This window comes from Ruditapes philippinarum, unplaced genomic scaffold, assembly GCF_026571515.1.
Source record: "Ruditapes philippinarum isolate M1 unplaced genomic scaffold, ASM2657151v2 ctg1584_1_1_1_1, whole genome shotgun sequence".
Lineage (NCBI taxonomy): Eukaryota > Metazoa > Mollusca > Bivalvia > Venerida > Veneridae > Ruditapes > Ruditapes philippinarum.
This window is the reverse complement of record NW_026864517.1, coordinates 295,121-356,068: the sequence shown is the minus strand read 5'-3', so window position 1 is coordinate 356,068 and position 60,948 is coordinate 295,121. Positions and strand designations below refer to the sequence as shown.

General features: G+C 33.1%; 4 protein-coding genes and 1 non-coding gene across 8 annotated transcripts in view; 2 read left to right on the top strand and 3 right to left on the bottom strand.

Annotated features, from left to right (window-relative positions):
* Nucleotides 1–7,110: 7,110 nt before the first annotated feature.
* On the bottom strand, nucleotides 7,111–26,438 carry LOC132725891 (ras-related protein Rab-8A-like). 2 transcript variants are annotated; one of them, XM_060711082.1, is made up of 7 exons: nucleotides 26,227–26,438; nucleotides 19,132–19,192; nucleotides 17,983–18,043; nucleotides 17,157–17,234; nucleotides 14,993–15,082; nucleotides 14,095–14,211; nucleotides 7,111–13,081 (listed from the first exon to the last, which is right to left on the bottom strand). In XM_060711082.1, the coding sequence occupies exons 1-7, from the start codon at nucleotides 26,348–26,350 to the stop codon at nucleotides 12,986–12,988; spliced, it is 627 nt and encodes a 208-aa protein (XP_060567065.1). In that variant the 5' UTR covers nucleotides 26,351–26,438; the 3' UTR covers nucleotides 7,111–12,985. The 2 variants fall into 2 exon arrangements, with proteins under 2 accessions (XP_060567065.1, XP_060567064.1); XM_060711081.1 differs by lacking the exon at nucleotides 26,227–26,438 and adding an exon at nucleotides 20,184–20,376.
* A 219-nt stretch (nucleotides 26,439–26,657) lies between these two features.
* Nucleotides 26,658–26,729, top strand: Trnag-ucc (transfer RNA glycine (anticodon UCC)). The gene has a single exon. It is a non-coding gene; the product is annotated as a tRNA-Gly (tRNA).
* Nucleotides 26,730–30,232: 3,503 nt separating this feature from the next.
* Nucleotides 30,233–38,373, top strand: LOC132725875 (fibropellin-1-like). 2 transcript variants are annotated; one of them, XM_060711064.1, is made up of 8 exons: nucleotides 30,237–30,969; nucleotides 31,618–31,728; nucleotides 32,537–32,656; nucleotides 33,355–33,468; nucleotides 34,125–34,303; nucleotides 35,274–35,431; nucleotides 35,730–35,908; nucleotides 38,224–38,372. In XM_060711064.1, exons 1-8 carry the CDS (start codon nucleotides 30,573–30,575, stop codon nucleotides 38,265–38,267), a joined length of 1,302 nt encoding a protein of 433 aa, XP_060567047.1. In that variant the 5' UTR covers nucleotides 30,237–30,572; the 3' UTR covers nucleotides 38,268–38,372. The 2 variants fall into 2 exon arrangements, with proteins under 2 accessions (XP_060567048.1, XP_060567047.1); XM_060711065.1 differs by lacking the exon at nucleotides 31,618–31,728 and having other exon boundaries at nucleotides 30,233–30,969; nucleotides 38,224–38,373.
* Nucleotides 38,374–39,615: 1,242 nt separating this feature from the next.
* On the bottom strand, nucleotides 39,616–49,311 carry LOC132725874 (uncharacterized). Its single transcript, XM_060711063.1, has 5 exons — nucleotides 49,179–49,311; nucleotides 46,361–46,502; nucleotides 43,713–43,846; nucleotides 42,582–42,664; nucleotides 39,616–41,022 (listed from the first exon to the last, which is right to left on the bottom strand). Exons 1-5 carry the CDS (start codon nucleotides 49,211–49,213, stop codon nucleotides 40,871–40,873), a joined length of 546 nt encoding a protein of 181 aa, XP_060567046.1. The 5' UTR covers nucleotides 49,214–49,311; the 3' UTR covers nucleotides 39,616–40,870.
* A 6,638-nt stretch (nucleotides 49,312–55,949) lies between these two features.
* LOC132725873 (uncharacterized) overlaps nucleotides 55,950–60,948 on the bottom strand; it is a 7,336-nt gene continuing 2,337 nt past the window's right edge. The window contains exons 3-7 of one of the 2 annotated variants that reach the window (XM_060711060.1): nucleotides 60,357–60,490; nucleotides 58,924–59,006; nucleotides 58,530–58,658; nucleotides 57,104–57,226; nucleotides 55,950–56,900 (exon numbers count right to left, since the gene is read on the bottom strand). In XM_060711060.1, the coding sequence (XP_060567043.1) occupies nucleotides 56,794–56,900; nucleotides 57,104–57,226; nucleotides 58,530–58,658; nucleotides 58,924–59,006; nucleotides 60,357–60,490 (576 nt within the window). In that variant the 3' untranslated portion in view covers nucleotides 55,950–56,793. The remainder of the gene's footprint in view (nucleotides 56,901–57,103; nucleotides 57,227–58,529; nucleotides 58,659–58,923; nucleotides 59,007–60,356; nucleotides 60,491–60,948) is intronic. The other variant, XM_060711062.1, reaches the window with a different exon arrangement.

The following is a 60,948-nucleotide window of genomic DNA, read 5'->3' as shown; positions in this document are numbered from 1 at the left end:
ACACATTAGGTCGTTTTCACAAAAGAAAAAAAAGGATTGACACAATGTAGGCGAAGTAGGCGAAGTCTTTTGATACATAATGCTTTAATTGTTTTTAGGTAATTCTCCGGAAAATAAACTTTAAAAATCACCAGTAACCTTAAAATTGTTTAAATATCAGTAAACATCTTAATTGGTATATATATTGAACCATTTCTTTCCATGACGTAAATGATTTTAACTATTTTTTTAAAGTAAGATTTTTATAATCTTGTAACAGAATAACCTTTTTATAATTCATAGCTGATTGTCTTCAAGCTTTTGTGATAGACATCTCATGTTATAGTTAAAAAATAAAAAAGTAAATCAAGCAAATGAAGTGATTATTTACGGTCTTTTTTAACTGAAAAAAAAAGCTTTTAGGATAATTGAAAACATTATCAAATATTCTTCCCCGCCTTCAGTGATTCTTAATATTTCTCTTTGAATATAAAAACTTAAATAATGAAAGAAACGCTGTTTATTTTTTTATCATTTATTTTTTATTTTATTATTATTATTATTATTATTATTATTGAATTTGGTCAGATTTATTATTTATTATCAATAATAATATTTTTGTCTTGGTGTATAAGTCTATACACTAAAATTACACTAAATACGCTATAGATTATATTAGAGACACCCTTGTGTAATGAAACCAACTGTGCAGTTTTTTTATTATAAAGAAATACTAGTACATCTCTCTAATTTCTCTTATACTGAACTCATTTCAAAAATTAAAGCGAAATTGTCAACCGACATTCCTGGAATGGTATGGATGGATTTAACACCTAATCACAGCAGTAATTAAGCCACATTGAATTTACCTGAGCACAGTTCAGCGTGGGCAGGCTGACAAACAATTTACCAGTTACTGTACTACTAGTAATTGCCTTCACTTTCACAAGGAACTGATGACATCTGTATATGCTAGAGCAGAGGTACAGTGCGAATGACCGTAGAAAGGATTTTATCAATCACAACGAATGTAACCTGTATCGGTTCAGTGGTCGTTCAGAAGTTTAAGGAGCAGCACAATTTCGGTTCACTCGGTCATATAATAGTGCTTGATGATGGAAGCTATAGTTTTTCTCTTCTTGTTTTTTCGAAACATGAAATAGTTAAACGCTATTCAGAAAACAATAATCAATTTATACAGTTGTTCGTATTGTTAAATGTAGTGTAAATGATATTTTCCGAGTTTTCTTTCACTGGTCAAAATCTTGTATGACCAAAAATATTTATAAACGCCACAAATAACGTCTACGAAATTTCAACATCACATAATATTACAATGAATCATAATATATGCATTCCTGATTACAATAAACATGGTCTTTAAAAATAGACGACGTTATTAAAGGACATTAAGCTCCCAAAATGCCTTTATTTTTATTTCCCAAAAGCATTTTTTTATCTTTGAAGTCCACCATTACTCAGAACCATTTTTTTGCTTCTTTTGCCTTTAGTCATTAAGTAGAGTATTTTGTATGGAAGTCAAACTACTACTTTATTTACATTTTGTTATTATTTTATGACAAACCATTTCGCATTCAGCGCTACTTTCTTTAGGTAATAAGCATTTTGACATTCTCTAAAACCATAATTTAAGTTTACAAATTTCATTCGTGCCCTTTCAAAAAAAGAGGCGGGGTGGAAATCATTCGTTTCATGTGCCTTTAAGCTTTGATGTATACATGACACATACATCAATAATATAACTTCTTTTTCGGATTGGTTGTTAAGCTGTCAGTAAAAAAATTGCGACTATTTAATCGGTAATCCATTTTCTTGTCTTACAATACTGGCTTACAATTCTTACAATGTTGGCTTTTAGAGTTATGGCTAAATATTCAATCTCCGGCGGTAGAGGAAAGTTTTTACTTTATACTGGAATCATCTGTGCCATTATTGCTGTTAGCAAATCGTCAGAAAAAGTTTATTTCGAGAAATACCTAGACTGGGGCTATGGCTTTCGTGGTACCAGTGTTTACAAAACATATAGCAACAAGAGTCTCATGGAGTGTACTTTAATCTGTAAAGAGATGTCCGAATGTATCTCCTTTAACATTGATGTCAAAGGAACGTGTGAGATCAACAATAAACCGCTTGACTATTATAAAAGTTACATACAAGGAAATCCGTCATGGAGATTTTTCGAAAAGGGAAATTGTAGGCTCGGAAGGAAACTTGCTAAAAGATGCCTCATGTTGTTACATACAGGCGGTTCTTCGTGGAATGAAAGCAGAGAAATCTGTCAAAGAGGACATGGTGATTTGGTTAAAATTATGGATGATGATGAGAACGAAGCAACTTTAAAGCTGTTGCTTGACACCTTTCATGAGCAGGTACCAAAGATTTGGATTGGGTTGAATAAAGTACAGTCAGACAAATTTGTTTGGCCGGACAAGACTGGAATAACCATCAACTTTCCTGGCGATGTACCAAATCCAGCGAATGATTGCGTGGCCGTGACTCATGCCAACTCCTCTAGCTATGTTTGGGGATCAGAGGATTGCTGGTCTAAAATGGCATTTCTCTGTGAAAGAAGAAACGCTTAATGCTTACTGTCTACAGCTGTACATCTCCTGATGATTGAACTTAAGAAAAAAACATACACACACAAAAACAAACAAACAACAACAAAGACATGGATTGTCGACAGCATTAGAGAAGGTGTACAGATCTATATATTCACAATATAAGGCTTTATATTTGGGCCTTTATATGCATAATTTAACAATTTTATCACCATTTCATCTCTGCTATAAAACAAACGGTGTTTGATTTGATCGCATTTTGACAGTTTTTTGTGTGTGGATTTGAGTTAGATTTTACTACATTTTGGTTTTGTGGAGTGTAAGTGCCTTTTGCAAGCTTATAAATTATTACCTTTTTTATACTCGGCAATGTTTTTTTTCAAATAGATAATCCACTTTCTTAATAGATGATTTTAATAAATATAAACTTAATCATTTTGTTATTTTGCTGTCGTAATATATAAAGAATACGGAATGTGAATTGTGTAATATTCTTTTGAAAATAAGTCGCTTCATACGCTTTATGATAAGCTAGTTCGATAATTCTGACAAGGAATCTAAACAAATTAATCAAATGAGCCGCGTCACGACATCAATTTCTCTACTTGTAATAGGGTTGGTAAGCGAACAGCATGGATCCTGATCAAACTGCCCGGATGCGTAGGCTGGTCTGGATCCATGCTGGTCGTAAACCCATTATGTTGGTTTTGTCATGGCGCGGCTCAAATCTATTCTATTTATCACATTCACTTAAATGCGGAGATACCAGTCATAGTTCTCCAAAACTGACTTAACTCAATGTGCAATTAGGCTTTCATCATTTTATTATTCATGAATCTATTTATTAATTATTTATATTGTTAACTTACTCAATATGTTATTAGAAAAAATACATATTATGATCTAACGATGGTATCGCTAAAAAAATGGTTTATTTCTGACAATAAAACACTAAATTTGAATCATTTGTTGCCCAGAAGTGTAGATAATAATTAAGCGAATAGCTATAAGTAAATATCTTCTTTATTTGGTTTATGTTTATCAAATCAACAGTACATCCGTGAAAATATAACTTTCATTTTGTTTGTTACATACATGGATATGTTACGAATATTATAATCTTGTAACATCGTTTTCATTGGATAATCGTGAGGTTTATATATTATTACTTTTAAATATGTTTGACATTTTGACATGTTATATGGCCTTATATAAACGGTTGTTTGGAAATATAACCCGAGCCGATAGGCTTGACTGTTATTAATGGCGACTGCCCAATAATTGATTGTGAAAATGTTTTCTTTATACAATATTTTGTAAATAGAATGCCCCACTCATTCTGAACGCTATTTATAGAAAAACAGAATCCCCAAAGAAATGTCCAACATAGCAAATTTGAAAATACTGCAGGCTCGGTTTTGATTGAGTCTGTTCATGGACGGTAACGGAAAGTGCAAGTAACCGTCCATGCCCCTTAGCACCGTCTAAAGCAGTATTCAACATTAAACAAAAAATGGTGAAATTTTGAAAGTTCTGTTATTGATTATTTTTGAAAATAGAATAGGAATTAGAACACAAGCATGGCAAAATGTCAAGTTATTTTGTTTTTTACCTGTTCACTGTTCACTTGGATGTGCTTAATGTCACTTTAAATAAGGTTTTCGTTGTAATGTAAATTTTATATATTATGTATTGTATTTCTGCTGAAAATTTTCTCATTTTTTTTTATCATACTATTCTTATGTATAGGTTAGCGTATATTAAGATTTTACTAAATTAATTTGTTGACCAGTAAATGCTTACTAATGAACACTAACCAATTTAGTGTTTGAAATTATTTTATAAATAGTCGATTTACATGACTAATTAAAATTTAGTCGATTAAACAAAGTAAATTCATTTACATGTACTGCAATTCTATTAAACAAAAATAATTTCAAAAACTAAATATAGTTCGGCTTTGTAAGATAATTCAATTCAATTTATTTATTCCACATTGATAAAGTCACAATAGTTATTGTTAAAGCCACAGTACTACCTATACCTTCACTGTCATACTGTACAACAATTTTATAATTTTACTAAGAATTTGATTTTATTTTATATGTGCAAACACAAGAATCCTGTAAAGATACTGTTATACATGTACACGTATATATGTTCAGTTTGCAAAAGAGAAAATTGTTAACAATGTCATTTGTTAAATTAAAACAACAAAAACATAACATATTCAAAACAAAGACTTTGGACTTTTGAAAAGATTGTTTACCAAAATAATAATAACAATAATAATAATTATGATAATAATAGATAAATTAAAAGAAAAAAAAAGAACTGGTAAAATTCTTGTGTCTGACACAATAAAAAAAGTTTAGTATTCAGAATACAAATGTAGCGTGTTTTTTTGTTTGTAATAAAAAATGAAAAAAAATCTTGGGTATTTTATTAATCCTTTTAATTTCGCATTTTATTATTAATAATTTCCCTTATTTGCAGAAAAAGTACCTTTCTGATCTTGACGTCGAAGTAACAATTGAACTTCATCTTAGTTACAACTGATGGTATTTACTGGTCTTGAAACTTACACATGTATAAGGAAAATAATTTTACATCACATCTCAAAACCCAAACACTTCGATTTAAGTAAATGTATAGACTTTAAGGCCAATACAAATGATATTTCGGAGGTTTGATAGGCCTTTAACATTACCACATATATATATATTATATTATGCACTAAGAATAGATCAACAGCAGTTTTCTAGTTGTATTCTAGATGTGAAAACAGTTTCCGTGCAGTGATATCAAGTGAAAGTGTCGCGCTGCTTACGAATGTTTAAATGTAAGCCATTTGAGCCACCGAAATACTATCATTTTTATTTTTCAAAGACCATTTATTATTGGTATCTAGTTTCCAAAGAGTTATTCATTGGCCATATATATAAATTTTATTAACTATCGTTTGCTTCTTTTTTCTCTTTGGCAATTGGTATAATTATAGTGATTAAGTATTTTGTATGGAAGTCAAAATACTACTATAGTACCGGTACTTGTTTTACATTTCCCCACCTTTAAGGCACATTACTGCATGATCAGTGCCACTTTCGCCAGTTGTTTAACTGAACATGCTCCAATTCCATTATCAAAACATTATTACCACATATTTGACCTTTCTATAGTGTGCCTTTAATATGGTGCTTAGTTTTCCTACCTACAATGTGGAATAGAATTGGAAGATTCTAAGGAAAATGTAAATAAAAGACATGGTACTATTAAGTCATTAGGATAAAAAATAGAAAGTGTTACATCTTTCAGCACACAAAATATTGGTGGTTCTCCACTTTGTCCCAGCCAGATATTAGCCCCTTATGCAATATGGAGTGTTTTTCCACTCAAAGGGTCACAATTTAATGGAGTCTTGTCCAGATTACGATATAACATCTTAAACGATACATTAATACATGCACTAGAATGCCCACCTTTAACTAAAATCGTAATGTTCGACCATCTTTTCATGCAGTTTTGTATTCAAAAGTTTTAGGGGCAAAGATATTGCTGCTTTACATATAAAAAAATTAAACTTTGAATCTGAGGTAAAAAAGAACACAAACTATGAGATGCGCGACGCATTCTTGAAGGAAGATATTGTAACAAAAATATCATTTTTATTCTTCAGGACAAAAATAGCGACAACAGTTGAAAATAGGACCTTAATATAAAATATAGCTTTGGTGTAAACAAACTGTCCATTTTAAAATCATCAAAGGGTGATAACTCGACACCAAAACTGTAGATTATGATGGTATTTATGATGTACCCATCGTCGGATACCCACGGCCGAACCATTAACATTTATCAGCATGTTATGTGACATGTTTATCAATCGTGGGTATCCGACGTTGTGATGTACCTTGCGTTCAAAACTAACCAATCAGTTTGGAGATCTGTCTATGGCTAAGCTACAAAACGTTATATCTATATAAACAAATTTGACTGGTAGTGTTTAAAGCATTAAATGAGAATCAAGTCTGTATCATAATGCACATTAAAGGTCTACTCAAATCTGCCACATTCATATCTAAAAGCAACAAAGGGCCCTAAACCCAATAGCGAACTGTTTGGTTATAAGACTAGTTATTGTTGATTTTTTACTCATATAACAATCTAACGCATTAGTTGCAAAAGAAATAGTCCTTTTTACGTAACAAAAGGCCATAAATAAAACTCCAGAAGTAGATTTTGATGGTATTTGGCAAGGCCTATTTCTTACATTTTTATACATGCATGTCATTTTTCATTAAAATTTGATCAACCATGGAAGGAAGGAAGGAAATGAGAAAGAAGGAAGGAAGGAACAAAAGGAGGGTGGCAGGGAGGGAGGGAGGAAGGAAAAGAGGGTGGCAGGGAGGGAGGGAGGAAGGAAAAGGAAGGAAGGAATGGAGGGAGGGAGGAAGGAAGCCATCTCAGGAATTATATGCAAGAATTCTACTAGACAATACACAAACATACACCTGACCAATAGGTGAACATAAAAATATCAATACAGTGGTAGAATTTATTTCATTTTTTATTGACTGATTTTTGCTTCTTTACAAGCAGATAGTTATATAAAGGTACATGATACTGATGATGCAAATAAAAGATTTTTTAACATATATTGTTATACTTTATAAGTACAGTCACATCAAATAGATGACTGTACTCCCTTCAAACCATAATTCATCACTTCTACAAAAATACATTTTAACACTGTCAAAGCTTGCCAAAAAAAAATTAAAATTCCAAAAAATATACTTGAATTGAGATAATCAGAAAAATTCAAAATTCCAAAAAAATATACTTTAAATAAAATTGAGAAATTGAAAGAGTTGCAACCCTTGTTACTCATATTGGGCTAAGAGTAGCAAAAAAATACAATGTATCATTTATTTTTGAGTTTATTTCTAAATTACATTCATCTTTTTGTTTTCAATGCCATTCTTGATCTATGTAAGAAATTAAAAAATTTATGTTTTTAGGCTTTTGGACCTCAGTGGAGTTCCTTTAACCATACTTATAACTTGTAGTTTCAAATAAATTAAAATAATGAACTGAAACTTTTTTTAATATTCTTTATTAACAAAACCCTGATTGAAAATTTATGATATGAATTTTTACACATTTGTTGCGTTTCAAAAGACTTGAAGTATAAAATATCGAAACAACAAAAATAAATATTGTTACATTTTGGGAAAATTCTTGTTTTATCTATTAAATAAAATGTTGAAGAAAGTTGATATTGTGATTAAGCTTATTAAAAAATTGATGAATTCAATGCAAGCTTTTATAGAAATGATTTATTATAGATTTCATGAAAATATGTTTTAATTTGTTTTGTTTGCTATCTACTAGTGTTAAATCAGACTGTATATTTAGTACATGTATGTGGCCTGACCAGACTGTATGTCATTGTCACTGCTAAATGTTAACAATTTATAATCGAAGAACATTTTAAATTTAAAATATCTATGTACAACAGTTTCCATTCAAAGCCAAGCAAGTTAATCATTTATAAATTTTAGCAGTTTAATAGTTAAAATAATCATAAGAAACTTGTTTATGACAGACACAAATATAAAACCACAATTTTAGTACCAGAATTTTCGTTCACATAATTCATAAAGGGTTAGCTAGTTACGATACCTCTTATGTTATAACAATCATTCGTGAGTCTGTTTCCTTGACTTAAATGTTACTGGTGACATTTGAGGGAACAATTTACAAGTCTTGAACCTACAATCCCTTAGCTGCGAGGCTGCCTTCAAGTTTTCTAAAGCTTAAATTTATATGTTATATTTCGATAAATCCTTTCATATAATTGTCAAATCAAAAGAATTGAGGTGGAAAATATAATCTGCCGTCAATTAGATACATAAACAACAAGGAAACCCCTGGATACCTCTAATCTACCGGTCTGCTCTCTATATAAAATTACTAAAGCAAACGAATAGTTTCCTGATCTTCTATTTTTAGAAACGACCATCAGTGACGCGCTATAAATAGCTCTCATGCCTAACACTGTTTTGAAGAAGGCTTAACAGTGATATAATGCACTTTTCCAAGATAAAAATAGTTAAATACTTATTTCGAAACAAAATAAAAGCTGAAGGCCACATTCAACCTAACCACAGATATATAAGTCGTGTCATGACAAAACCAACATAATGGGTTTGCGCCCAGCATGGATCCAGACCAGCCTGCGCATCCGTGCAGTCTGATCTGGATCCATGCTGTTCGCTATCAGTTTCACTACTTGTTATAGGGTTTGTAAGTGAACAGCATGGATCCTGATAAGACTGCGCGGATGCCCAGGCTGGTCTGGATCCATACTGGTCGCAAACACACTATGTTGGTTTTGTCGTGACACGGCTCATTAGTTAATTCTTTTTATTAAAACTTTACATCAGGACATCCATTTGTGAAATTATTTTCTTAACAATTTAACAAAATGGCAAAATTAGCTGTCAAAAAATGAAACTGTTGCGAAAAATTTCTGATTCTACAGTATTTTACTTTCAATCATGCCTGCAGTGTGGAGCAGAAAATGACCAAAACTTTGACCAAATGAATAAAATACAAACAATACAAGTAAAATATGAGTTGGATACCCCTTTCATTTACTAGTTCATATACATATAATGATACATCAACAGAATATTGTTGTAAACTTGACATAAAACACATTAACAAAATTGCATATTTTATGTTTTAGTGTAACAAACAAAAACATCAACTACTAAGTATGTTTACAAATGAAAAGCATGATATATAAACAAAAAGAAATATATATATAATATATAAAGATTGGCCCAGCCACAGTTTTACTAGCACGCCTTGTCAGAAACTTTAAATAAATTATTGGACTTTATAAAAAAATTTTTTTTTTACTGTGACATGAAAGTGACATAACTTGATAGGATTAAACATTTGTTACACCAGAGGAAGGAAAAAATATCAGGGTAGAACCACCCACAGTCCTTACTGTTAACTTTCTTCTTAGAAGATATATTATGCAAAAAAATATTATTTAGATCTATTAGAGATTAAACTTTATGTTAAATAATATGACAACTTTGAACATATTAAACATCCTGCCATGATAAGAAACTAAAGGAAAGAAAACAGAAAACAATGACTGTCTAACAAAGGTGGTTTCTTTACAGGGTTGGGTTTGGGTTTTTTACGCCACACTAACATAGAAGATATCATATGGCGACTTTCTAGCTTTACTGTTGGAGGAAGACCTCAGGTGCACCTCCATGCATTATTTCAAGCATGAGTGAGAATCTCAGTATAGGCACTGTTATGTATTCTAAGCTTAATAAGGGTCCATCTGCCCTTTCACCATTCATGTCATTATTTTGTCAATTATAGCTTTATAAACTCTTTCAAATACTTTAACCTTATTTATATTGACAAAGATATTCAGATTTCTGTAAATTACATGATGATGTTTTACCACTGGACCACTGCTTTCCTTAAACAGAATTTTACAAAATATCACTTATTATTCAGACAGCATGTAAAATGGAATAACATTCATTGCAACAAATCTGCATTTTTGAGTATGAAAACATCAAATATACAACTGGGTACTGAACTGATTATCTAAATATGAAATACATTTTGTAATAATCAATTAGTTAATTAAACAATTAACACTTAATGTCATATTCATTTTGTAATAACTTATTAATTAAACAATTAACACTAAATGGCTTGAGATTAAAATCAAATCAGATTAGTGAAATGCCAGCCTTACACACTTCACACATTCATATAGACTTGTATATACCATCAGTATAGTGTGTGCAGGCATTATCCTCTTTACTGATTCATGATGACTGCTCATATTTTAACTTTTTACTGTTCAAAGATATACTGGGCTCATTTTTAAGTAAAATATTTTTATTGCCGAAATTAACTGAAATCAATAAAAATTCTTACTGAATATGTCTTATTTTATAAAAGAACGTACAAACTATGTATGGAGGGCTGCATTCCCTATTACAGGTCAAGTTAAGTTGGTGTTTTGTTTAAAAAAAAAGTGCTTGTTTTTTTAAATGACACTATATATTCAAATTGTGTTAATTCACATTTTCTGTAAAATTTAAAATATTATACATCTACTTTTTGTGAAGACAAAACTTGTTTATTTTATATTAAAAAAGAGACTGTATAGCAATTTTTAATATTTACAAATATCAAATTTAAGTTATGTACATTTTTAATTAAACAGCTTAGAATATCAAAGGACTGCTTCATAATGAAATCACGGCAAGTATATCAAAGTTTAGGTACAGATTGAAGAGAATTGGTCTGTAATGGCAGGTTCATAATAAAATAAATTTTTACTTTCATAGTATTTAGTTTCAGATATAACAACAAACCACGAAAGAATTTTATATGGATGTTGTTGTTGTTGGCAAGTATGAGATACATGATCCGATATTACACATATTTGTATAGCAGATAATAAAATGTTTTAGAACAAAATATTATTATTCATCATATAAATTAATATTCATGCTAAATCACTAAGAACTTTATTAAAAGTTTGCTTTTTTTTCAAGCAATATTTCAAATGATACATTTCTATGGTTTTTATCAATATTTGAAATACTTATGGAAAATGTGCCCATTGTAGATCAATCTACTTTAAGATGATACACCTATGTAAAATGTTACAATTATGTTAAATTAAAGAAACATTAATGCATTCCTGAATATTTTATTAAATATCTTTACACAAAAAAAAACTCAAGTTTGTGAGTGATATTTAAATCAACATAGTTTTAAGTTCTAACACTTAATTATAAAAAATAATAACTTTTCATTAAATCAAAGTGTGGAAACATTATACCTGCAATGATGAAGCTCAAATATTTTATACTTGAACTATGCCATTATATCAAACAATATTGAAACCCAGTCCAGAAATTCAAATTTTGAGGGCTTATAATCAACTGAATAGATCTGAAATTTCAAAATTTGAGAAAATGAACAGTTCTTGCTTACTTTTGACAGAAAAGTATTACTACATCAAGGCATACTTCAAACAATAATGTTGTTACTTATTTTTTTTTAATCAGATAATAATAAAATACAGTAAAGCACAAGGATAAATTTTGAATCAAATTACCATAAATACAAAAGTTAAGAGATTTCTGCACTGTTTCCTGAAACGTACCTTAAATATCCTGGCAAATCAAAGTTTGTATGGACTTTATATACAGCTTTTTATTGCCACTATTGTCCATTTCCTATTACAAGACACATTTTTGAGTCTTAAATTTCAAATATAGAGTGGGGAGTGCGTCTTTTTATCGAAAACTATAGAAAAAACTGATTGAAAAATTTACAAATTTCAGTATGCCATTCTTACTTTTATATATAACATTTAACATAAGCTTCAAATTCCAAGAAAATTCCCCAAAATATGTACAAAAGCTGTAAGAATGTAAATTAGTAACAAATGCTTGTGGCCATAAATAAAATTTGCCTAAAAGCATAATAAAACAGCCAATATGCAGGACCAACATGTTATAATTAGAGAGGGGAACCAGGATTGAAATGGAATTATGCCATTGTTCAATTTTGAATTTGTGCCCAGAATCAACCAATGGGATGCTGAGGTTTTCAATCTGGTCCCCAACCTTAGGTTTTATCAATTCTCACTAATTTCTTTTCCAACAAGAAAATATCTAAGAAACGAATGCCTCCTGATTCAGAACAGAAAGGCATTTACCAAAATTTGCAAAAATGTATTAGAATTTAAAAGGTTTACTTAATCTAATTTTAAAATAAAAGAACTGATATTTAAAACTCGAGGAAGCAAACAATAAAACAATAAAAAACAAATATAATCTTACCCTTGGCTAAGTTAGTCTATGCTATTGGATGAGCAATAGTTATAAAAGATATTGGAAATAATGCACATGTAGATTAAAGACATCTGCCTTTTAACCTTCATGCTTACCTTATCAGTCTTCATTTATAAGTATAAAAATTATATAATGGACATTTAAACACAAATTTACTATGTCATTAAATAGTTCTATATACTATATACATGAACAAATCATAAACTATACACAAAGCGTATTGCTGCAGTTATTTCAAATGCCAATCAAAATGCTTGGTGCATTTGAGTAACTACATATATCAGCCAATTAGAAATAGTCTTTTATTTCACATGTGACCTGGCGATCCCATTCATGCGAAGAAATGGGTTTATTTTTTTTCTGCTGGTTTTGAAATTTAGGTCACATTTTCATATGCACTCAGAACATTTCCATCCATAAATATTTCAAATTGACCAATAAAAATAAATCTTTTAAAACATCTGTCCAATCAGATTTATATTTGAGATTTGAACTGTCCAATCAGAGAATAGTACATTTCCACCATGCTTTTTTGGGCTGGCTTTGATTTGCAGTCAATTTGTGACCCCCTCCACCTTTCGGTGCTGATGATGCATCCTGTAATACAAAGCAAGACAATATTTACAACTTTACAATGGCTTATAATTTAACAAAAATTGTTTGCATGGGTAGGTTTTATTTTTACAGTTATTTTTTCCCCAGAGCAAAATATTAAGCAAAAGCAAAAGAAGGCCAAGAATTACATTTATACAAACAATTGTTTTTATTTTGCATGCAGTTATTTCATTGAATATCCAGAAAGTGAGCCATGAAATCTAATCAGTCAGGTAACACTACACAATCAGGACGTTTATAGCAGGGTATATCCAAACATTTATCAACTAGGTTATTATCATACAAGTATGCATTAGCAAATATTTGCAAGTATACAAACAAATATCATATAATTTCATGGTATTAGCCAATTGGCTCAAGTTCTAAACAAGCTATGCTGTTGTATGTTGGATACAGCTATATCTAACATACATATCAAAGCCACATTAGTTGTAGGTTATGTCACTCCATCACATTTAAGGATTAATTTTGTTAGAAATAAAAATTAGAGGCAAAAGGCATGTACAAATTTGTGGAAATTTTGGAAGGCTGGGCATATAATATTATTATCAAAGAAAATAACTGGCAACATAATTGCTATAAACAAGCTGATCAAATACAGCATACCACAATAGCTAATAATGAAGCTGTATTTTAAATTTGTTTTTTCAACTTTAAGCTAAAATTTAGCTCTTCATATGATTTAGTCTTGAGCCATGTAACTCAATCAACACCCAATTTAAAACCACTAAAATAGTTGTTCTGTAACAGTCAACATCAAATAAGGTCTGTTTTATATTAACGCACCTTTGAAAATATTAAGGCACCTTTGAAAACTGCCATCAATAACCAGTTGCCTATATAGTCACATACACCTAAGGGGAGGGCCAATCGCTAATGATGTAAGAACTTGGGCCCAAACCTTTTGCTATTTGTTATTTTGAAACCAATTTGTTTCTCTGTATATTTACATGTATATATTAGCAATAAAATATGATTAAACTATAGTCACATACCAATTTCCTGTCCATTTTTGCCTTTATATCTCTAGCTAAGGTGAAAAAGGCCTCTTCAACATTTATACTGGCTTTAGCACTTGTTTCCATAAATTTTATTCCATGTTCAATAGCAAGCTGAAATAAAACCAGAAATTTAAATATTCATATTGATAAAGGAACATTAAAGCTACATGCTCCAAGAAAATCAAATTTGAGAAAAATGTACTAAGAATTTTGGAAAAGTAAAAAGATTCGAGATTCAAGAAATCATTCACATGTTATGTATGATAAATGACTGATATTTTAGTATTCATAACTTTATATCTATTGCGTTACTAACGCAGAAAGGACTATTATCACATATTTTTATAACTTTGGTAATTTAAGCAGTTTGAAAGTGCCATAAATGTTGTGTAAATTACCCTCTGATAGTGGCATCATAATATACTTTTAAATATATTTCCAAATTTTCATGAAAATTAGCTTGAATCTGTAGGCTTGCTGTTTTAAAGCTATCTATTCTATGAAACCAAAACAACATGTCTAATATCAATGATGATTTTATAAAGGTTTTTTTTGTTTCTCTTGTCTAAAATGGCTGTGGGTGTATTTGATTTGTTTACTCTCGCCACTGGAATGAACCATATGGGCCAGCATAAATAGAATAGCAGTAAGGTTAAAACCCGGCCTTGAGGTTAAAAAACTTTTTTTCAAAGCTTCTCAAATCTCCAGATTTTCATTGGTCAGTGTACAATCTGTGCTGGTTCCTGACCAATCAAATTTCTGAGATTCTGAATTTGAGCTGAGAAAATTTGTTTACAATCTCAGACACTGGAATTGTACTTTTTCTCGTTTGGAAATTTCTTCATGTATGTTTGTAAGCAAGACTATATATAAAGTTTGTGACAGCACTGACCTGTTCACCTTTCTCTTTACTGACTTGTCGTTTGTCGTTCATATCACATTTATTACCTAGTATCATCTTCTCTACGTCCCTTGATGCATGCTGTAATAAAACAATTAACATTCAATGTTTAAAATAATACTGTAGTACTTAAAGTCCCATTAAAGCTCCAGAAATATTTCTAATTTTATTTCTCAAAAGCTTTTTAATAATGGCTCAAAAGCTTTTTAATATTGGTGTACTTTTATAATATCCAAAATGTTACTTATTGGCCAATTACCTGAACCATCTTTTTCATCTGTTGTTTTTTGCCAAATTATTTCACATTTATAACTTCTTTCAACTAACAAGCTCTAAAACCATTGTTTAAACATTATAAAATTCATGTTAGCCCTTTCTGAAGAAGTAAAAATATATAATTATGTTTCTTAGGCTGCTGGCTAATGGCATTCTATGACTGTGTTCTTCAAATGTTGGCAACAAAAATAAAGCTACTTAAACCAAAGTTAAACAATCAAAAAACACAAGAGTGCCACCAAGGTGGGCTTATATTAGTTTGACATTAAATTTGCATGAAAAAACACACACACACAAAAAAAACAACCAGCCAACCAATATTACATTTGACATTAGAAATTCAGCAAAATTTTGATATTTTTTAATCATCTGCTTTAAAAGAGTACATAGCTGAAAATAATGAAAATCAAACCTGATTTGGAGCATTCTATAAAATAAATTTCAAAAAAGACTGCCAGACAAATTTGATTTATTACATGTATACAATTTCCCATCAGTTCTGTCATAAGAGTTCTTTTGTCAAAGTATAAAATCAAACCCGTAAATAAATAACCAAGTTATGATTATCTTAGCTAAATACAATATTTGACTGACAGTTAAGGTCATATAAAGGTCAAGATCATATTTGAATTACTTTACATGTCAGTAGTGTTATAAGTGTTCTTTTGTCCAATTATACATCAAATATATAAATAAATTATAAAGATATGGCCTTGTCACTAACTTGACCTTTAGTGTCAAGGTTTGTTGTGTCCATGTCTGAATAGTCATGAAGACCATCCATTTTTATGGCCAATTAAAGAAAAACAAGCAAAGTTCAATAATTTGACATTCAAGGTCAAGGTCATTGATGAGAGAAGGTCATAATCCATTTGATCTTCATAAATGTCTTGTCCTAAGGATTAATGTATCCAAATATGAATACAATCCATTCATAAATAACAAAATTATAGCCAATTACAGCAAATTCAAGAAAATGTCAAATATTTTACCTGTAAGGTCAAGGTGATTTATGAGTAAAGATCAATTTCAATCTGGTCAACTTAAAGGTTCTATTGTGTCTAAGTATGAAGGCAATCCATTGAAAAATTATGACCAATATTAAAGATTTCAGAAATGACAACATGTTGTAGCAATAGCTCATTTTTTCTTTAGAATAGTTGAGCTAAATATCATATGATATGGGATTTCATTCTATCTTAGGTAAATTAAACACTTTCACCTTATATCCTTTAATCATTAAATGAGCAGCATCGCGACAAAACCAACATAGTGTGTTTGCGACCAGCATGGATCCAGACCAGCCTGCGCATCTGCTCAGTGTGATCAGGATCCATGCTGTTCGCTTACAAACCCTATTACAAGTAGAGAAACTGATAGCGAACAGCATGGATCCTGATCAGACTGCACAGATGTGCAGGCTGGTCTGGATCCATGCTGGTCTCAAACACATAACGTTGGTTTTGTCGCGACGCGCCTCAAATGATTTCTGGAGATGCTGATTCAATTAATCTTGAGTGCTTTATAGTACAGAGTAGTCTCAATAATGTATTAAACTCATAAAGGGGAATAATTCAGTCAAATTCAATTTTAGGGTAATGGCCTGTGGTGTTGGACCTAGATCTACAATTATGATCTGGAACACAATTGTCTGAAGTTTCAAGTCACTTAGTGGACATCTTCTGCGGTAAATGAGAAATGACACTGCACACAAAACTTTAATAAAATGTTATGCCCAGATATTAATAAATAGGAGAGCTCAACTGTTCCTCAAATAGTCAAGATATAAATAATTTCATACTCAAATTATTCATTATAAGTGTTTAACATCATAGTTTATTATATCTATATGTTTCAAATGATCTTGTACAAGTCTTACCTCCTCTATATTTCTAATCCAGTTCCTGATATTGTCAAATGACTTTTCGTTTGTAATATCATACACTAACATTATACCCTGCAAATAAGAAACATGTGAATATAGTAAGAATAATGAATCTGTATTGGTACAGAGCTCTTTCATGGGTGGCATATCAAACAAATGGCTTTATGCAAAATATTTACATGACCATAACTATACATATTTTGCACAAAAATAATTCAATAAAACAGTAAGAAAGACAAAACATGAGGTGCTCAAACATTTCAGAGAGCCCATTTTTGTACAACTGCACAAATGCTTCATAAAACAATAACCTCAAACTGAGCCTTGTTGTTTCAGTGTTTGTGTATTTTTGTTTAAGTTATTTACATTGTAACAGTCATTATGGTGATTTTTCGGCTGAATGAAGAGCCTTTCAGTTACAACAGGGCTTCAAATACAACCATTGACCCCATGTTTGATAGCTGCATAGCCTCTTTAAATGAAAGAATCTTACATCTTTATTTGGATTCAAACACCAAGCAGTAAGGGGCAAGTAATTTGAGCTAAGCAACCTGAACAACTCGTCCTGGGAAGTGCTCAAAATTAATGTTTGATTGTTTGTTTATGTACATGCACTTTTTGAAATTTTTCCATACAAAAAAAAAAAAAAAAAGCAAACATATGAAACTGGTCAAGTTTTGTAAAAATCCATAAATAAGCACGTTCTCTTCAATAAACACAAAATTGGTCCCAACATGCTGATCTTGATAGTTTACAGATAGCTATATTATACTATATAAATATAATTTCTGACTATATATATATATATATTTATATTTACCATAGCACCTCTGTAGTATGCTGTTGTTATAGTTCTGAATCTCTCCTGACCTGCAGTATCCCTGTTATAACATCAATATATAAACATTTATTATATATTTTATAACAGCTGTGTACAATATAAGTAAGGCAGTTCAAAATGATGTATTTTTGACTATTTCGCTTGCATAACTGCATAGGAAGACTAACTTTCAGGTATTTGATTACCCAATTACATTGGTTTATAAATGACTGAAAATTTTAATTACCCTGTAATTTTGAAGGGTTTGGTATTACCCATTTACCTCTGAAAGTTAATCTGGAGCTCTGACTGATTATTTCATTTGTCATAATGTACCATTCAACTATGATTTAGGACTAGGCCTGTTATGAGTTTTGGACCTGTCCATTATCAATTTGAGGGATGAAAATTTGAAACCAGTCAGCCAACATTTCCAGGTGAGGCTACAGGGATATACAGGATTGATTCAGCCTGACCTGGCTCTATACTGGTGGTTAAGGAACATAACATTTATCATCATACAATCAGCTGATTGAGAATGTCGTCATTTTGATAACAAAGATAACAAAGATTTAACACAAATATTTGTCAGTGTCACATGCCCTTATTCTATTCAAATACCTTATTACACCATCATAATTTATATCTTACACTTGATAAAAACAAATTCAGGAAGTTTTTTTAGAAATGAAATTTTATCTCGTTTTGAAGTAAAATTTATGAAAGCTGAAAAGTTTTAAATGCCAGTCACTATAATTTTACAACTACAACAAATAAAACTACTCAAGCACTTTTAGCAGACTTTAAAGGCTTAAGCCCTTGTTGAAATGATCTGATGATTAAATTTATAATACAAATTTATACAATTATATTCTACATGTACAATAAAATGGCTGTAAATCAAATGTTTCGTGCTTTGAGCATACAGGTCATGCCGAATGTACATTTTTTTGTGATTCCTCTGCGATCAAGGCTTAAGCCAACTTCCTAAACTGCCATGATTCTCCAAGTGAAACCACGGAGATTTACCTGATAAACTATTGTACCATTCTTGCTTACTTTTTTTGAAATTTCACCAGATCAAGTCAAAGATCAAGTCCATTATTTCAGTACATGTAATGTTCTATAGTAACATATTTTAGCACTCACCATATCTGTAATTTTATTTTCTTTCCATCTAATTCTATAGTTCTTATCTTGAAATCTATACCTGAAAGAAAGGGAGAAAAAAATAATTTAATCACTCATATAATACATATTGGTTGGCAGTAGACAAAAATAAATATGGTACATGTACAAATAATTTGATACATGTACATGTACTTTTGTTTTTAAAAATTAACTCATTTAGACTACAACTGGTTAAACATGCTAGTATTTTCATTTAAACCAAATCAAATATTTATTTAGGGTTGCCACATTCTAAATGAAAACAGCAACAACTAGTGCAGGAGTTGAACCTGGATTTTTTTTACTAGGGTTACAATATTTTGACTTGAGTTAATACATACTCCACTCTTAGATGGGGTTACGCATTCTACTAGTTTTCCTGTGGAGCTCATGAGTCAAATTTTGATTTCCTTAAAGTAACATCTAATCTCTTGATGTGATATTATTTTTTTCATGCATATTTTTAAATATAACAGCCAAATCAGGGGAAGTCATTTGCCCACCCATCCCCAATACACACATGAACACTGAACTTGGTAATGAGTGAAGTATGAAGTCTTTGGCTTCAATGTAAGCATATAATTTATTGATAACAAATTCCTTATTATTAACAATGGACAAGTCCAAATTCAAGGTAAGACAAGTTTATTATTGAAGTAAAAGGGTTTAGCTTAAAAAGTTATATAATTATCTGAAATAATCTACACAATGTATGTAATGTAACTACATGTATTACAATTTAAACAATACTGCAATAACAACATTTGTATTTTATTATTAGCACTGATATTATATATATTTTGTACAATATTGCCAAGTTTGACCCTTCACACGTAAGAACTATTTAATATTACCTCTATTGAACTTTAATTAATATTTTCCCTTTAGCAAGACTTCTTATGATACATAAACTTATGTGACAAGAGAAGTCATCTTTAAGGTCACCATCTAACAGAATTTTTATATCATTTGCCAGTTACAGGCAGTGGGGATATATAACGATTAAATAGTAGTCAGTTTCGATAAATTACCTATGGTACTTATAAACATCGGAGTGTAGGTTTTATCGCAATATCGAAACATAATTGACGTCTTCCCAACTGCCGAATCACCAATCAGAAGAATTTTTATCATGTATCTAACTTCTTCTTGCACAACACTGTCAACACCCTCGTAAATTGGGCAATTCATATCGTCATCGGAAGACATTTTTATTTTAATATATACAGCATACGTTACAATTAAAGTTTTCTAGAAGTGTTTTACATGTATGTCTTAAGGTTTTCAATTACTGAGCACTTGTTGGAACAGATGAAGAAAATCTGCCAAACTCTTACTTCCTGATTTACTCCTTTGAATTAATAACATTAATGGTAATTTCTATTCAGTAAATTGACGATCAATCCAAATAAAGAATATCACTGCAAAAATTGTTCACTAATTAATCTCATTAATTTAAATATATTAGCTTTTATTCCATATCACTTGTATAATCTCTGGGTAAACATAGCTAGCATTTTATGAATCAACCAGGAACAGATTTTTGTCTAACATTTTCAAGTTTCGATTTCAGCTATGTTATATATACCCATAAAAGCTACCTTATCACAAAATATTTGAGATTGATATCAACACTTAATACTGTGAAAGATAACCTAAAACAATGTGTAATATAATCAAGAGGACACTGTGCACCCCAACATCAAACAAAGAGAAACAGATTATATATTACCCTATATAAATTATAATTTGGTATAGTTTGGGAACAGATTCCACAGAAACTCGATTTGAATCTTCTTTTTTTTTGGACAGGAACAGTTTATTGTCCTTTCTTTTTTAAATACGTACATACACCAAAATCACTGGTTTGGAATCAACAGGTGCTGTGCTTGTGGATATGGCTTTAAAATTTGTTTTTTTGTTGTTGTTTTAACTTAAATTGTAGACAAATTTCTTTATTTCTTTGGTTGCTAAAAGCAATAATAACTTGACAAGTGTATGTCACCAATAATACAGAAATTTAAATAATGAACACTTGCTGTATAACAAGCAGCTCTTAGCATTTGAACATACATGTAACAACCCTTATATAATAAATTATAATACTTCATGTAATTCAACTACTATGTATAACTTAGAGGCCTGTAAAATAGATACCACCATGTAACTTTATACTTTCATGTTTTTTTCTATCTTTTCACTCATTTTTTTGCAATTCATAACAGTAACATTTAACAAATAATAAAGTTCACAAATTAGGCCAAAAACAACAGTAATGCTCCAGTTACAGGTCGCCACAATATCGCAGTCAGGTTATGATCAATAAAATAAATGTTTTCCTGTTGAGTATAGTTTAATATATATGTTATCAGATCCTCATAATTTTACCTTGCCCCTATCAAGATATGGTTTAAGCCACATATCAAACATTCACATGACTATGAGAAAAAGTCATCCATACATGAGTCATTGTCTTTAGATAGCCATAGATCTATAAAAACACTTCAATAAGATATCTTTAAATGATAATGAAGTTTGATAAACATTTGAAGGCCTATTAAATCTTAGTTTCACAGTATTGTTATCATAACAATAATGTCAAGGTAGTTATTTGACAGGTAGAGTTAGTTGGCTGTTTTTTGCTGGGAGTTAGTTGAATAGACAATAGTAGTTGCAAAGTTAACTGAATACTAAAGGATGTTGTTTTGTTTGTTTTTTTGTAAGTTACTTTTTGAAAACCTGCCAATTTTATTTGTTTTTAATTGAGTAAGGGAGCAAGAGGATAAAATTTTAAAATATGACATATAGATATTTTCAAAGATAATGCTTTATTTTCATTTTAACTAGATTAAATCCCTGAAGAAATAAAGAATATCACTGCAAAAATTTAGAATTATTATTTACTGGAATAAGGAAAATTCTAAGTTTAATCGAAAGACAATTTGGAAAATATTGAAGCTAGAGTTTTGAACCTCATCATATTACCATTTAATATTATATGGGAGTTGATATGAAGCATTAATTTTAACTTTACAGTTAATCCTTTGACATAAAGAAAAGCAAAAAATAACATTTTTATAAAAAATCCAAGTTCAAGGGGGGATAATTCTGAAAATATTCATGCTAGAGTTACGAATCTTGTCACACATGATGCGGGTGATACATGTAATAAGTAACACATATTTAAAGTATAAGAAATAAAGAAGTAAGAAATAACATTTTAAAGGAAAAATCTAAGTTCATGGGATTTTTTTTCAGGAAAATCCTAAGTTCAGGGAGATAATTCTGAAAATATTGCTTCTTCTTTAGAGTTATGAACCTTGTCACACAAGATGTTGTTGATGATAAGGAAAATACATTTGAACTTGATACTTGAAGAACAAGCAATTATCATAGTATTGCAAGCAATCCATAAGTCCCCTACCGGTTAGAACCCCAGCAACATTCTGAAGGGCCATTGGCCATTCACTTATGTCTCTATTTTAAGTAAATTTGTTGAAAAAGTTCTTTAAAAGTGATCACAGGAAACAGTTTTTATGTACAGACAGATAGATAGACTGAAGGACACTCTAAAGTTATTTTTTTAAGCATCCCTGTTATCAAAATATAACATTTTAATTTTAAAAGCAAAATTATTAAAAAGGAGATAACTCTTGAAATAAAGATGCAAGACATCATACACGATGTCAGTGTAACAAAGAACAATTACGGGTAGTAATGAAGGTGTTGATAATGAATGTTTGTTTTGAATTTGAAGTAAAAGAAAGTTAAAAAAAAAACAATATTTTTTTCATGAAAATTCTAAGTTCAAGGGAGGAAATTCTGATAAATTTTGTGCTAGAGTTGTAAACCTTGTCACATATGATGTGGTTGATGACTAGAAACTTATATTTAACGTTTGAAGAAAATACCTTAAGAAATAAAGAACTTATAGTGAAAAAACGTAAAAACTAGAATCAGAAATCTTGAAATTCAGTCTATTTGTTGCCATAGCAACCAGAATTTTCAACATAGGAAGAAAAGAAAAGGATGTGCATAATCTCCAGACTGCCATCTACCCATATTTAAAGTTTCATAAAAATATTTTCAGTACTTTTTGCGTTATCACTGGATCCAGGTTATGTGTAAAATTTGCCATATTTTCAGTCTATTTGTTGCCATAGCAACCAGAATTTTCAACATAGGAAGAAAAGAAAAAAACGTGCATAATCTCCATACTGCCATCTATCCATATATCAAGTTTCATAAAAATATTTTCAGTACTTTTTGCGTTATCACTGGATCCAGGTTATGTGTAAAATTTGCCATATTTTCAGTCTATTTGTTGCCATAGCAACCATAATTTTCAACATATGAAGAAAAGAAAAAGACGTGCATAATCTCCATACTGCCATCTATCCATATATCAAGTTTCATAAAAATATTTTCAATACCGGTAAACCGGTAGGAGACTAATAAAAAAATTATAGCAAAAAATATTTTACAGCACAAAAACTTTAATCTGATAATCTGGAAACGGACGCTGGACGAGTAGGACAGCTCTCCATAATTTATACTTAAAATTGGCCTACTGTTTTCACAACTTTTTGGGTGAATAAGCAGTCAAATTCGGTTTGTTTGGAAATTTAAGTATACTGATTTAATTTTTGTTTCCATTATTACTGCACCAATTTTTCATTCTTTTGTCATTTGCTACATTGTGGAGTGGTGATAAAAACATTTATCTGTTAAAACAATATTCACTCTTGTTGATACGGGTACAGGGAATACAGTGGTGCCTGACCAATACAGATGTGACCTTTGAAGGTCAGCCTCTCTCTTGCATCCTGGTCTTTTACTGGGTGGAGGCAATATTCCCACAAGTGCCAGGTTTGAGCCCCTGTAAAACCTTGTGACATTTGGCACCCAATAAGGTTTTTTTACTGGGGGGGGGGGGGGGGGGGGCTGGTTTTTATGTTGCACCAACATGGCAATTTTCCAGCTGTACTGGTGGTGGAAGACATTAGATGGTCCTGAGTCAGTGGATTATTATTTAATACAGGGGTGAGCACCATAAAATTATGACATTATTCATGTTGTTATAATATAGAAATGGTAAAAATTAAAATCATGTGTGGGAAAATGCTTTGATTCATGATAAACATGTTACACAGTTAAATGTCTCTGTTTCTCATTAAAAATATACAAAGACATGTATTGGAATACAAAGACTACTACATATATTGGACAAGTCAACTGTGAATTTTCAATAAACAATTGTGAAAAAAATAACTCTTTGGAGTTGTGAAATTTCTGCCCTAAAACTGTGTTTGAAAACCGCTGAATTTAATAATAAAAGCAAACTGATTTTGAGAATTCTTGCTTTCTATCAGCAAATTTCACTCGTCCTGCTGGACGAGCATACAACGAATTTGAATGCGTCCTGCGTCGATGTCTACTTGTAATTTATGAGCAGACAAGTGGAATTTTCGATCCCTGATTGGTTTGTAATTGCTTAACAGTTTTGTGTTTGTTTGTGTGCCTAACTCTAATATTATTGTAAAGTCTGCTTCATAAAAACGTCACTGTAAGTCGAAAGGTTGTATGAATGTGTTTCACTTATATTTCACAATAATATCCCCGTAAAACATATTCTTGCTTAAGTAGGATATTTCTTTTTAACAGTTCCACTTAGTTTAATAGTATAAGAACTGACATGTCTTGTGCAATATACTGTCGTTGTGCTTAATAAATACATTACAATGAACTTGATATATTTCCTTGTTTCAAGTTCTTATATTATGATGATCCTGGTAAGAATTTATTTATAAGGTCAAACACCACTATATTTCGGTTAGGTCAGTGACCACCACAACATTAGCATATTTGTAATTTATTATTCTTTTCAAAATTCAAAGGCTATATACCAAATTCAAAAAGTTTTCCCAATGCTTTATTCTGTAAGTTTCATATGGTTGAATCCAAATGCTTAAAGCCACTTTCAGACCATGAAAAAATGTAAAACAGTAGCTATAGTTTTCCGGAAACCAGAACTTACATCAGACATGCAGCTGGTTAATGTAGTTTAAACAATCAAAGACAAAAGTTGATAAACTAAGTATTGCTTTGATTGATGAACAGTAAAAATCTATAGCGGAAAGTCCGAGCGGGGCCAAAGGCCCCGCGAGGGCTGTAGCGCTCTTAGATGACATGTATGACGTGTATCAATTCAAATGAAATCAAATTAAAAGTAAATGAAAATTTCCAAAAAATATATATCCTATACCTAATGAGCTGTAAAAAAATCCTTAGTTAACTGGGCGCCGCCATTTTGAAATTCTTTTGAGCTAAATATAGATATCACAGCGCTTTTAATGAGCGTCTACATAATTCAGACTATTGCTAGCAGACGCATGCTAAAGAACACTTCCGGTGAAAGAATGATGTACAAAATCAGAAAATGAATATTCATTTCATTAATAAGAACTATAGTAACGATAATAATTGTAAAAAGTTACTTTTAAATCCTTTTTGATAAATTAACACATTAAAAATAACGTAAAAACAACAGATGTGATTAGAGATAAACAGAAAATGGCGGACGGGATTTTCCAAACGCCGATGCATGCGCAGTGGTCCCTCTTCCGATAATAGGTTGAACACCACCAATTTATTCGTTTCTGATTACGGTACAAAATACCTGCATTTACTTATTAATGAATTGCATAATAGATCTGGTTAACATATACACTAAACATGTTATGCTTAAATAATAAATCATAAGGGCTTTCCGCGCCATAGGTTGCACCTAATTTCATATTATGCAGTTGTTTAATCACTTTGCTCACAGTTATGCAATAAAAAATCCACAAAACTCAATGCAAACATATGTATCAAGAAATAAATGATTTTTGTGACATCCAATGCACGAATAAAATGATTTTCGGTAAGTATAAAGGTTAAATTGTGACTGTCGCAAACGGATAAAATCATTTGGACTAGGATTCATACTAGTAAACGTAAATATGTTAAAACTAAACCAACAGGTAGTTCCCCACCCACCAAAGTTTGTCCAACTTTATTATTTTTCCTCACCTATAGTTGAAATGAAAGTAGCATTAAAGGCATCTTCTGAAAACCTGAACAATACACAAGTTTTCCCAACACCAGAGTCACCAATTAAAAGTAATTTAAACAAATAATCGTAGGTCTTAGCCATAATTTTAGAGTAAAACTTATTAGGAAACTCCCTTCATTTACGATTGTGGAAGTGACGTCACGAAGTTTCTACCTGCGGTGAAATAGTTAAATTTCTTCATCGTAGGTTTCACTTTAACTGATTTAATTAACATTAAATTGACATCGTTCGCAGAATTATACTTATACAATGCAAAGTCAGGCATTAAAATTGACCATCTATTGTTGCTAGATCATTTGAAAGCCTGTTCATAACCGTAATATTAGTTCTATATTTAGACATTTTTTATACATAATCTATATTTAGTTATGAACACAATTGTATATAAGCGTCGGTGGTGTAAAGGTTAGCATGGTTGCCTTCCAAGCAGTCGATCCGGGTTCGATTCCCGGCCGACGCATTTCCTTTTTTGTTTTTAATAAAAAAAAATTCAATCGATTAAGTACATTTTTTTTATTTAAACACAAAAACGACATTTTAAACGATCTTTGGAATAAACAAAGAGTTTCTGATGTTTTCAAAATCACATGACCCCGGTAATAATGCACAACGTGTCTATATTTTATTTGATACCGCTTTTAATTTTTCTATTATTGACATTATGCCCATCCAAAGGTATAAATGAGTGAACAAGTGAATGTCAAAATAAGTTTTCATTTTGCAATAATTCTTTTTAATGTAAAATTTATTTCACATTAACAATAAACAATGCATGGGTCCAAGCGAATTTTTCGTAAATATCCATTAGAATTTACCTGTAACGTTCGGTTCATAAAAAGAGTGGGGCAGTCTTTTTATATTTTAGACAAATTTAAATTTTATTCTAAACATTTTCCAATATAAACTGTTGGTCAATCACCGTTTTAAGAGACAATCTTTTGAAATTTATTGTCAGTTTAACTCAACATGACTATGAAAATATGAGCATAATGTCACTTTCAGTTTAATTTAGATATAACATAGATATTCTTAGAAGTTTAAGCTTGAATTATTGCGCCACAGCTCTAGCCGTGATTTCACACATTTTCACTCTTCATTAATTTTGGCCCAACTCGTTTGCTATCTTGACAAGTGACCACGTGAAATGAAATATAAGGGGAAAAAAACAAGCTGTACAACAAACACATTATAATGGAGAATGATCCCATCTTATTACCAGGGCTTTTTTGTAAGACAATTCTTTCCCGCAAGCAACTTTCTATTTAATATTTTAATACTAAAGTAATTATTTGTAGGTATGACAAAGGTCAAGCTAGACTTACCGGGAATAAGATAATACAGAATAATTTTTTTGAAATTCAATTACTTTTCTATATAATATGTATTGCAAGATGATTATCAATCATGTCGTATACTATGTAAGTCTAGAGGTATTGTGCAATTTATGTATCAGTCTTAGCATAAATGTATTTACCACAGAACAAATGAGCCGCGTCACGACAAAACCAACGTAATGCGTTTGCGACCAGCATGGATCCAGTAATAGGATTGGTAAGCGAACAGCATGGATCCTAATCAGACTGCGCGGATGCGCAGGCTGGTCTGGATCCATTGCTGGTCGCAAACCCATTATGTTGGTTTTGTCGTGACGCGGCTCAAATGTTTGCTTATAACGAGTGTGATTATTGGAATGATACATGTGTACACAAAATAATAATAAATTGATTTAAAGTTTAAAGCGCCTAACTAAAAGTCATTCCTAGTTTGATTGATCATATTTTTAGTGTAACACCTATATTGCACCTGGAAGTTTTTTTGCGTAATCTCTGGTGACCTTAAAAGTTGTGTTGTGTGTATTTTTCAGGTCCTTATCCGAAGACTGACGGAAAGGGCCGAAAAGTTGCGATGGCCAGTACACACTGGACAATTTCAGGGGTAACACAACAAAACTGCAATTTTCTGAAGCATCTAAATCTGTAGATGGCTAATACATATTTAAGGTCTCATTTTACTTGAATAGTGTTAGTGGCACAGAGATTTTGAAATCTAAATGTAACTGATTTACTTACTATTATAAAGAGAACGAGAATTGCGGGATAGATCAGTCGATAAAACTGCGGAACAATATTGTATGTATGTATGTAGGTAGGTAGGTAGGTAATGCTTAATGAGGGTCCATCCGGCCTTTCAGGCACAAAATGTAGCTTTCGCTGTCGAGTACGGAGACCGGACATGTCACCAGTCATGCCCTTTGAAGCACAAATTGGTGATAATATACCTCCATGCAATTTCCACGGAGTATTAGCCAAAGATATGAATTTTGAACCAAAAGTAGGTCACTGTACGGCGGTCAAGTACAGTAACCTTTGACAATATAAAAGGGTAGCCCTGAAAAGGGCTGTTTGTGCCAGCAAAAGGCCTGCCGTTCAAGCCGTCTAACCGTGCTAGGGGCTCACGCACCCTAGCACACCATCCTCGTCGACTCAGAGCCTACTTTGTAGGGCCACTCCCCTCGGCTTTAGTCAGGACACCGACAGCTAACTTCATGCAATCTAAGTCGTGCCGCCTTAAACGTTACCTCGAGCTGTAGAAAACATGCGAACTTGCCGTCACACACGAAGCATTGGTTCTTTAATCATCTGCCGCTGCCCTGTGTCTTCTCAACGACGTACACGTACCGAGGGGAAGAGAGAAGCAGAAAGATATTCCAAGGGTTAATTGTATACATATAGGTTTGAGTTAAAATATGAAAAACAAGATCAACAAGGAATGGCGACGCTCAACAAACGCACCCCTCCACACGACCCAGCAACACAAAACCACCGACAAGGAGCCCAGCAGGACCCAATCAAAAACAGGAGAGGACACAAGGCAAAGCACGGACGGGGCGATATTTTATTCACCCTGTGACACTGGCGACTGGCATGGGAACATGATGGCATATAGCTCCGGCTCCGGCTTTGTAATGGCTAAAGCAGATAAAGTTGCTAAAGGTTTGTAAAGGTGAAATTCATTTGGAGAAGTCCTCAGATGTTTCATTTCGGCGTGAAAAGAATCACACACAGAACCGAACACCAGTACTGTAAAATGCAAATTCCTCACAGTGATTACCTCCCTTGGCAGATTTCACAGACGTCACATGATGATGAAAGTCACATGACGTAACGTCGAAATTAAAATGTAAATATCGACCGTTCATCATATATAACCATTACAAGAGCTGGTGCGAGGTAACCCCCAGTCTCCTCCCCTCTCTCACCAAACATAATATGAGCCGCGTCATGACAAAACCAACATAGTGCGTTTGCGACCGCATGGATCAAGACCAGCCTGCGCATCCGCGCAGTCTGATCAGGATCCATGCTGTTCGCTATCAGTTTCTCTACTTGTTATAGGGTTTGTAAGCGAACAGCATGGATCCTGGATCCATGCTGGTCGCAAACCCATTATGTTGGTTTTGTCATGACGCGGCTCATATGTTGTTTCTATGCTGTAAAGCATTAAATTTGTTCCATGCGATAATATGAAAAAATGGTAAATCGCGATAAAACAACAAAAGCAATTATAATTTTATGGTATCTTTTCACATAACTTATTTGAGAATCATCTAACACGTGACTTATTAGTAGTATTTCAGCGACAAATGTTTGCCTTAAATGATCTATCAATGTATATTAAGTGTTCAAAATCAGTACTTATATACCGACCAGTATACGTTGAGAGGTATTTTCCGGTCACTTCACATTTACCAAATGTATAAAGTGACTCAGTTAGCGGATAGCTTTAGGACATCTAGTATCTGTCCACCTGTAAAGTCTTTTCATGAAATACAAAATTAGACCTGAAAAATATGCAAGTATAAAAGTGAATATATAATTATATTGTTAACAATGTACTATTATAGTTAATCATCATTGTATTTTAACTGTTCGGTTAATCGTGTCTGCGTGTATACATATATCAATATAGGGCTTTAATCATTTCAAATATTGACTTAAAAGAAAGCTTTTAAAGTGGAACATAACCAAACAGACAAATTTACCAGCAAAGAGATAACAAACTGGCGTGTGTAGGATTTATTTCGATGATGACTACCTTTTTATATCCGTATCAAACCTTGCATATATTACAGATAATGTAAGTTAAATTTATATGTACAACAGGTTGCGCAACTAGAAAAATGAAATTATGATTGAACTGAAGAACTTTTTTTTCAAAACATCAAAGGAAATAATAATTTACTTGCGGACATCGCCAAATATATAACGGAAATCACTACTTTATTGATAATAATCAATTAATTATGGATGAAACTGCACTTGACTATCGTTATTATAACACGGACTTAATGAATAATGGTCAGAGAGACTTACGACAGTCAACAACGAACACTGAAAATATTGTGCCACCGGAAATGCAGCCATTTTCAACCGGAAATGAAAATATATATGAAGACACCGGTTCTAGAGAACCTGATCACCATTATTCAAGCATATATGAAATTCCAGGGCAAGACCGCGGAGGAATAGTGGAAAATAAAAAGGATGTTGTACAAATTAGACGTTCTAAGTTATCAAAAATTGTATTTTTAACGATTGTATTTATTATTTTACTCGTTACTGGTAGTGTATTGTTGGGCTTTATGTTAGGATCGTGTACTGAAGAAAATAAACAAGACTTAGAGTCGGTCGTCGTGAAAGGTAATCACTTGTACTTATTTTTTTTTTATAAACTAGATTTTTTATTTTGCAAATAAACTTGCCTTTACCTTTGACTAAAATCATTTTTTGTAAAGGTACTGTAATGCGTAACACCATTTCTTATCAAACATAACTAAATCATCTTCATATCATTGTAACGATAATGTTAAGACAGCCCCTCAATAAATTCCTATAGTCACCGTACATATACGTACATGCCACGATGTACATGATGAATCATTAGCTGATTCATATGAAGTAGAACATTTGACACATCATTTCTAATATCATTTCTAACTTTGATGATGGTTAACAGACACAACATAAATATGCATGCAATTCTTTTCATAATTTTTTTAATTGCCTTTCTAAATTTTAATCGGTTATGCGCATTAAATATAACTAAAGGTGTGAATGCCTCAATACCTCGATTTTTTAGATCTATTTTTGTTTTGTTCAAAATGTATTTTAAGGTACGTTGTCACTGACTTAAAGAGTTCAATAATAAATCAGATTTTATTACGCCATCTTATCTGATATGACGGATAGGGGTAAACTATACAGCTACATGGTGTTTAGCTAAACATTTCTATAACACACTTTTCATATTTTTACTGATATATATATCAAAATTGCTTCATATTTAAGGTTCCAGCGAATGCGACATATTTCCATGCAAGAACGGAACATGTGTTATAAAAGATGTTGGGTTATCATGTTCGTGTTTTCCCAGCTTTGTCGGTGAATTCTGTGAACATGGTAGGTGTTGCCATATTTATCTGTCCTTTATTTAAAGTGATATTTTGTTGATCTTTATATATACACGTACGAGGGTTGTCTAGAAAGATAAAATACTAGTTTTTTACTCTAAAGCAGTACATTTGTATTACATTCGTTTGCCAGCAAACAAATCTAACAAAACATTTAGCTGTGTCCATCGTTTACAATAAAATACTTTAGTAGTCTTTACATACAAAATATATACATTGTCCCGGAACAACCCGACAACTTCAAAAACGTCAAAAATCCGTGCTACTTTCGGTCGTCCGGTGCGATATCTTTTTCAAAACACTGTCGTCTCAGCTTCTAGATCTGTTTTGGCATTTAAATACAATTTAGTTGCCTTGAACAATTTCTGGTCGGATCGACTTTGAAAATAAATTTCCAAATTTCAGATGGTGTCATATTAACGTTACCGTAAAGTTTAATAACATTCCGTTGTTACGTCCTTGAAACTGACGTCAATTTTGCAACACAAATGTCGCGAACCCACAGTAGGTTTGATCCTCGTTAACAAGTTAGTAATTTGTATAAACTTTTTATTCGAGAAGCTATTCTGTGCTCCGTGAATTGCTGATCATGTAACCATGACGATAGGCGTTTTGCTATAATTACTTTTATCTTTTTTAATTTAGAAATAATGTAGAAAATACATACTTGAGAAAAATATTAAATTGGTATGACTGCTATTATCAGCCCTCGTATTTTAAAATTATAATACAAATTCGATCAATACATACGACATGGTGTTTTTAGATAAATTTTGTATGTGTTAATTATATTTAAGGTATACAAAATACTGAAAATAAATGTGGCCATTCTTGCGGAAATGGAACATGTTTCGAAGGTGATGGTGTCGCACTCTGTCGCTGTTTTCCTGGATATGGTGGAGTGTTCTGTGAATATGGTATGTCTCAAAATAAACAAGTTAGGGTAAAGAGACTTGAAATAGGGCAATGATTACGTATAGGTAACAAAATATGAGCCGCGTCCAGACAAAACCAACATAGTGGGTTTGCGACCAGCATAGGCCCAGACCAGCCTGCGCATCCGCGCAGTCGGATCAGGATCCATGCTGTTCGCTTACCAACTCTATTACTAGTGGAGAAAATGACAGCGTACAGCATGGATCTTGATCAGACGGCGCAAACGCACTATGTTGGTTTTGTCGTGACGCGGCTCAAATGTATTTTTATTACTTCTGTCTACCGTTGTGTTTTTCCCGCTCACTGAGACTCTTTTAAAATTATAAATACTGATTCTATTGTTATAACTGGAGAATGAAAATGCCTGTTGAAATAATTACATAAGAAATAAAACACATAATTTAAGTTAGAACTGTTTTGGGACCCATGTTCCACGTTTTCTTATAATGATTATCTTATAATCACTCTGTAAAATATTGTAAAAAAACACGAAGATATCAGTGATGTTGGTTTTCAAAATTTGTGTTCGGGGTAACACTTTGATGGTTGCTAATTTAAGCGTGGTAATCTTTAAAAATGTCTTCTTACGAAATTTATTTCAATAGATCTTGCTGAAGCGTGCATGCACGCTGCGAATGAAATGTACATAACCACTAACAAACTTCCTGTTTCTTTCCAGATATTGATGATTGTGCATCCAGTCCTTGTGGATTCCACGGCACCTGTATCGATGGTAACAGTACGTTCACGTGCATTTGTGAAAGTAACTACGGTGGATTGCGTTGCTTGGAAGGTGGTATCATAATTAACTTTAAATTATATTAAGATGTTTAAGCATTCACAGAATATACATGTGTCACACATCTGATGTCAAAATTTCACATTTTTTTCATTAGAGATATATGCTGTTATATGAATTTCCATTGTTTGAACCACGTGAGCTTTCACTGTATATCAGTATTGGATTCATTTGTTTTCATTTTCTGAGTCCGAAAAAGCCATAAATCCATACTGTACTCAAAGTAACAAAATTCTGCCAACATGTTTAATAAAATACTGGTGTGAAATAAAAGGATCATTCTACATCAATACTGAATCTATTTAAATTTGATTGGAACACAGCTACAAAACCTCTATTGGACTCGGCTGGTGCTTCGTTCAGTACAGTACTCAACAATGTGTAACACCTTCATATTCTTATAGCCAGTAAATGGTTATACGTATATAATTATCTAGTTCTACTTAATATAGAGAAATGTATATCTCTATGCAAAAATATTATCAGAACTCGGAAAAGAATAATAATAAGTTTATATACAGGACTTTACATACATAGAACGTCCAAAGGTTAGTTATTCGCCATATTGTTTGCATCATTATATATTGTTTTCTTTTGATGCAATAAGATAAGTTCTATTAATATTCAGTTATTATTTATTTTTTGTTTAGAATGGACGCTTGTGTTTCGTGGTACGGCAGGCGCCGGAAGTGACATCTATCGTGTATGGAAAGATGGCGAAAATGCTACAATCACAGATGAAACGTGCATGACGACTGACGTCACCTCCTGTAAAAGACATTACAGACATCCGGTCGTTGATACTTGGAAACTTTTAGGCATAACTAAGGTATATCTATAATGAAAACATACTTTTTAGCTTGTCTATGCGAACACATAACTGGCGTTGATTGATCAAACGCATCTTCTCGGCTCTTTCCGTCTAACTTTAGTTGTTATTGATTATAGCCGAGATGTTTCCAAATTGGTTGATTTACACCAAGAGTGCTTTTTGTTGATTTTTTTTGTGACTACAACGTACAACGGAAAAAAATGACTTCGTTCATGACCAGTTTATAACCTGTTGATCATTTTCAATGAAAAAAAATCACAAATACTTCTTAAAGTAGAAACACAAATACAGATATGATTCGAATATGTTATTATATACATATGTGTCATTATTTGATTTAATGAGACAAATCATTAAATACGTTTCCGTGTATAGTTTCCCCGTGTTTTTACATTGACAAAGAAGGAAAAGAACATATTTTTCTTAAACGTTGTACAGTGAAAGAGAATTACAAATTTAGAAAATTAATGAACGATAATTTATGGGTCTCGGCCTCTAATTGAGTTATCTGGTCCTGAAAGTGAGGTTTTTTACTCCTATAAGATATATTCAAGACAACATTACTCGAAGTCAAGTACAAATGTATATTGATACCCTATTTTATTTAAAATCATTCTTATTTTTTTTATTTCTAGTCATAATGGTTTTAAACCATTCTATTGACATGTTTACATGCTATGCTTCAATTTTATTCAAAAAGGAAGTTTTGAGTTATCTGCTCTTGAAAATGGCCTAAACAAGCAAATTTAAAGACTAACTTTCAGTGGCAATTAACCCGAAAAGAAGTTGACCCTATTGTGCTTCAATTATGATTGTTTTTTTTTATAAAACAACTACAGTAGTTTGAATTTTCCTTCATTGTCCTTTTTCCTTCTTTGTAAAATATGAAGAAACTATAGCAAACGTCTTTTTAAAAATGAAATGTTGTTTTTATGTCTCTGTGTTTACATTTCATTTAATTTAACAGGTGAAACTTTCATTTTATAACAATAATACTGAACGTGCATATATTGTATTCAACGGAACCGGAAGTGACATCACATCATGGTTTAAATCTTTCCGGATCATCCATTCATCGTGGACCAATATGGCGTCTCAAAGATTTCAGTTATTTTCAATTTTTGGGTAAATTGTTTAGATCTTCATAGATATTATTTATGTCAACTCATTAGTTTACAATTCGGATGTGAATAGAAAGTGTACATTTATGAAAATATTGAAATCAAAGATGCATGATATCATATCTTGGAGTATTTACATGCATAAGAACTAGATGTATATATCATTTCCGTATAGTTTAAATTAGCATGCATATCAAGCATACAAATTAGGCATACAAGGATATATTAAGAAAGTATATTATTTATGCATTTTTGTCATTTACATGTTCGAATTTAAATAGATTTTGTTACTAATATTTCAGAAACGACCCCTGGCGGCGGTTTCTCATCAGCCGCCATCTTGGACAGTGTGCTGATGACGTCATGTACACGGCCACAATTGTTCCACACCATTACACATGCAGCTATGATCAGCATCCCGTATATCCCCAGTTTTTATATTCTACATCAAACAGTTACGGGTATCCTGGGAAATTAAAAGGTATATTAGTGATAAACGGGTATGAAATATGTACAACTTTAACAATAGCGCTCTTACTAGGATTTGCCCAATGTACTTCCGGTAGTTAGAGAACCCAACTAATGGTCTTGTTTTTCAATATAATCGTCATCTACATCAATGCAGTTTGCCCACCGGTGCTCCAACTTGTTTAACCCTTCAAAATAGAACTCTCTATTTTGGTCATCAAAAACTCATTGACTGCCTCCATGACACCTTCATTGCTTCCAAAACGTCTACCACGAAGCTTGGTTTTCAGTTTCGGAAACAGGTAGAAGTCAGAGGGGGCAAAGTCCGAAGAATATGAGGAATGGGGGAAATTTCAAAGCCGAAGTCAGTTGCAGCAGCCATCACAACTTGGGATGTGTGTACGCCTTGAGCATGTTTGCCCCTCCTTATAAGCGCGATTTCTTGATGCAGACGTCTCAATTCGTTTGCATAGTACGTAACGTTTATGGAACGGCCTTGCTCAAGATAGTCAATCATGATTATCTCCTGATTATCCCAAAAACTTGAAGCCATCATCTTCTGCGCTGATGGCACCCCTTTGAATTTCTTCGGCGGGGATGACTCAGGGTTTCATGGATTCTGGACCGAAGTAATGGACCCATGTTTCATCCTGTGTTACGATCCGGTAGATAAAATTAGGTTCATCTTTGTAGCGAGACAAAAGATATCTTGCAATGCCAAGCCTGGTCCGTTTCTGGTCGTCAGTCAACTGTCTGGGGACCCATCTAGCGGAAACATTTGACATGCTATAGACATCAATCAGAATTGCCAGAATTGAACCAAAGCTTATACCCATTTCACTAGCAATGCTTCGCAGGTCTCGCCTTCTGTCGCACATGACCAGATCGTGCACAGCTTCGGCAGTTTCATCGTTGATGGCATCTTTTGGCCGCCAAGGTCGCTCATCATCTCCAATGCTCTCCCTGTTCCTCTTAAATTCAGCAGCCCATTTTTTCACAGTGCTATAGGTAGGAGACTCCTTCCCAAGTGTGTCCATGAAATTGGCATGGATTTCCTAACGGGAAATCCCTTTCTTATAGAGGTACTTAATAACGGCTCTGATTTCAACATTCTCCATTTGGTCTAAATGACACCCCCTCTACTTATGTTACTAACCGCGTGTAACTCTGTCAGTAATCTTTAATAAGATATCGGTATCGACGTATCGTTTGTAAATGGCAGTGTAGTGGCTAGAAGTATATCGGGCCGAGAACTTTTTGATCATACCTCGTGCATTATAAATATAATGAAGTATGATAAACGTAAAAACGATTTAAAAAAAAATGTACTCCCCAATTTTTTGCTTGCCAACGAAATGCGGGTGCAAGCATAAAAATAAATGAAAAAGAAGTCTGTGCGGGGGAATGTTATAGTAATTATGGTAAAAAGCAGAAAACCGCTCTAATAGAATTTATTGAAACTGCAAGATCTTATAAAATGAGAAAAGAAACATTTTAAGCAAAAAAGAAGGGGGAGCATTTTTGAGATCAGTGATCCCCAAATGTTTTCTGCTCAAATGTTTCTTTTACCAAGGTCTTTATAAGAACTAGCAAATGCCATTATATTTATTTTCATGTATTTAGCGTTTAACAAAAATGGTAACACATACTCTAACTTACTTTGTAACCTCTATTCCCTACTTTGATAATTTGATATATACTACATGTACATGCAGTTTGAAGACTAAGGTGCTGTACAGGAAGGTATTGACATACACCTCATGCAGACAGAAGGGGAAACTTCTCTAATCAGTTGTTTTTATTTGATTTTTTGATTGATTATGTGCTATACTATAAGCTCAATTGGCTCTATCATTTATAACTTATTTACAATGAGCATATTTCGGAATTAAGTCGCATTGAACGAACTATGGGATACACGTTAACAATATATTCAATTTCGAAAATTTGACTATAACTGATTTGCCATGAAAGTGTTATGTAAGTGAAATCTTGGAATTAATACCATAATATTCAACACAGCTTTACAAAGTTTTACACAGTGGACACAGTCTTACGAAATAAATATATGAATATTCTGATATTAACGTCATTCAAATGAAGCTCTTTCAATTGAATACGTTTGTTGTTTACGTCTAACATAATCCTTGACGTTATTGACGTTACATGGAAAAATTCATACGTACTCATCTTTATGGGAAAATCAAAACATATACATTGTACAGAGTCCAATGTGGGAATTATATGAAACAGTCACGTGTTTGTATAGATAAGAGTGTATAATAATAGATAGGTAATAGAACGTGACGTATTTTGTTTCCTTTTCAGGTTTTGCAGCCGCTGACGTCATGGCTATTTTCATTCAATATTGACGACACAGAACTTTTTTTTTCATTCCAACGCATAAATGATAATATTATGAATATACATGTATGCTACTGAGTCCAAAATTAGATATTTACCAATTTGTTATAATTGTTGTTTCATTTCCTTTTTTTTTTTGTCTTATTTTGGACATATTTTCCAGAGAGTTACGGCTTGTAAGATGGTCCTTTGCTTGGCAATAACAGCCCTTTTAAGGCTACCTCCCTTTCACCGCTGAACAGTGACCAACCTTTGCCTCAAACTTCACATCTTTGGCTGATACTCCGTGGAAATTGCATGGAGATAAATTATCACCAGTTTATGCTTAAAAATTAACCATTGAGGGATATTATTGGTGGCATGTCTAGGTTTCCCTACTCGACAGCAAAAGTTGAATTTGTGTTATAGTAAGGTTATTTTGCGAGATTTTCCCCTTTTTGTTGTTTTTACAAAAATTGCTTTAATATTATAACAAAACCCAGTAAAGTATACATGATTTATTATGAATTTGAATGTGAGATATGCTATAGTTATGATACTTTAGTACAAGAATAGGTCAACACAATTATAAATACAAATTTAACAGTCAAAGGAAAGTTTTTTTTTATAACACTATACATGTAGTTTAAACATCAATTGTTGCTTTGTTTTGTTGTTGTTGTTGTTGTTTTTTAATTCAAGAGATTTACTTTTGACATTTAATGTATAACTCACATATTTACAATTTCCTGTTCTGCTTCAATTTCAATAAATTCAATTTTAAAGTAAACAAAATAATCATGCACTGGTAACTGTCCAAAGCAGAAGGCAAATCATGAGAGTCCAACCTCCGACATAGTGTACATTGTATTTGACTATTATAAATGTAGACAGGCTACCAGTATATGCTCGTTGATTAAAATTTAGAATGTATAAAATATCTAAAATAAAAGCGAGTACAAAAGAAAGCTAATTGCCATTGTGTGTTCCGCTTGTTACAACCACTTTGCCATCAAATCCACATTCTAAAAATACCCCAAAAAATCAACAGTTTCATTATAAATGGTAAACACATTATTTCTTAAACACCCCTCGTACATAGATGAAATATATTTTCCCAACAAGAAACAATTTAACAACAACAATATTATTATTGCTATTCATTGCCTTTAGAATACTAAACTGCATAAAAAATGAAGATCCTTACCTGATCCTTTCCATGAAAACATCATTCTGTCATCCGACATATCCATGTTGAAATGATATTTCAGGTCGGAGGCTATTAGTTGCCAGGGAAATCCTTGTAGGTCAAGTTCACTATCGTCAGACTCTGTTAATGCATTTCAACACATACTAGTATTATTAAAGATATAAATATATACATTTGTAGATGTAAATATAAATTTGATAGTTAAATCCTGCCGATAGCTATCCCATTTGCCTTTGCAAACACTTTGGTACCAGACGCAGACCAGACAGACCAGAAAACGACCAGCCAACGACCAAACACAGTCCAGACAACGACAAGACACAGACCAGACAACGATAAGACATTGACCAGACAACGACCAAATACAAACCAGACACCGAATACCTGAACGACAATTCAGGTGCAAAGCTGTTTGACACCGTTTATTTTTTTTGTAAAAATTAGATTACATTAAGTTTTTTTTAGCAAACAACAAAAACATATTAACATTCAAAATTGGTCAAGCCACAAAACGGAATGGGCGTCCGTTGCCGAATGGTTAATGACGTCAAACCACTTGCATCTCGCCAGCAGTGAAAAAGCTATCCGGCTATCTTTCAGAACGTCGGTGGCTGTACACAGGTTCCCGTTTGTGGCTGAATTAATGTACAGATCGGCACCTGAGGTCTTCCTTCACCAGTAAAGCTGGAAAAACGCCATATGACCTATACTGTGTTGGTGCGACAATAAACCAAACAAAAATGTGTCCGTTATATACGCTGTTCAAAGTGACCAATCATGTAAAGAAACTGTCATTCAACATCGTAAAATATAATTAAACTCTATATCAAATTAAATTATTTAAGGGCGGATAATACGACACAATTGAAAATGTTGCAGGCTCGGTTTTATTGAGCATGTCCATGGATGTTAGTGAGCCTGTCCATGGATGTTAGTAAACGTCCATACTCCATTTTACAAACTCATTTCACGAGCAGAACTCAACATTTTATTATGATACAGTGTTTAGTGTTGAGTTTAGAAACATTCTTTGATCTATACATTTTTGTATTTCCATACGGTTGTTAAGATGAAATTTTCTATGTGACACTCCCAAGTCATTTGAATGACAAGCGTTGAATAGTTTCCAAAGAGAATATTGCGTACATTCTATACGAGAAAACAACAAATAGAATTACATAAAAAGGACCTTTTAGAAAGAAATAAAGCAGATCATGTTGACTCATGTTTTTACGTTAACTATATAACTTACATTTAAATGATTCGGTTTTGCCGCCGTATAGAAAAACATAGGTTTTACTGTTTGTATATATCTATTTTTGTTATTATATACTGAACTCCCTTAATCTATGAGTGTACTGTTCCAGATTCAAAGCAAGACAAATCTATTTCACAAATTCAATAGGTAAATGGTTAAATTATCTACGTACCAGGGTATCTAGATTTGCAGACGAGAAGATCTAGAAATCCCGTCGTGCATTTGTCGTCATTGTCGTACTCATAACACGCGTAGTACCAGAAATAGTCGTTCAAATCCTGACTGTAAAACTTCGCAACCATTGCTCTATTTACACCTGTAAAACATAAAATGTCACACTTCAACCGCATCCGTTGTTGTATTTACACATATTAATAATAAAATATTACCCTCAAATCGCATTCATTGTTGTGTTAACGGCCATTAAAACGCGAAATAAAGTATAACACTACAATTGCATCTACAATTGTATTAAAAGCCATTAAAAACGCGAAATAAATTAATAAAAGGCGAAATAAAGTATTTAAACGCGAAATAAGGAATTACACTAAAATCACATTAACTGTTGTATTGATAAACAACTACTAAAAACGCGAAATAAAGTATTATACTACAGCAAACAATCACTGTCTAGGATGGCATCTTGATTTAATGAATGCAACCTGTAAAGCATATCAGCACAGCCGCATATGTTATATTTACACTAACTGGTATTACCCTTCAGTCGCATCTATTGAATTTACATAGCGGACAATTCTGATCCCCTATTTTTTATTAGGGCCGACAATTCCCCGCCGGCTGTTTATTTGAATCGGCTTAATAGACACTCGATTTATGAGAGAATTGCATGTACGTATACGTACGTTTGTGCGCACGCGTATGTTGTTCTTTGCTTAATGAGGGTCCATCCGCCCGTTATGCACAAAAAGAAGCTTTCGCTGTCGAGCACGGACCACGGACATGCCCTTTAAGGGTTAATTTTGAAGCACAAAGTCCTGATAATTGACCTCCATGCAATTTCCACGGACAATAATGATTTGAATTTCGAGCAAAAAGTAGGTCACTGTACGGCGGTCAATGAGAACCTGTTTTGTTTTGTTTGTTTTGGGTTTTATGTCACATCGACACAGTAAAGGTCATATCGCGACGTTCCAGCTTTATTTGTGGAGGAAGACCTCAGGTGCCCTTCCGTGCATTATTTCAGGCACGAACGGGCACCTGAGTAGAACCACCGACGTTCCGTAAGCTAGCTGGATAGCTTCCTCACATGAAAGAATCCAAAGTCCCTGTCGGGATTCGAACCCACAGCGGTGAGGGGCAAGTGATTTGAAGTCCTAATGAGAACCTAAATGTATAGTTACATTAGACAACATGATAAGGAGGAGGTAGACCTTAGAGGAATGTTATACAAGCAAAGGTACTGTATATAACAACAACGCTCGGATCATGAACTGTCGACGTGTCATTGGTAAAAAAATTCAGCCAAGCTCCAAATCTTCTGTCAATGCCCTGTGCATTCTCTACGACGTGCACATACCGAAGGAAAGAAAGGAGACGGCCGGGGAATTGTCCGCTCTGTCAAAATTACTGATGGGGGATTGCCTAGGGTGAAAAAAAAAACAACAACCGGAAGGGAGTTGTCTGCCCTGGTAAAATAACGGCAGGGGAATTGTCCGCTCTGTCGAAATAAGAGAAGGGAGATTGCCCAGTTTCTAAAACGATATATGCTATATCTGATCGGCTTTATCACAAAAATAAACGTTTTAATGTGTTCAATGGCATATAAAAGTAGTACTTTTAATCAAAGAAATCAAATTTCATAGAAACTAAATATTTATATATGACTCCTTTTATTCAAGATGTTTTATTCACTACCGTTCTCCTCTGCTCGATTACAGTCAGACACTTTCCGTGTGATCATCCTTTCGTAATTTCCGCATTCTTTTAAGGTGGAATTGCTGAAACATAATTAGAAATAAGAAATAGAGTCCAGTTTTTTTCCAAGGATTATGGAAACATGACCCATAATGTTATTGCGAATTTCAGCGATGTTTTGTTAAAAATTGGTGGAAATGCATGACTGATAAGTTGCAGTGATTGAATGATACAAACAATCATCACTGTCTAGGATGGCATCTTGATTGAATAAATGCAAACAATCACTGTTTAGGATGGCATCCTCAAATATTTAAGCTCTATATCAGCTATAACAGTGAAATAGCCTTTATTTTCAGAGATTTTAGAATTTTATATTTAACATATTTTTAGTTTGTTAAACTTTCAAACGGGAAATTTTTTTTTTCTTAATATAATTATTTTCATTTGGGGGGATATGACCGAGTATTCGGCTATAATATAAGGGCCAAAAAAAATCCCCGAAAGAACCTTAAAAATCAGCGTTTCCTTGTTATTTCACTTATTCAACGTGTTGTACAATTGACATGGAAAGGTTGTAAAGCAATATAATCAAAGAACAGAAATGAAAGTCAAATAACTGATATTTATTTCAACCTTACGTATATTCATTGGCTATAAAATTTTTTTGACAGGTTTATATTACATTACTAAATTTGACCCTTTTCAAAATATTTCATAACACATTTATAATACAACAAAATGTCTACAGTTGCAGAAAATTATAATTTATTCATGAATTTACAGTAGACGTATACTTATATAGATTTAAATTAACTTTAATAATTATCTGACGAAACGTGCACAAATAAATATACCCTCTATAAAGGGCCTATATATATAATGATATTATATATATTATGAAAAGCTACCAATATAAAATGTTTATATGGTTTTGGTATGACCGGGCTGAAGCAGTAGGCACCAATTTAAGTAACCTTTACCCTGCCGCACATGAATCTATCCGGACCAAGATCTGCCGGCACATTAGTGTCATCTGAGAATGGTTTTTTTTCCATATTGAAAGGTGGACAAGTCCATTTAATGTATCTAGAGGGTAAGAGTAAATCCAAACCTGTTTTTGAAACTTACAAGCACATTAACTCCATCCTTATATTCTGGTCAGAGTCAGGAGTATTCCATCTGAAGTTACATTTTCCATAGGTCTGCGGTAATGGTGAAATCTTTGAGACGTAAATCAATATCCAGTGCTTTCCCTGCACTTTCTGTATCATGAAAATAATTATACAATGATTTGATATTTAAGGATATTACATTATTGAAGTGTTTGTCTACCTGCAAGCCTATCTACATGTTTTCCTGCATGTTTGTCTACATGGTTACCTGCCAATACATCTGCCTGCCTTCATGCGATCTTGTTTTCCTGCATGTCTGTCTACATGGTTACCTGCCAATACATCTGCCTGCCTACATGCGATCTTGTTTTCCTGCATGTCTGTCTACATGGTTACCTGCCAATACATCTGCCTGCCTACATGTGATCTTGTTTTCCTAGCATGTCTGTCTACATGGTTACCTGCCAATACATCTGCCTGCCTACATGCGATTCTTGTTTTCCTGCATGTCTGTCTACATGGTTACCTGCCAATACATCTGCCTGCCTACATGCGGATCTTGTTTTTCCTGCATGTCTGTCTACATGGTTACCTGCCAATACATCTGCCTGCCTACATGCGATCTTTGTTTTCCTGCATGTCTGTCTACATGGTTACCTGCCAATACATCTGCCTGCCTACATGTGATCTTGTTTTCCTGCATGTCTGTCTACATGGTTACCTGCCAATACATCTGCCTGCCTACATGCGATCTTGTTTTCCTGCATGGTCTGTCTACATGGTTACCTGCCAATACATCTGCCTGCCTACATGTGATCTGGTTTGCCTGCATGTCTGTCTACAATGGTTACCTGCCAATACATCTGCCTGCCTACATGTGATCTTGTTTTCCTGCATGTTCTGTCTATGCATGGTTACCTGCCAATACATCTGCCTGCCTACATGTGATCTTGTTTTCCTGCATGTCTGTCTACATGGTTACCTGCCAATAATCTGCCTGCATACATGTGATCTTGTTTTCCTGCATGTCTGTCTACATGGTTACCTGCCAATACATCTGCCTGCCTACATGTGATCTTGTTTTCCTGCATGTCTGTCTACATGGTTACCTGTCAATACATCTGCCTGCCTACATGTGATCTTGTTTTCCTGCATGTCTGTCTACATGGTTACCTGCCAATACATCTGCCTGCATACATGTGATCTTGTTTTCCTGCATGTCTGTCTACATTTCTGTCCGCCAACATATCCACGCGCATGCATGTCTATATAACTGTCTGGCTACCTTTAAACCTACCTGCCTGCCTACCTGCTTACATACTTGTTTATCTACTAATCTTTCTTCCTGTCTGATAACCTGCCTACCTACTTATGCTAGACTTAACACAAACCGTCATTTATTACTAAAACAAACCGTCATTTCAAACTAGAATCAGTCTCATAACTTACTTTTTTTCTTTTTTTCAGCCGGAGGCTGTCTAATTTCAGCTTGACCTCCGGTGAAAATACACAGGGATAAACTGAATGAAAGAGATGCAAGACTGTTAAGGCGCCTTTCAATATTAATCGTTTCAGTTATATAGCCCATAAGTCACGCTTGAATGGAAAAACACATGATCACAGTGCTTTATACGTAGAATATTCAAATGACCTATGATGCAATTTAAGAATTGAACCATTAATTATAGTTACATTAATACAAATTCAAAATGCACGTGGCAAATGTTTACAGGTTATAGTTTTATGAATCCGGCTTTGCTCTTCGAAATGATATTTGAAGGAGTTTTGTGCCGTATGACTTGAATAACTGAACACATTAAAGTAAAGTCAGACGACAACATAGTATCGTCTGTCACCAGCAAATGATATTGTAGCTACAACTATAAATCATTAATATCAAATCTACAGAACATATATTATACGAGTATATGTATGTATTCACCACGGTTTGATTTTGTTTTTATCTTAATATTTGTCAGATATGAACAATATACAAGCCTCAACAAAACAATCATGATTTGATTTTTTCTGTTAAAATGATACGGTTGCTCACGGGATAAATTACCGTAAAGTACCAAGCATCAGTTTAGTTTTTTATAAGTCTTGTCCAAATATGAAGTCCTATGGTGGCTGATTTGTTACATGTTTACACGGTGCGTTGTGGCTTGCGATAACACAACAAATATCGAAATCGCTCTTTCTTCTTGTCGCAACGTACTTCGACAAACTGCGGCGCGTTGTTGCCTTGTCGTCCTGTTGCTTGTCATATATCGAAGGGTTGGCTTCTCATCGTGCTGTCGCATGGCTCGTTGTCGCGAGCATCAAAGCGACAATGGGCGAATTCTTCCATATGAGTCAAGCGACAATGTGTCATCGCGCCACACGATGCGAGTCAACGCACCTTTTGGTGTGTTGCCAGCGACCGGACGACAAGATGACAAGGCGATAACGTGTCGTTTTGGCGCTTTGTCGTGCTGTCGCTATTAAAGAAAGGGCGCGCAAGTGTAACAAATCAGCCACCATAAAACAATGGGTCGGATTTTTTTTCAAACCTCACCTCACGTACACATTTACAGAATTTCGGTAGGAAACAGGTGACTTCTACAGTGGCAAAAAAATATCGTGATATTATAAACATTTCTAAACAAAGAATGTAAGTTTTACCTGAGTAACATCTTCTACAGAAACAACGCCACGGTCTTGGTTTGGAAAAAGGGAACATGATGGCGTCTCGTTGCAAGTTTCACTAACTGCTGACGTCATGTATGACGCACACAAAACCAGTACGATGCACAGTTTTACCATTCTGTATTTTAGACAATAAAACTAAATGGAACAATTTTATTTTAGATTCCAATTTCTGTTGTTTTTGTTTTTTTTTGTCAAATTTCAGAATGCATTGAGATCATTTAACATGTTCTGAATTCTGAATGCAACTTGCAGTATTATTTTCATCATATTTGTAAAGATTCTATATAAAACTGTACTTACGTCATGTAACACATGCAAAGATACGACCATCATTGCACACAAGCTCGATATGGAATAATAGAATCTATCATTGGGTTAGATAGAGGATAGGGAAATCCCAACCCGAGGGTGATCGGTTCCATCGTGAACGAGCCTTGGCGAGTTCCCGATGGAACCGATTGCCCGAGGGTTGGGATTTCCCTATCCTCTATCTAACCCAATGGTTGATTATTTTTCTCACTCACCTGAACACACAAATATCAGTGAATCTACTTGCTACGCCCATTACAACGTACCTAGTTTTGAAAAGGGGGCGGGGCTTAGGCGCCTGACTTTCTATGATTAAAAAGCAAAAAATCTTCTGACCAAGTTTATGTGTGAAAAATTTAATGAAAATAAATTTATATGAGACCCCTCATGAAAAAGCAAGGTTATCATGATGAAACACATCGATATTAAAAACGGAAAGTGCCATAATATAAGTGTTTATAAGGAATTCAGTCCATACTTCAATGGTTGACAAAAAAACGTTTACCGTTTGCAAAGATTTTTCTACTTTTTCGGTTATTTTGGCCGAATATTCAATTAAAATATATCAAAATGAGATTCGTCATCAAAAAGCATCGTCATCGTTATCATAACAAAAAACATGAATGTTTTTCAGGCAAGGGTCATAATATCCGATTTTACGAAGAACGTTTCGATATTTTAAAGTGTGCTATTTTTAGTAACAGATCGTTGGAAAGGGCGGATCTAGGTAGAGTAGGACTCATTGCAGTGTGAAAGTTAATATCAATCTATTTTGATTCCGTAGACAATTTAATAGATTAGCTTACAAATTTTTAATACATTTTGACCTTTTGACGTTTAATTTTTGTTAAAATAGGAGTGAATCGCGTATTATTTAGAACTGCTGCACGTTGAGTGTGAGATAAGCCCATGTGAGATAAGATTTTCCAACACCGCTATTTTTAGTAACATTTAAGGATTTTTCTATCTGGTTAGTGAGAGTAACATTGCTTAAAGGCCCATTATGCCTCAGAAATGCTATCATTTTTTTATTTTCCAAAAACATTTATTTTTTATTTTTGGTATCCTGTTATAGTTTCAAAAAATACTCATTTGCCATATATAAAAACTATCTTTTATGACTTTGATATTATGTTTTGCAATAGGTACATTTATAGTTAATTAGTATTTTGTATGGAAGTCAAAATACTATTTTGTTTACATTTTGCTACCTTTACAACACATGACTGCATGTTCAGCGCTAATTCTTCAGTTGTAAAACATCTAAAATGCTGTTAATCCATTATCTAAACTTTATTTAACAAATGTTTGACATTTCTGAAGAATTAAATAAATATATTGATTTCTGATGCATAATGCGCCTATAATTAGATTATAGTTTTTTGAAATATCATTTTATCTATCTTGATTTCGCCTTACTGCTTTTTACTTTGTCCATGTATTTCTCAAATCAACGCCAAATTTAAAATCTTAGTACATGTATTTCATTTTATTAATTACAGTAAATCGCGTAAGCTGTATATATGTTGAATAATCGACGTTACTAAAAAAGCAACAGAAAAAACTACAGTGAATTAAGGACGAATAATGCGGTGTCCACATCTTTAACTATTGTTCAAGTTGTACGGTGCCTAAAGTACACACGTGGAAACATGAACATCACAGACACTTGGGGTTTGGAGCTCAAAACGCCTTTAAAATCCAAATAAAATGCATTTTGTCAATCCCAGCACATGTACTGATCTATATATCAAAAAAACTTAATTTAAGCTGTTTTGAAAAAAAAAAATCATATTTCAACATCTATAATAATACACAAGATCAAAATGTTCGCCGGAAAAAATCCGCACCTCTACCGTCATAATCACCATGTATTTTATTCCATTTCCAATATTTTCACATAATCCTTTGGTCCATCGACACAGAAGATGTAATTCTTCACGATGATGGTCAATTTTAAACTTCAACGGTAATATAAACAAAGCAACAGCCGAAATAAACATCAAGATTATCGCCGTTTTCCTCCATTTACCAAATCTTTCGATACATTCAAACGTAGCCCCAGCTTTGCCGTGTTCAAAATGCGCAGCGCTTTTAAGTTTGGAAACCAACATAATCGGATGGCTTCGTTCATAGCCGACTGGTTTTTGGTATTTTTCTTTAAAAGTTTTGTCCAGAGCTTAACTCCAAAAGTAATTGAAGGATTTACCTATGTCTTACTCCACTGACATATCATTTGTAGAAAACGCAATATGCAAGAACAGTAACTCTACCTTACCTACTTTAAGAGGTATTCCCCTTTATCAGATTTCCTTAAACACGTACAAAGACTAAGATTTAAATAATTTTCCTGTTATTATGTCTGTTATTATTATTAATTTGTTATATTATTATCTTTATTATTATTGTGATTATCATCATCATCATTAACGTTATTTAGCTATCAAACAAAGTTATATTTGAATAACTAAATTTCACTTACCTGGCTGTTTTCGATGCAAATTTGATCGGCCACATGTCCTTTCGGTCTTAAATACCATATTATAATATCACTTGCAAAAACTTAAGACTGAAATTGAATTCATAGACCAAAACGAAACAAAATTGAGGTAAAACCCATGTTTATGATACCTATGTTTGTTATCTATGATAAATCAAAATTATGTTTTGCAAGATGAATGTATAATTTCAAGTTGTTATGTAAATTCATCAAGCAACGATGATGTCGTCTTCACTGCTTGCAATTTCTTTTCTTTTTTTTTTCTTTTTCGTTAACATTAATTTTGCTAAAGTTTGCAAATCACGTCAACATTGCCAGGGAGGACGCCTCAATCCTATTCATGATCAATAATATCTCGTATTTACATCTACTTTAATATTTCGGGAAATTTGGATCAAATTCAAAATTTTCAAGAGGCAGTTGACATTTTTATCAAATCAGTGATATTGCAGCTCGTGTTTGGACTTTAGGTTCAAGAAAAAAGTATGACCACAGTCAGTGCAACATGTGAAGTCATACGTAGAGGTAAACACAATTTTTTGTGAAAAGTTGCTGTAATTACTTGTTTGTAGATTGACATAAACCTAATTAGATGTTACCATAGTTTCTTGTATATCGATTGATCTTTGTAGAGGTTGTCACAATTAAAAGGAAAAGCCCGGCAACGGTCTAACTATTGCGAGACAAATGTCACTGACGTCACATACGGTTTGGAATCACAAACTGTTAGATTTTACTCAATGTAACTGCCATCATTGGCGCCGGTAAAACGGTGTGGTAACGAATGAACCAAAACTAGTCAAACGACAAACTGCAAATGATTGTGAGTTTCTTATTAGGAAAGAGATTACAATTTTGTGTGCATTGTGGTAGAATAATGCACGGTTCGAGTATATAATCACGCTCAAGGCCAATAGGCCTGAAATAATGCCCGGAGGGGCACCTGGGGTCTTCCTCCACCAATAAAAGCTGGAAAAAAATCGACGAAAAAATCTCGGCGGGACGCTCTAGGATGGCCCGACTTGAGTGTACGGTCGCCCATATGGGCTTTCCGGCGGCGACCTTAAATAAACGCATAAAAAAAAATAGGCCTGAGTGACAATCAAAGCAAAATAGTAGTGGAGAGACAGTTACACACCGTATTACCGTATCACTGCAGTGATGGCAGATAGCTGAAATTTACCGCTCGGTACAGGTAGGTTATAAATTTGGTTGGTATTATAATTATATTGTTTGATTTTATTAACCTGTCAATTCCATACTCATTACACGGTCAATGCACAGAATATATTAATATTCGATAACTGTTCGGTAAATTCCGTGAGAGGTACGCAGTAAGATGTAATTAAATTCATCTAGTTTCTATGGACTAGTTACACTGACCGTTATAGCGCAATAGGGTAAACCACGGATATATAATATCAAATGTTCTACATATGTTGTAAGATCGAGACAGTGTATGTCCAGGGTTTTTTTTCTTATTCATAAATATTTTCAAAATTTTCGAAGTTATGGTTGTTCTGTTTTTAATATGCTTTGTACTCTTTTGTAAATACTATATTTTTGTATATAATTGATACTGAAAATTCATCCGGATTATAATCAATAAATGTAATTTCAGTGCCGTAAAATACAATACAAAATGTGACAATTCAGTGTTTCTTAGTTGTTTCATTCCGTATAGACAATTTTGCAAGCGCTTGACGATTTTCTTTAAAATATACCTAAAATAAAGAGAGAATAAGTCTAAAAAGAATGTCAAAAGAAGGGATCGAACCTCGGACCTCTCATACATTAGATAATCACTTAACCGACTGTGCTATTGCGGAATCACTTAACCGACTGTGCTATTGCGGATACTACAAGAACCTTCATTAAGTTAGTGGGAGTTTTCCAAACGTTAGTGATATACTCCATATTAATTCTCGTAAAATAAACGGACAAAACCGAAGTGGGATCGAATATTAAAATGAGTGCTATAATGTATTCATTTTTGACAGGTCAATAAAATCAGACTATATTACACAAATACGGCCCATTCCATTGCTATGAAACTATTGTCCATTGACTGGAAATACTATTAGGTAATTTTGGACTCGTTTTTCCTGTTTTGAGACTATTTTGAGCAGGGTAAAAGTGATAGATTCGGAAAAATCCGTGAAAATGTCTGTTTTTTGTTCAAAATATCTCAAGTTTTAACTAAATGGCAGGATTTCGTGTAATGGATATAGACGTTCATCCATTGGGGTCATGCAAGCCAAATATCTACCCTTTTGGTCGTACTAAATCATTACATTTTGTATTGTAACCGCGTGTTGCTAAACAGCTTTTTCGATGTACATATAGTCTGATTTTATTGACCTGTCAATAATGAATACATTATAGCACTCATTTAAATATTCGATCCCACTTCGGTTTTGTCCGTTTATTTTACGAGAATTAATATGGAGTATATCACTAACGTTTGGAAAACTCCCACTAACTTAATGAAGGTTCTCGTAACATCCGCAATAGCACAGTCGGTTAAGTAATTACCTAATGTATGAGAGGTCCGAGGTTCGATCCCTTTTTTGACATTCTTTTTAGACTTATTTTCTCTTTATTTTAGGTATATTTTAAAGAAAATTGTCAAGCGCTTGCAAAATTGTCTACACGGAATGAAACAACTAAGAAACACTGAATTGTCACATTTTGTATTGTATTTTACGGCACTGAAATTACATTTATTGATTATAATCCGGATGAATTTTCAGTATCAATTATATACAAAAATATAGTATTGACAAAAGAGTACAAAGCATATTAAAAACAGAACAACAATAACTTCGAAAATTTTGAAAATATTTATGAATAAGAAAAAAGCCGTGGACATACACTGTCTCGATCTTACAACATATGTAGAACATTTGATATTATATATCCGTGGTTTACCCTATTGCGCTATAACGGTCAGTGTAACTAGTCCATAGAAACTAGATGAATTTAATTACATCTTACTGCGTACCTCTCACGGAATTTACCGAACATTTATCGAATATTAATATATTCTGTGCATTGACCGTATAATGAGTATGGAATTGACAGGTTAATAAAATCAAACAATATATTTTAAAGAAAATGGTCAAGCGCTTGCAAAATTGTCTACACGGATGTGAAACAAATAAGAAACACTGAATTGTCACATTTTGTATTGTATTTTACGGCACCGAAATTACATTTATTTAATATAATCCAAATAAATTTTTAGTATCAATTATATACAAAACTATAATAAATACAAACGAGTGCAAAACATAATAAAACAGAACAACCATAACTTCAAAATTTTTGAAAATAGTTATGAATAAGAAAAAAATCCTGGACATACACTGTTCGATCTTACAACATCTAGGACATTTTGATATTCTATACCCTTGGTTTACCCTATTTCGCTATAACGGTCAGTGTAACTAATTCATACAAACTAGATGAATTCAATCACATCTTACTGCGTACCTCTCACGGAATTTACCGAATATTAATATATTCTGTGCATTGACCGTATAATGAGTATGGAATTGACAGGTTAATAAAATCAAACAATACTACATACCGCAATAATAACTTTTCTTTCTTGAGAAAATATTAGAAATGATAGTTTAACGTCTCAATTCCCACTAAAAGGACGCGAAGAATGGAGAAATTGGTAAAAGATTGACCTTGGATTTCTGTCAGAATGTCAGCCACTTTCATGGTATTTCTGAAACTATTAGATACTTATAAGAGATGAGATACTATTAGATAATTTTGGACTCGTTTTTCCTGTTTTAGACTATTTTGAGCAGGTTAAAAGTGACAGCTTCGGAAAAATCCGTGAAAAATTCTTGTATTTTGTTCAAAATATCTCAATTTTTAACTAAATGGCAGGATTTCGTGTTATTAATATATACGTTAACCATTGGGGTCACGCCCGTGAGTCTTTTCTTGAAAGTTTTACAGACGTTCAATCTGGTCCGGTCAAAGAAAAAATGCTGCCGTTGTATGCAGATACTTATTTTAAATGCTACCATCGATGGCAGAAATACGATGAAAGGGGCTAACATTCTGACAGAAAATCAAGGTCAATCTTTTATAAGTTTATCTATTCTTTGCGACCTTTTATTTCTAATATTTTCTCAAGTTAATGCGGTATGTGCATTGAAAAAAGTTAAGTTATTAATGCGGTATGTGCATCGAAAAAGCTTTTTAGCAACACGCAGTTACAATACAAAATGTGATGATTCAGTACGATCAAATTGCACTATAAATAGAGCAATTTACATGAAGAAATTCATTTTTCTATTTTCATGCACGTGTGCTTCATCTGTTCTGTCTGTCAGTTACATGCATACAATACCATATGTATCTTAAGTTAAGCAGCGCATAATACACTTCCTTTTCAAGACATAACGCCAATTTTCATATTACAGCTTTAACTTTAGTAAGTGGATATTATTTGCTAGCATATGACATTATTTCTCGAGGTAATAAATGAATAGATACCAGATTCTGTTCCTTACAAGCGAAACACAAAAACATCTTTTAGAAACTAAACTACTTGTAGTATGGACCGAAATAAAAATCACCTACCTGTCCTCCCACAAATAATCGTCCATCTTTAAAATTCTATACTGTAACCGTAAAACGCCATACTGTAACACGTGCTCTACGGTGATAATCACAAACTACAGGTTCTTGTATAATATTTGATGTATATTTCACAAATCAAACTGTTCTCCAATAATTATTCATGAAAACATATGCCTTTTTTCCAGTGTCACCACCGGCCAGATTACCAGACCCATTCCCAGTGGCAAATATGCTTATTTTTGCCAAACTTTAAAAAAAAAGTTTAATCGAGTCGAAATTCCCATTATCAAAGCTAACACTTTTGCTTCATTCCATTCCAATCCAATATGGTACCAGACAGATGATGTTCAAAAACACATTTCATTGTAAAATACAATGTATTTCTTATGCTTTGAATGATACAATTTGTTGGATTAACAACTTTGGACATGGTACCGAATATTTTTCCTAATCAAGATGCAACATTTCCCAAACTGTGCTAGGTAATTTTTCCCAAAATACCTAGGAAAAAGTGTAAAAATAAAATTGTTTAGTTTGCATTTCAAATTTGAATACTGAAATAGTCCAAGACTTGTTCATATATAGTACAGCCTAAAATAAAAAAGTGTCAGTGCATGCTCACAGTTTATTATAGTGTTAGTTAAGAACATACTTCAAATATTTATGTCAATTGGCCTTAAGATACTGCATAAGACAGTCTTTTTCCATTGCTGACAATGATGACCGCCTCCATGGTCCATGACTTCTAATCCAGTTACCTCTCTGGCGTGGGTTCGATCCCCGGGAGATGCTTTGGTAGTTTAGCATGTATATCAAGCATACAAATTAGGCCTACAAGAATATATTAATTAAGTATTACATTAAAAATTTTATGACTTTATGTCACTTATCTGTTCGAATTTAGATAAATTTTACTAAACTATTATTTAAGGAACGACCCCTTGTGACGGTTTCTTATCAGCCGCCATCTTGGACAGTGTGCTGATGACGTCATGTACACGGCGACAGAAGTTCCACACCATTACACATGCAGCTATGATCAGCATCCAGTACATAGTTTTTATATATAGGGTATCCCGATAGACGGGAATTAAATACGCACAACTTTAAATAGTGCTCTTACATTACAAAAACACTTTACACTGTAGTATAATAACGTAAAATTATAACTTTTTTTCTATTGTACTCCCCTACGTTTTTGCTTGTCAACGAAATACAAGTTACGAGTTCAAGCATAATCAAATTAAAAAAAATCTATTTGAAAGTTTTATGTAAGTGAAATCTCGAAATTAATACCATATCATTAAAAGTTTTACACAGTTGACACAATCTGACGAAATAAATATACACGTATCTATATTCTGATATTAACGTCATTCAAATCGCCTTCAATTGAATACGTTTTTGTTTACGTCTAAAATAGTCCTTGACGTTACAGACGTTACATTGAAAAAATCATATGCGCTTACCTTAATGGGAAAATCAATAAATGATTATAATGATTACTACACAGTCCAATATTGGAATTATATTGAACGGTCACGTGTTATGAATATATATGTTTTTTACTGGGTCTGTAATTAAATATTTACCCTCTTTAAACAATAAGGTAAATAAACATTATTTGTTAAAACTGATCTTTCTTTTCCTTCTTTTTGGGGGTCTTATTTCGGACATATTTCCAGAGAGTAACGACCGTAAGGCTGGTCCTTTGTTTGGCACCAACAGACATTATCAAGGCTACTTTCTTTTCACCGCCGAGCAGTGACCTACTTTTGCCTCACAGCTAATATCCCGTGGACATTGCATATGGAGGGAAATTATCACAACTTTAAAATAAAGCCTTATATACTGCATATATAACTGGTGACATGTTTGGGGGTCCCTCCTCGATAGCAATTTGGGGGTCCCTCTATATATAACTGGTGACATGTGTGGGGGTCCCTCCTCGATAACAATTTGGGGGTCTCTCTATATATAACTGGTGACATGTTTGGGGGTCCCTCCTCGATAGCAATTTGGAGGTCCTTCCTCGACAGCGAAACCTGAATTTTGTGGAATAATAAAGTTTATTTTTCGAGGTTTTACTTTTCTTTTTCTTTCTTTTTTTTACAAAAAATTCTGTAAAATTATAACAAAACGCAGTTAAGCATACATAATTTATTATATTTTTTGAATGCGAGATAAGATATAGTTATGATACTTAAATGCCCATTATGCTTCAGAAATGGTTTCATTTTCATTTCTCAAGAGTTTTATATTGTTGGTGTCCTGTTAAAGCTACACATAGGTCAATTATCTTAGCCATCTTTTGCTCCTGATTCGTTTTGGCAATTAGTACAGTTATCGTGAATTAGTTTTCTGTATGGAAGTCAAATACTACATTGTATTTTGTTTACATTTTGCTACTTTTATGAAAATAATTTTAACTCGGCGCTACTTTCTTCACGTACTCAAAATCTAACATACTTAAAAAGTATTACTCAAACGTTAAAAGATTCATGTTTACCCTATCATAACTAAGAAAAAAATATAATTTCGAGGCATAATGTGGCTTTAAGAAAAAGGACAGGTCAACACAATGATAAATACAATTAACAATTAACAGTCAAAGGAATGTTTCTTACAACACTTTTGTATACATGTAGTTAAAACATCAATTGTTTTTGTTTTTTGCTGGTTTGTTTTGTTGTTGTTGTTTTTGTTTTTTAGTTCAAGAGATTTACCTTTGACATTTAATATATGACTCACATATTTACAATTTCCTTTTCTGCTTTAATGTAAAAAAAAATCATTCTTTTAAAGGAAACAAAATAATCATGAACTGATAAATTTAACAATAAAAGCATCAAGCAAGAAAAGTATGAAAACAAAAGCCAGATCTTGAGGGTCCAACCTCCGACAGTGTGTACATTGCATTTGGCTATTTATAATGTAAACAGTATACTAGTATATGCTCAGTGATTAAAATGTAAAATGTATCAAATATCTAAAATAAAAGCGAGTACAAGAAAAAACTAACAATAAAAACAACAAAGTTCTGTTTGTCATGGTTCTTGCCGTTTGTCACAATAACTTTGCCACCAAATCCACATTCTAAAAATCCAAGTAAATATAACCATTATACATACATGTATATAAATGGTGAACAAAATATTTTTAAAACACCCCTCATACATAGATGAAATATTTTCCCCGCAACAAATAATAGCATAACAAAAACAATATTTCTATTGCTATTTTGGAAAGTGTGTTCATTGCCTTTACAATACTAAACTGCATAACAGAAGATCCCTTACCTAGTCCTTCCCTTGCAAACATCATTTTGTCATCAGACATGTCCATGTTGAAATGATATTTCAGGTCGGAGACTATAGGATGTCTGGGAAGTCCTTGAAGGTCAAGTTCACTATCATAAGAATCTGTCAATGAATATCAACACATAATTATTATTATAGATATAAATGCTTGACAATTAATATGAATTTGGTATTTAAATCCTGCAAATAGCTAAACAATTTGATACGCAGATCAGACACAGACCGGAAAATGACAGACCATGATAAAAAAGACCAGACAACCACAAGACACAGACAAGACAACCACAAGACACAGACCAGATAACGATCAGAAACAGACTAGACAAAAACAAGACACAGATAAGTCAGACACAGACCAGACAACACGAACTAGATAAAGACAAGACACAGACCAGACAAAAACAAGACACAAACTAGAGAAAGACACAGACCAGACAATGACCAGACAAAGACCAGACAACGACAAGACAAACTTACACAAGACACAGACCAAACAACGAAGACCACGCAACGGCAAGACATGACAAGCTACAGACCAGACAACGTCCAGACAACGACGAGACACAGATCAGACGCAGATCTGACAATTACAAGACAAGAATGGGAGTCCGTTGCAAAGTGGTTAAGGTCGTGACTTTATACCACTTGCCTTTTGCCAGCATCTTCGGATTCTTCAAGTGAAAATCTATCCACCTTCTTTCGGAACGTCGGTGGCTCTACCCAGGTGCCCGTTTGTGCCTGAAATAATGTACAGATGGGCACCTGAGGTCTTCCTAAACCAGTAAAGCCAGAAAAACGCCATTGGACCTATACTGTGTTGGTGCGTCATTAAACCAAACAAAAAATGCCCGGTTGGTTATGTGTCCGTTGAATACGCTGTTGCGGACTACTCTATGACAAAGCTTATATTGATCAGTCATGTAAAGAAACAGCCATTTAACATTGCGAAATATAAATAAACTATATATCAAATGAATTCATTTGCAGGCTCGGTTTTATTGTGCCTGTTCATGGATGGAAGTATAGTTGTTAAAGAATTTTTATACTATCGAGCCATTAAATGACAAGGGGTAAAGAATCTCAAAATCGAATAATTGTGCTTTTAATATACGAGAAAACAACAAATAGAACTACATAAAATGCAACTTTTAGGTAGGAATTAAGCATACCCTGTTGACAAAATCAAAGGAATCACGTTATTATGCTAATTATACCTAACATTTAACCTGCTGGAGCAAAAAAGTGAAAAGCCTTTGCCGCCTTTATATAGGTTCTACTGTTTGTTGCTATATTTTTGTAATTATATACTGAAATTCCTTTAACTTTGACTGGACTGTTCCAGATTCAATGCAGGACAAATCCATTACACAAAGTCAGCAGGTAAATGGTTAAATTATCTACGTACCGGGGTATCTAGATTTGCTGACGGGAAGATCTGTTAATCCAGTCTTACATTTATTGTCATTGTCGTACTCGCAAAAATACTTGTCCAAATCATGCCTGTAAAACTTCGCAACCATCGGTCTACTTATACCTGTAAAAACATGACACGTCACACTTTAACTGCATGTATTTACGGACAAAACCCCACCAGTTAAAACCCCACCACCTTAAATTTTATAGAGTGGACAAAACCCCACCACTTAATTTTATAGAGTGGACAAAACCCCACTACTAAATTTTACAGAGTGGACAAAACCCCACCACTTCAGTTTTATAGAGTGGACAGATTATAAATATCACTTTTATAAATATATGACTCCTTTAATTCATAATGTTTTATCTAATCTTTGTACTACCGTTCTCCTCCGCACGATTACAGTCAGGTATTTTCCGTGTGATCATCCTTTCGTAATTTCCACATTCTTTTAAGACGAAATTGCTGAAAGATGATTGGAAATATAATTAAAATAGTATGCGTACAGGATTTGTTCCCCAGTATGTTGGGGGCATCACACATACTTATGGAATTGGGAATTTCAGCGATGTTTTGGGGAAAATACATGACTGAAATGTTGCAGTTGTTGAATGAATGCAAACAATCACTGTGTAGAGTGGCATCTTGTTTAAATGAATGCAAACAATCACTGTCTAGGATGGCATCTTGTTTAAATGAATGCAAACAATCACTGTCTAGGATGGCATCGTCAGACATTTTAGCCCTTTAACACCTATAACAGTGAAGAAACCCTTATTTTCAAAGATTTTTTTTTCAATATTTCTTTTGCAACTTTCAATCGGGATTTCTTTCTTAATATACTTTTTTCAACTGGAAATAATTATGACCGAATATCGGCTATAATATATGCCAAAAAATTCCTGAAGATCTACAGTCAGCAATTTCCCCGTTGTTATTGTTGTTGTTATTTTCACTTATTTTACTTTGACGCGGGAAAGTTTAACACATCTGAACACATCTGCGGATGTTTCAAAATTCTAAATTTCACTAGTTCATGTTAAATGTTGAATTCTGCTTAAGCCGGTGCTAGGGGGCGTGGACGGTAGTTGGCACTTTACAGTACCGTCCATGAAAAGGCTCAATCAAACCGAGCCTGAAACATTTTCAATTTTGCCGTGTTGGGCTTTCTTTAGGGATTCTTATTTTCTCTATTTTAAAGCAACAGAAATGAAAGGCAAATTACTGATTTTTATTCAACCATACGTATATCATCAGCTATAAATATTTTGACAGGTTTTACAGCCCACCATAAACGGTTATGCTAAATGACTTTTCAAAATATTTCAAAACACATTTATAATAAAACAAAATTTCTACAGTTGGAGAAACTTATAATTTATTCATAAATTTAAAGTAGACGTATAGATCTACCTATATAAAGATTTCAATTAACTTTAATGATTATCTGATGAAACGTGCACAAATAAATCTACCCTCTATATATTATGAAAAGCTACCAATATAAAATGTTTGTATGGTCGTGAACCCGATGCGTCCTTGGAACGAACTGGATACCTCCTGCATACTATTTTGGATAATTTAAGTCATGATCATAGGTTCAACACGAGGCTTGGTCATAATTATAATTCGGTCGGGGATTATAGCCGAAACTCCCCTTAGGCACCAATATTAAGTAACAGTAAGATTTTAACCTAAGACCAGCCGGAACATCAGTGTCATCTGAAATTATTTTTTTCTATATTGACAGGTGGACAAGTCCATTTAATGTATCTAGAGGGTAAGGGTAAATACAAACCTGTTTTTGACACTTACTAGCACATTATTTCCATCCTAATATTCTGGTCAGAATCGGGAGTATTCCATCTGAAGTTACCTTTACCATAGGTCCGCGGTGATGATGAAATCTGTGAGAGATAAATCAATATCCAGTGCTTCCCCTGCACTTTCTGTATGATGAAAATAATTAGATAATAGTTTGATATTTCAGGATATTATATTATTGAAGTGTTTGCCAACCTGCAGGTCTATCTACATGTTTTCCTGTTTAATAACCTACATGCATTTCTGCTTGTCTACATGGTTACCTAACAATTCGCGTACCTGTTTTCCTGCATTCTACATTTCTCACCGCCAACATGTCCGACCTATGATGCTATTTCAGTATTTAACCATTAATTAAACATGTAGTTCATCAATTCATCGTTCACAGGTCATTGTTTTATGAAAGTGGCTTTGCTCTTCGAAATGCTATTTGAAGGGGATTGCTCCGTGCAAGTTGATACAATAACTGAATACATTAAAGTCAGACGACAACATAGTATTGCCTGTCACCAGCAAATGTTACTATTGCTACAACTATAAATCATTATTTAATATCAAATCTACAGAACGTAAAATTTTATGT

Bases quoted from the DNA above. Each gene is read 5' to 3' on its own strand.
- LOC132725874 (XM_060711063.1), bottom strand. From the start codon at position 49,213: ATGTGGCCGATCAAATTTGCATCGAAAACAGCCAG. The intron at 46,503-49,178 runs GTAAGTGAAATT...TCTAAAATACAG, and splicing joins TTTGCATCGAAAACAGCCAG to AATGGTAAAACTGTGCATCG. The intron at 42,665-43,712 runs GTAAGTTTCAAA...ATTATGTTTCAG, and splicing joins AGGATGGAGTTAATGTGCTT to CAATTCCACCTTAAAAGAAT.
- LOC132725891 (XM_060711081.1), bottom strand. From the start codon at position 20,361: ATGTCTTCCGATGACGATATGAATTGCCCAATTTACGAGGGTGTTGAC. The intron at 17,235-17,982 runs GTAAATATAAAT...TCTTATTTGCAG, and splicing joins CATACTACAGAGGTGCTATG to GGTATAATGTTAGTGTATGA. The intron at 13,082-14,094 runs GTATGTGACTAT...TTTGTATTACAG, and splicing joins CAAAAATGGACAGGAAATTG to GATGCATCATCAGCACCGAA.
- LOC132725875 (XM_060711064.1), top strand. From the start codon at position 30,573: ATGGATGAAACTGCACTTGACTATCGTTATTATAACACGGACTTAATG. The intron at 32,657-33,354 runs GTATGTCTCAAA...GTTTCTTTCCAG, and splicing joins TGGAGTGTTCTGTGAATATG to ATATTGATGATTGTGCATCC. The intron at 35,432-35,729 runs GTAAATTGTTTA...CTAATATTTCAG, and splicing joins CAGTTATTTTCAATTTTTGG to AAACGACCCCTGGCGGCGGT.